Source organism: Rattus norvegicus, chromosome 10 (genome assembly GCF_036323735.1).
Source record: "Rattus norvegicus strain BN/NHsdMcwi chromosome 10, GRCr8, whole genome shotgun sequence".
NCBI classification, from domain to species: domain Eukaryota; kingdom Metazoa; phylum Chordata; class Mammalia; order Rodentia; family Muridae; genus Rattus; species Rattus norvegicus.
The window spans coordinates 33,846,712-33,918,800 of NC_086028.1; the positions used below are offsets into that span (position 1 = coordinate 33,846,712).

Consider the following 72,089-nt stretch of genomic DNA (forward strand, 5'->3'; position numbering starts at 1 on the left):
TGGGTGTATAGTTCCTGAGTTCAATTCCCAGCAGCCACATGGTGGCTCAAAGCCATCTGTAATGGGATCTGATACCCCCTTCTGGTGTATCTGAGGACGGTGATGCCCCTTCTGGTGTATTTGAGGACAGCTAGTGTACTCTTATGCATGAAATAAATGAATAAATATCTAAAAAATACCAAGGAAAGACAAGGGGAGAATTAGGTCAAAGTGGAGGGCCCCAAGAATGAATTGGAGAGAAGACTGCTCTTCCAGAGGTCCCAGTCACCACATAGTGGCTCACAACCATCTGTAATGGGATCCAATGCCCTCTTCTGATGTGTCTGAAAGACAGCAACAGTGTACTCACATACATAAATTAAATATTTCCCCCTTCCTCCAACAACAGTAGGACAGACAATAGGAGGAAAAGGATATGCTGGTTCACAAAGAGAATCTCATTTTCCTTTGGTTGGGTGTCCTGAAGAAAACTTAACTCAGCACGGATACCCGATAGAGGGAGTTCTAGCATTAAAATAACCATTTTCCTCTCCCCCCTGCTTGCTCTTACTAGGTGAGAGGGACAGGAAATAACTGCTCCTTCTGACCTGAGTTCCCTCCTTAGTCTCCACCAACCCAGAGAGAGAAAATAGAAACACGCTGCTTCCATAGTCACAAATATTTGGAATTGATCCTATACCTTGTGACCTACTTCTATCTGGTAGGGAAGTGTGCTTCATAGGTGTGCACAGGGCCAGAGTGTACACCCGTTGTGTCTGCCTTCCCTCAAAGGTTATAGTGCACAGGACCAGGGCCTACATCCTTTGTGCCCTACATCCCTCTCTAGTCCTCTCCTTTGTGTTTCACCCCAAAAGTGTCCCAGACTTTACAATAAACTTTATTGTCAAAGTTTTAATTTTTTTGACATGTGCCACCCATGTAAGCCCATCTTCTCACTGGCCAATCCTGTCTGAGAAGACTAATCTTTTACCCCATGACCTCCACTTCCCAAGAACAGAGATTCCTCCAGGCTTTGAGGAGGGCAGGGCTATGGGACAAATGTGAATGTGACAGATTAAACATCTGCTCTCATGGAATTTCCTGTTTAGTTTTAGTGGAGCACAGCAAATATACAGTATTTGCCTGTATTAAAAGGTCACAACAAAATCCACTTTTTTTTTACAATGAATATATGCTAAGAAAAACAAAATAAGTGACACAATAATTTTATAACTAATATTAATGTCCCTGATTGCCAATGTAAAAAATTATGAGGAAATAATGGAGAGGAAAAAAATCTGAGCACAGGAAAATGGAAGAGTCAGGAACCACAGGCATTGATATACTTGGTCCATTTTGTACACACTTAACATGCTTTTAGGGATGGGGAGATCGCTCAGCAGTGAAGGGCACTGGTTACCCTTCTGGAGCACCTGGGCTCAGTTGCCAGCATCTGCATGGAAGTCTTTTATTCTCCTCTCCCACATTACGTCCTTTCCACCATTTCCCCTTCCTTTCCTTCTCCCAGTACCTGCCCTCACCTCCCCTTTCCTGAAAATCAACTCCTCCTCTGTTTCTCCTCAAAAACAAAATACACAGAAACAACAACACAACAACACAAGTCCCCCCAACCCCAGAGATATCCATCAAATATGACCCCAAAAGATGCAATAAGACTGGACACAAACGTGGTATCATGGCTGGACATGGCAACCCAGCAGGAGGAAAAGGCTCCCAACAGCAGGAGAGAGTCAGAGACTCTTTTACTCACACTGTTGTGTGTCCTAAAGAACAGCAAGCTACAAACCATAAGCTGTATGCAGAGGACCTAGCTCAGACGTGTTCACGGTCCAGGTTTGTCACTTCCATTTCTGTGAGCCCTGCTTAATTGATTGTTCAGTTTGAGTTCTTATAGGGACCATGACCTTTCTGGCATCTACAATTCTTCCTCCTCAACTTCTACAGTGTTACAGGATATTTGATCCCCCTGTGAATTTAATCCCTCTGGCATATAGACATGCCTTTAATCCCAAACAATGAAGGTAAAGTCAGTTTGCAGAAGGAAGCAGCCATGTTTGAAAGTCATGTCTTATTGAGAAGCAGACAAGGTAATGGATCAGAGAAAGATTTGACAGAATAGGATATGCCCAAATCTCATGAGGAAAGAGAGGAGGGAGAAACTACAGAAGAGAGGAGAGAGGGAGGGGAGGCAGTTTTACCAGTAGAGATTTACAGAGTCACGTGGAAGAGAGAACAGGTTAGATACAAGTAAAGACAGAACTGAAGAGCCCAGAGTAATTCCACACATTGGTCTGCTGCCCCATCTTACTGCCCTCAAGTATATTCTTTTCAGCTGCAGTAAAACCACCTGACCTGCCTTAGCCCCACAAACATTGAGATAAGATGGCTGCCGTAGAATAGCCCAGGGCCTGTACAAACATCCTGCTATCCTCTACACCCTAGGCCTAAGAACTGACCCTCGATTTATGGATTCATTCTGTATTATCCCCTGAATATCTACTCATGGGTTTATGCTTCAGACTGCCCCAAGCTTCAAGGTCCTCATTGTCAGGTCCCCAGCCTGATCTTGACCCTGCTTTATTAAGTGTTTCCCTGAGTTGAGTAGGTGGTCCTTTCTTTATTATTTTCATACCCATGTGCAGAATGAGCCAGAGAATGAGGAACAATTAGACTAGAACAGATTGCCAGAGTTAGTGTGAATCAAGCAGAGCAATTGAAGGGGTATGTATGGGGGAGCAGATTGAATTGGTCAACAAGGAGTGACGTTTGAGCCAGATAACTGAATTGAAACCATCCAGCCCGGGGTCAGAAAGAACAAGAAGGGTGAGCTTATTCAGCAGAAAGTCTCAGAAGCCAACAACATTCTAGCCCTAGATAAGATTGTATGGAGGCTAGAAGTTTCCAGGACTAGGCCTAGGTTAGCAGATGGAGACAGTAAGCCTCAGAGATGGCAATTAATGCAGGAGAATAAATGACACTTTTACACTGAAGGGTCCCCAGGCTCCACCTAGTGGGTGGCAGTGGTCTCTGCAACTGCTCCCATAAGCCGCTGCTTGATGCCTCTCTGATGATAGCTGGGCCCAACGTATGTATGAGTATGCAGAATATTGTTAGAAATTATTTCATTGACCTCTCCACCACACACCCCAGTTGTCTTTCGTTCTATCCTCTGGGCTGTCCTGCCTGTGGTTCCTGGCCATCAAGGTAGTGTCAGAAGTAGGCTCCCTCTTGAGGCATGGTCCAGTCATTGGTTGGCCACTCCTACCACCATCATTGCATTAGCATGTCTTGCAGGCAGGAGAGATTGTAGCCAACACCTTTATTATATGCAGACCTACATGCAGGCAAAATACCCAAGCACATAAAAAGGCAATAATATATTTTCGTCCAGAAAATAACCTGGACTTAGAATTTCCCATAGGTCAGTTGCCTAGCACCTATCGTGCAAACTCTGTGTGTGTGTGTGTGTGTGTGTGTGTGTGTGTGTGTGTGTGTGTGTGTGTGTGTGTGTGTCTTGTGTTCTACTAAGGCAAAGCTAGACATTTTATGACAGCAAGGAATGCATCTCTCCACCGTTGCCACTTCCTGTTGGTCTCCATTTTCTTTCCAAGTAGCATCCCTCAACCGTATTTTTTTTTAATCTGCAGTTTTGCAGATAGAAAAATAATGATGTCTACTTTTCTGCATCTGTTCTACTTTATCAGGCTTTCTTCTATAAGATAAATTTTCCAGTTAATTGAAGTATATGCCTAGACAAAAGGAAAGTCTCTTGTGATCCCTAATTCCCCAGATGTCTGGAGGAGTGGTGGTTAGTAGCTGATCAATAGATATCTGTCAACTGAAAACCTGATTTTGAATTAAGTGTATCAGCTCATGGTAACCCTCTGTATAGCTTTTCCAGACCCTGGGTTTAAGACTCATGGTAGATCTTTGTGCAGCATGTCCAGGTGCTGGGTTTGCTGCAAACAGAATAACAGCAAACTGGCTTTTGTCTGGGCAATGCAGTGGATACATAGTCTATGCCCTAAAGGAGCAGACAAAGAAGAAACACCCCAAATCACCCTGACTTAGGCAAAAGTTAGAAAAACATTTTAATGCTGTGTTTTTAAAAGTATTTGTTTATTTTTAGATTGAAACAAGTATCTAAGGCTGTGCTGAATTTCTAACCCTTCTGCTTCCACAACACATGTGCTGGGACTATAGGCATGTACTTATATTACCCAGGGCTTTTGGTATATCAGGCAGGTCCTTCATCAACTAAACTATGCTCTCAGCCCAACTGAACTGTTTTATTTATTTATTTTTGAGCAGGGGTCTTATGCATGCTAGTCTGGCTTTGAACTTGTTGTGTAAGTGAAGGTGATACTAAGTTTTTGAGCACTCCACCTCCACTTCATGACTACCACATTATTAGATTTTGCCACCAAACCCAGTTTATAGCAGAACATTTTTCAAAATTTTATTTACCAATAGAGTCTCAATAATTCCTAAAATCTAGCAACTATCTTCCCAAGAATTATCTAGGAATATAAATTTGCACCCTCACAGACAGGTATCCAAAACTTGTAGAGCAAATTCATGTCTTCTTGGAAGAGGAATGATTTAATTCAACAGGTTCAGTGCTTATGGATGAATAGTTCTGGCTGGTACATATGTATGGTTTGACACATGTAAAATACAAGGGAGATGTAATGTGCATGAATTTAAACAGTAACACTTTCTAGAAGAAGAGAATCTGGTCAGATTAAAATTTGGGCAAGGCAGATGGTTAGGGTAAGAACAAAAGAGGAACCAGAAAGGTATTTAGTACTATAAACACTGAAATCAGTTGGCTGTCTTGGCAATACCAAAGAGGCATCAGCAAGAGACCAGTATGCTCACACAATGGAAATTCTGGCTGCTACAAGGACACACAGCTTCTACTTACAAAAATCCTTGGAGATTTCCTTTGGCAATTAGGGCTGCCAGGGAAGGAAGCCTTCCTGCAAAGTTCTTTGAAATAAAGAATGTTCAGTATAAAATGCTTGTTTTGAGAATTTATCTCAGCAGGCCAATAGCATGTCCCCAAAGCAGCACTGGTTTTTGTCTCTGTTTTTGTCTCTCTCTTCTCTGTCTCTCTCCATCTCTGTTTGTCGGTCTCCATCTGTTTCTCTCCTTGTCTCCCTGGTGATAGGGTTGAATTTATCATCCCACACATGCTAAGCAGACATTCTACCAATGAGTTCCATCTCACCCATCCCAGTTCTTAAAAATCCTACTTACTAATGCCATTCTTCTCCATGACCAGAGTCTGAGACTGACCAAGCACCTTCCTGGGGCTTAGCAAAACTTCCAGCACTTGGTTAGAACCCCCTCCCCCACTTTGTTCTCTGCTTTCAAAGAGAGAACTGGAGTTTTCAGGGAAAGATGATTTTATTACAAATGAGGGCAAACAACTGATGCCCAACACAAAGAGTGTTAGTCCTATTTATACTCAGAGTGTAAATGGCATTGAATAAAAGTTCAAATTTTGCTGATGTCTTCAACTTGAAGGGAAAGCATGCTAGTCTACACAGTCAAAGTGTGAGCAGGAGACCTGCCGCTGCCCGGATGACTAGAGTCAGGTTAAGCATCAGGTTGAGATTCAGCCTCAAGCAAAGAAAAAAATGACAAGAACAATTGAAACAGAAGTGATGAACAGTCGCATACTGTGTGTATCCATTATTCCATGTGCATCTTCTAGGTCCCACAACAGAAGAAGGAAAGGAGCCAGTCTTTATCCTGTTTCTCCTGAGTAGCCAATATTCCATTTTTACTCCCTGAAGCAACCTTAAAAATGTTTCACAGTATAAAGATGAGAAGTGTCTAACAAGAATTCTAGAGCCTTGCTTTCTGCCACATGGAAGATTTTTCATTCATGCCACCAATGGGAGGCTGTATTGTATACGTAACAGAACAGCAGAAGCTTTATAAACAAATAAAGTGCATTGCCAGTATGTAAATTAGAGAAAAATGATCATGTGTGTCTCAGCGCCTGGACCTTAAGAGACTCTGTGAACATCAGTGAGAAGGGTTACGTCTTCTGGTAAAGGAAACACTAAGTGATGAACGACACAATCTCAATGCTCCGATCCTGCAGTGCTTGGGTCGTCAGAGGTTTTCCTCCCTCCATAATGTACTCAGAAAAAAAGTCTGCAAAAGACTGAGGGGAAAACTCATGGATCACAAGAGATACAGTTAGTACTGGCTTAGGGTTCATAAAGTCCTGCCCCAGAATGCAGGTGTGACGCACCTCACGGTTAATGATTAAACTGTGTGATTACACACAGACAAGGAGTTATTTACTGGTCATAACACAGCTACAATGAGACAGAGTCCAACTCCAGAGCTCAGTGCTGGTTGCCAATCCTGCAGCAGTCCAGCCCTTTCTGCAGTGCTCCTATCACATCACGATTCCTCAAACTATAAATGAGGGGGTTGAGCATAGGAGTAAGGACTGTGTAAAAGATAGACACCATCTTGTCCTGACTTGGAGTCCGGTATTGTCTTGGCCTCAAGTAGATGAACATGGCTGCTCCATAGAAGAAGGAGACAGCTGTGAGGTGGGAGGAACAGGTGGCCAGAGCCTTTTTCTGGGATTTAGCAGAGTGCATACGGAGAACGGTTCCTAGGATGCGAGTATAGGAGGCTACAATGATGGAGAAGGGAAACAGCAGCATCAAGACACAGCAGACAAACCCTACCTTCTCAAATAGGGATGTGTCCACACAGGCCAGTTTCAGCAAGGAGAGCATCTCACAGAAGAAGTGGTCCACCTCCCTCAAGCTACAATAGGGGAAGGTCATTACCACCACCATCTGCACCAGGCCATCTACTGTCCCAAAGGCCCAAGAGCTCCCAATGATCTGAAGACAGACCTTCTGATTCATGAGGACAGGGTAGTGGAGTGGATGGCTAATAGCCACATAGCGATCATAAGCCATGAGTCCCAGCAAGAGCCCCTCAGACCCTACAAGAGAGACAAAGAGGCCAATTTGTATGCCACAACCCACAAAGGAGATGGACTTCTTGCCAGACAGGAAGTTGAATGCCATCTTTGGCACATTGGTACAGACCAGCATGAGGTCCATGAGGGAGAGCTGACTGAGGAAGAAGTACATGGGGGTGTGAAGACGGGGATCAGTGTAGATGAGGAGGATGAGGAGGACATTCCCACAGAGTGCCACTGTGAAGACTAGCATGACCACAGAGAAAAGAAGAAGATCTGTTGGGCTGTAGGAAAAAATGCCCAAGAGGATAAAGTCATCTGTGAATGATTGGTTCAACCACATGATCACCTGCTGTACTGGTCCATCTGAAACATAGTCAAAGACATATTAATTGACTCCCCTCTCCCTTGAGTCTCATTCTACATTTCAACTCGCATTTGAAATGAAAAATAAATACAACTACATTTCTTTCTGGTGTTATGACTGTAACTCACTAAGCTGTAGCTTTATCCCATATCCTGTTAAGTGCTATCTCATACATCCTCTCCTTTCATTAAAGAAAAAAAAAAGGAAAAAAAAAGGGGGGCGAGGAAGAGAGAGGAAGAGACTGAGTAGAGGGGAGGGAGGGGAAGCTGTGATTTGGTTGTTAGGTAAATAAATAAATAAATGAATGAATGAATGAATGAATAAACAAATAAATAAATAAAAAACAAAGAAAAACTCAGCAAGAAGCCCTTGATAGAGAAAGAGGGTATGCTAATAAATGAATAGAAAAGGAGTAATGAAAAATGTACTGGTAACAGAGATTTTATAAAAAGAGACAATGTCCGTGTGTATGTGGGTGCATGTGTTGGGGCAGGAAAGTGTCCAGCACTCACCTTTTGTCAAGTTTCCTGCAGGAAAATGACACAGAAATTTAACACAGATGCCCAGTGGAGCAACTTCTACCAAAATAACTTAATTGTCCTTTTCCTGTGCACTCGCATACTAGGTGAAAGAGGACATATCTGATCTCCTTCCCCAGCTGCACCAATCTTTTAGATGGGCTGTGGGTGTTTATACCACCCTGGGGACTCTCTTTCAGTGAGTCTCAGATAAACAGCATCTTCTCATGAGGAGAAAGTTGACCAAATAATAAATACTTGACGTAATAGAGGTGACAGTTCCACAATCTGATCATTACATATTGTGTATGTTAAATAATATACTCCATCCCAATATGTATAATTATTATACATCAAAGCAAAGGAATAGAGAAGAAAGTGGACTGAGTTAGTGAGATGGTGATGACGGATCAGAACCAGCATCTAAGAACTGAAGATGACTCACTGATGGCTGCCTGCCCCCTTCTTCTGTCTTTTACTTGATTTGCAGAACTGCCTCCTATTGTCCATGTAGGAGCTTAATACCAAGAATGAGTAAGAAAGTCTCATGAGAGTCCACAAATGCCCACTATGGAACAGAATCCCCAAGCTTACAATTAAAGCCACTCAAAGTGTGAACTTGGAGACAACAGCAGGGCCAGTGCCAGTGGGGACAGATAGAAAGCTACCCAGAGTTTCTACCCTCTGGGCTAGACAGAGGTCAGGAATATACAAATTTAAATTTGTTTCCTCATGTTTCATCACCTTTTCCTTGTGATCCTCAGGAACTATGCATGATAGGACCTCTACTGTGCCTCTTCCCTCAGCCTGCCTCTGGCAACTGTGTTCCAAACTTGCACTTTCTTTTCCCTCACAAAGGCAGCCAATGTCCACTAGTTGCCCACGATATGTAGAAAATTTGGTGAGATCTCATGCTTGTATATAATGTGAGCACTGGCTAGGTGTGATGGTCCACACTATAATCCCAGAACTCAGAAAGCTGAGGGAAGAGGGTAGAAAGTTCAAAGCTAACAAGAGCTACTATCTTAGTCACTATCTGTTTCTGTGAAGAGACCCCATGAACAAGGCAATTCATAAAAGAAAACATTTAGTTGAGGACTGGCTTAAAGTGTCAGAAGCTAAGTTCATTATCATTATGACAGAGAGCATGGCGTCAGGCAGGCATGGGACTGGAGAAGGAGCTAAGAGCTACATGGTTATCTAAAAGCAGAGGGACTGGGGGGATACCTGGTACTGGGTATTTTATTTTTAGCTTGAGGAAATAGGTTTAATCCAAGAATTGTGTATTTTCTTCCCACATATCCTGCTTTGAATTAGGAAATGATATTGCATTCCATTTCACTACAAGGAAAATATTACAAAATATTTGCAGGAAAATATTAAAATGAACTCAAACACAAAAGTCAGGGTGAAATAAACCTTTTTATTCCAAAATTCTCTACTCTAGTGCTATGGCACGTGAGTCAAAACAAGTAACTAAGACCTCCCTGACAGAACTCCCAAAATGGAGAGGGGAAGAGAGGAAGGAGATGGTGGTGTCCAAGGGAACAGGGGTTAGAGGCAGTGCTTCACATCCTGGTTTATTATAAAGAAGCACCTTGTGTGGTGGGATTCCAGGAGGCAAACATAGGAGGCTCCTGGAACTGGACTTGGAAATTACCTGACAGTGGACATTGTTCTTCACTCTAAGTTTAACAAAAGCCTATTTGTCCACAAACCAGTATTCTGACCGGAAGCCGGCCTGGCAGATCTGGAGGTTGCTTTGGAGGCCCAGATCTGGGGGCTGCTTTAGCAATAGGCACAGCAGAGTCATCCTCTGACCTTGTTTGGGGAAAAGTAATAGCCTCCTTGTTCTCGAGGTGAACCCTCAGTGCAGCGGCCACAAACTGTGTGACCTCTGCTTTGGGATTGGTGATCTGGGCCTTGTCACTGGTGGTCTCTGTAGCTTTCTTCTCTATGGATGGTGGCTGCACTTGAATCATCTGCCTTTGGCCATTGAATGAGGCTGAGTGGGGCACTCATCACTCCTAGACTGGGCAAGGGAGCTTGTGGGAAAGAGCCATGTGGGCCAAGTCTAAGGGGAGGCATCAAGGCTGTGTCCATCATTGTAGGATGACAAGGAGGGATACCTGGAGGTGCAGGAGGAGGTAGCTTTGTTGAGGTCCTCGAGGAGGGGACCCACAGGGCAGACCTGGAGGTGGGCCTAGGTGAGGACCAAGAGATCAGCCTGGTGGTGGTCCTGGAAGTAAAAGTTGTGGTAAAGGCCTTCGGATCCTAGGCATTCCAGGTGGTCTCAGGAATGGAGGAGACCCTGGAGGTGGCCCAGGAAGAAGACCTGTAGGTGGTCCAGGAGACTGTAAGGGTGGGGCAGGTGGTGGTCCAAGAGGAATGGACTGTGGAGGAGCCTGCTGCTGTGAAGAGGCAGCAGATGAGCCATCAGAGTGGGCATCTTCTTCCTGCTGCTTTTGTGATTGCTTCTCTGCTTCAGAATCATCAGAGTCGTCGTCATTGTCATCCTCCTCCTCCTCTGAAAATTCCTCCACTTCCTGTTCTTCCTCAGGGATTTCCTTACCTGCTGATCACAGCATCATGGCTTGAAGAGGAGTCAGCTCCTTCATGGTCTTCCTTGATTTCCCAGGCATATTAGCAAATCGGACCCTCAAATCTGACTTCTCCTCAGTGTTTTCCTGCTCACAATCATTGACAGTGCATGAACTCATCCCAGTCTTAGTGTCGAGTCTGTCAGTGTCACTGTCCTTAGTACCTTCATTGTGCTTATCCTGACCCATGTCCTCAATATAGCTGTAGTCGTAACTGGTGCTGGACATGTCATCATTATGACCCTGCTGAGCAAGGTCTAGACTGTGTAGCTTGTCTTCATCTTGCCTCTAAGGGGGACGATGTAGAGAAAAGCCCACCTTATGGCTGTACATCAGCAGAACTTGAGGAGGAGGTGGGCCAAATGGAGGGCCCGGTAGCTTTCTGCCAGGAGACAAATATGGAACACCATGTCCCATGAGAGGAAGGATAGAAACTGCTCGTGTTGGAGGCTCATATGCTGAGTTTTCTTCAGGACAGAGGGTAGCTGGGCACCAGAAAGAGAAATGTCCTTGATCAAGATGTTGGAAGGCATATGAGGCAAAGGGATGTTCTCTACTTCCACATCTGAGTGTTCTTGATGGCATTAAAGTATCGGCTCAGTTCAGTTTTCTTCTGTTCATATTTTTCTAGTTTTCTCAATTCTTTGTACATATCTGGATTTTCTGGTCTTTTTTTAAAAAAATAAAGTTGTACAATTTGTTCAATGGTTTCTCACAGGGTTTTACGCTTGTCTTTCAGTACTTTCTCATTCAACTGTGGCCGTTGTACTGAGTTAAACTTCATTTCATCCAATTTCTCCATGTCCTGGATAATCTATTTGGGATCTTTCATCTTCAAAACCGCAGCTTGGACCATCATGCATTGTTTTTTTGTTCCTTTTCAACTCTCTGTTTCAGACTTCTTTTCGGGCTTGGTCTGTTGGAGTTCCTAAACTGCCCACTCTTGGTGGAGAATGTTGATCTTTATCCCACGTTGACAATTATTTGATTTACTTCTTCATTAAAGCAAAAACAAAACAAAACAAAACAAAATGCCTGCTAGGTTCCCAGAAAATCAAGAGTGACCAGCAGGAGATTCCCAAGTACTTTCTTCGAAGGGGCTTTCACCTCTACCTCTCGGTCAACCACCAAGGCACTGCCATCTTGAAGCCCGGGGTGGGTTTTTGAAATCCCAAGACCAACCTCAGTGAGACATTTATTCCAACAACGCCACAACTAGTCCTTCTAATTTCTCTCAAGTAGTAGCACGCACTGGTGATTAAGCAACCAAATATATGAGGCTATGAGGACAGTCTCCTTCAAACCACCACAGGCACACAGAAAGACTCTGGGGAACAAAGGAAATGAAAGAAAGAAAAAGGTGGGTACTGAACACAAGGGTGGCCCTGAGGCATTTGTAAACTACAGGAAAGAGAAGAACTGCTGATATACTCACAAAACTGTATGTAGTACCTGTCCTTTATGTTAGAAAGGCCACTTCCAGAATAGATATCAGTATCTTCACCACTTTCCATTTTAGAGATGTTTTCTACTGTTTCCTAGAGACAAGAAGGGTGGCTTTGTAATAGGTGGAAAATCAAACACATTGGTGTCAAGAGCAGTGAGCGAGGACGAGTAAGTTAAACACCTTGAGAGAAGATGACAATGGGATCTTGATCAGAGTAAGGAACACAACACTGCATAGACAATAATGGAGAAGAGGAGGAGGAAAGCAACAAGACACCAGTCAGAGCAGTACAAGAAGAGTGATGACCATCTCCTGTATGACAATCCACTTTCTGGTAACCCAACAGAACCTGGGACTGTTCATCATTGTGTGGAACAGGGAACAGAATACCAAACAGACCTGAATCTTTGTCTCTCTGGGAGTGGTTTTAGAGGCTTTATACCCACAGGGAACTGATGGGCACTGTGACTTACATCTCATCAAAGGAGGGATTAAACCCACGAGAAAGTATGGTGCAGATGAAAATGAGGACAAGTGGATTATTTTGCTGCAGAAGGGCTCACCCTTCCCTGAGCCTTTCTCCTAACCCTGAACATGTCGAGGAAACATGATGCTCTTGTCTGTCTACTTTCAAAAGACATTGCCTTTGTTGCTGTAAAATTAAATAAATACCTTTCTTATATCCTGGACTAGATCCAGCACCGTAGTTCTCCATGACATCCATTTGATATTTTCACTCCATCAGCAACGCTTCTCACTTAGCTCCATTTCATATCACACTGCTGTTGGCTTTTCTCTGAGCCTGGCAACAATCTCTCCACCCATCTAGTTACCAAGGCTGGTTGCCACCATCCAGACATACACGTCCCAATTCTGTGGCAGACCCAGTGTCCTGCCACCACATACTCTCTTGAATTCAATTAAATCACCACATGAAAGAACACACAACACAATAACCTCTGATCCAATTGATAAGATATAATTTACTCATCTAGATATACAAAGCCCTGTACACCTCCATCCCTTAAGAATATTCATAACAACCTGTAAATGTGCAGAGAGGAATCTTAACATACACCTCCTTGTTCTCTTAGCTGCTCTTTACTCCTCTCTCCCATCTCCTCCTCCTCTCCAAAACTTTTCTCTGCCCATCCTTCCTTCTCATCCTGCCTTCACCTACATAATGTTATCATCCTACATTTCACCCTTTCTGTCTAATTAAAAAAACATTTTCTCTCAAATAAACTGAGTACAACGTATTATCATTTTGTAATTAAAAGCATAAAATGTACCTAACATCCAGTCCAACACTTTATCAGTTAAACAGAACATTTAGCTATCCATTCCAGCTCAAGAAAGGCTTAAAATCTGTTATATTCTGCCTTGCTTGTATGCTATCTGATAACTATTTAATAAAATATGTATTTTTAAAGTTAAACAGCCTGATAGGTTATGAGCCTATAATCAGTCTTCAACCCCATCAGAAATCTGAGAATGACCAAATATCTATAATCATAAGAAGCCTAAACGCCAGAACTGAGACAGGTTGTAGAGACAAATCTCCACTAGCACAGTCCTCTGTTAGCATCATTTGAGGGCAAGTTTCAGCCTTCTGGTTCAAAATCAACTGACAGACTCTTGAAATGCCGAAACTTCGAAGGGCTGATAATTCTGGCTCAGCAGAGATTGTCAGTCAACAACTATTCTGTATAAAGTGTCCCCTTTATGGAAAGTATTAGTCTGTAGATGAAATAGGCAGTTCCTTCCTGGTGGCTCCTAGCAACAAGGTATTGTCTCAGAAGGAGAAAGAGATATTCAATTTGTTCTTTAAATCCACCAAAGGGGAACTGTTAGGAGTAGATGTCTCAAGAAAAGATAAATAACTTTAAATCTCATATTTTGTGAAGTTTTTGAAAACCATATATGTATATGATAATCTGGACTGTTGTCCATTAACTATCTTAATATATTATCTCACAAACTCAGTGCCATGAATTTGCTATTTGGCCCTTAACTCACATGTGTACTCAACTCAGATGTTTGTAATGCCATCAATAGAAGGACTGGCTCTAAACCTCATACTTTCATTTTTTTTAACAAATAAATTCTATACCAAAGTAAAGATATAATTTTCACTTAGTTACCAAATGAGATTATGGCTGTACAACTCAATTTAGTTAATTCCTCCCTGTTAAATTAATACCATTTCCAAATTCCTCATAAAACAACCTTAGAATAACTCCTTTCAGCCCCTCAAAAGTCCTGGGAATCAGGGCAATGTCTCTTCCATAACGTCTTCAAGCTGTATGTGAGTGTTGAGATATCCTTGGTAGTAGGGGGTAGGGAAAATGGAGCAAATTGTAACCTGATGTGCTTGTCTTGACTGGACCCAGCTGAAAGTCCTTGAGATCAGGAATCCAGGCAGGCACCTTCTGGAAAACGTAATTCCCAAGACACAAGTTTAGAATTGAGATCTCTTTTTGTTTGATTCTCTTGAATTTAGTTCTTCAGGTGATCTCCCTCTATCCAATCTGATCCATATGACTCTACAAGGTGTCCAGAGCCTAATCACCCATTTTAAAGACACAAAGACAAAACCTTTCTCCCAAAATACTGTGTCCCTTAGTCTGTAACCAGAAAAGCTTGTATCTTGCACTCTCTCCCACAGGGATAATATAACTAAGAAATTCAAAGTCACACCCATTATGAAGATTAAACAATCTTTTAAAAATTAAGCTAAACAAAGGTGTATGAGTCTGTTAGACTTTTCTAATCTGTCATATCAGGAAATTAACCCAAAATTCCCATGGGGCCCACATAAAGAGAACCTGAGCTTCCTGTTGTGGTAAATATCAAAAATAACCATAAACCTTTGCTAATCAGTTTCATTGAGCCATATGGCCTTTAGCAGGGTAATTCATAAAACAATTAAACACCGTCTATCAATTCTAATACCAATAAGTAAGCAACTTATAAATCCAGGACTTTAGCCCAAAATATATCGATCTGTCAAGTTCTCTACCTGGAGCCTCAGATTTTTATTTATTAACAACCATAATATATGTCTGTATTTACTCTGCCAGGTGTACAGACTTCGATCACAGCTCTCTACTTGGAGTCAGTGACTAATTTTCCCTAAGTTCTGAACAGTGGGCGAAAATCTTCAGGTGATTCAGGTAATCTCTGTACTCTCTGTACTTTCTTCAAAAATGAAACTTAATCACCTTTTAATAATACCTGTCATTAAGAAGCAGGTAGCAAAATATAAGTAAAGAAATATATCTAATAAAGACTTAAAAAAGAAGAAGCAGGTGGCTTTTGTAACTACTATTTTTAAACCATAATTCCCATGGAGTTCATGTTAGAAGGAATATGAGTATCCTGAAAGATTTTCTAAACAAATTTTGTTTAAAAAGTAGCTTTTAATCTCTAACTCTCTGAGCTGCAACTACATATCACAGCAGGGGACCTAAAGCCTGTAAGCCTGTTTTTGCTTCTTCTTTTAAGGTTCCCATGCTTGGGACATCATGTGATTAACATGGGCTGGCCCCCTCTACCTTAGAAAACAAAACTTTTTCTCAATTCTTAGGCTTACTAGTGGATCCTCACCCCACTTTTGGTGTCACCTGTGCTGTAAAATTAAAAAAATGGATTTCTTTTATCTTACACTAGATCTGGCACTGCAGTGCCCCATGACATCTGTTTGATATTTGAGTCAGCAAAGTGTCTCACCCTCTTTGCTCCATCCCATATCACACAACGGTAGCTACTCTCTGAGCCTGGCAACAATCTAGTTCCCAAGGCAGGTTGCCACCATCCAGACATACACATCCCAATACTGTGGCAGGCCCAGTGTCCTGCCACCACACACTCTATTGAACTCAATTAAATCGCCACATGAAAGAACACACAACCCAGAAACCTCTGATTCAATTGATAATATATAATTTGCTCATCTAGACATACAAAGTCTTGTACACATCCATTCCTTAAGAATATTCATAGCAACCTGTAAAGGTGCAGAGAGGAATCTTAATATCCACCTTCATACGGGTACAATCATTCTGGAAATTAGTCTGGAGGTTCCTCAGAAAATTTGACATTGAACTACCTGAGGACCCAGGTATACCTCTCTTAGGCATATACCCAAAAGATGCCCCAACATATAACAAAGACACATGATCCACTATGTTCATAGCAGCCTTATTTATAATAGCCAAAAGCTCGAAAGAACCCAGATGCCCTTCAACAGAGGAATGGATACAGAAAATGTGGTTCATCTACACAATGGAATACTACTCAGCTATGACTTTATGAAATTCATAGGCAAATGGATGGAACTGGAAAATATCATCCTCAGTGAGGTAACACAATCACAGAAAAACACACACGGTATGTACTCATTGGTAAGTGGATATTAGGCCAAACGCTCAAATTACCTTAAATGCACAGAAAACATGAAACTCAAGAAGGATAACCAAAGCACGGATGCTTCACTCCTTCTTTAAAAGGGGAACAAGAATATCCTTTGGAGGAGATAGGGAGGCAAAGTTTAGAACAGAGACTGAAGGAACGCCAATTCAGAGCCTGCCCCACATGTGACCCATACATGTGCAGCCACCAAACAAGATAAGATGGATGAAGCAACGAAATGCAGGCTGACAGGAACCGGATGTAGATCTCTCCTGAGAGACACAGCCAGAATATGGCAAATACATAGGCGAATGCCAGCAGCAAACCACTGAACTGAGAACGGGACCCCCATTGAAGGAATCAGAGAAAGGACTGAAAGAGTTTGAAGGGGCTCAAGACCCCATATGAACAACAATGCCAACCAACCAGAGCTTCCAGGGACTAAGCCACTACCCAAAGACTATACATGGACTGACCCTGGGCTCCAACCTCATACATAGCAATGAATATCCTAGTAAGGGCACCAGTGGAAGGGGAAGCCCTTGGTCCTGCCAAGACTGAACCCCCAGTGAACAGGATTGTTGGGGGTAGGGTGGTAATAGGGGGAGGATGAGAAGGGGAACACCCATAAAGAAGGGGAGGGGGAGTGATTAGCGGCATGTTGGCCTGGAAACTGGGAAAGGGAATAACAATTGTAATGTAAATAAGAAATACCCAATTTAATAAAGATGGAGAAAAAAGATGCAATAAACAGAAATGAAGGAAAAAAATGAGATCATGAAAATATGTAAAATTAAGTGAAGAGTCTTAGAAATGTGTACAATGGACATCAGTTAATTTAAAATGGAATAGGAGAGATAGAGACAGAATTCTCTTCTTCATTTACATATATATATCTCCTATATGTCTATGTATATATGCATTTATGTATGTATGTATGTATGTATGTATGTATGTATGTATGTATCTATGTATCTATGTAGATATCTACAATTCTTGAAATTCTCGAAGGCAGTTATGGAAATAAAGAAATATTCCTTTTTTAAAAAAAAATCCACCTTCATGTTCTCTTGCCTGCTCTCCTCTCCTTTCTCCCATCTCCCCCTCCTCTCTAAAACTTTTCTCCTGCCCTTCCTTACTTCTCGTCCAATGACAGGTCTCGTTCTATCTTGTACCTGCCTTCACCTGCATAATGACATACCTCATACCTCAACATGGAGTCACACTGACAGAGATTGGGCAACCAACCCTGAATCTGTGATGAGCTTCAAGGAGCACTTATCCTACTTCTCAGCATTATCACTTAATACGAGGTCCCCATATCAGCAAAGAGGTGGTCCTGCAATAAAGGCTGTTGAGAAGAATCCGACCGTGTTGTGTCTTCCTTGCTGGCCGAGGCGGGCGAGACAACTCGTGGCCCATAAGGTGAACTGAGAACATTCTCGTGGATTCAGAACTCTTCAGATCCAGGACGGTGACGTCAGAAAGTTCCCGGGTAAGGGACGATAAAGTTCTCTGGAGGTAAGCAGAGACGATGAAAGCCTTGGTTTAGAGGCTAAAAAGTCTGTGGTCTACAGCAATGTTGTTCCCAATTGATCCTTTGTGGGTAGGACTTATAATTTTGTTTCTTTTCTTCTTTGTGCAGTGGATTTGTTTTCTTTTGAATTGCCACCGTCCCGGACAGGAGTGCATTTGCTGGGAATAGCCAACAAGTGCCAGGCTACGAAGTCGTGTGTAAACAAACACGATAGCCCACCCTGCTCGTAAAACCGCTCGTAAATAAAAGTTCCCCAGGTAACGAGGGACAATACAAATCTGCGGTAGTAAGCAGCAATAAGGCCTCTGGGTACGGAGCAAGTGTAGTGAGTAGGAAATTTAATTTTATGGACCCTGCTCTAGTGGTGGTGTGTTGGTTGATAGCCAACGTTATTTTTTGAAACAGTGTTTTATCTGTGCTTGTGCTCCCAGCCCACACAGTAGGGGGGAGTGAAACTAGCCTCGAGCCCCTGTAGCGAACATGGGGACTTCTCAGTCTCACCCAATTTTTCTGGCTCTTCAAGAGCTGTTTGAAAGAAAAAGGCTTAGGATGAAAAGAAACACTATAGAGAGATTTCTTAGTGAGTGCGATGCCATTGCACCTTGGTTCGCTGTCTCTGGGAATCTCATGGTGGGCAGCTGGGATAAGTTGGGGAAGGATTTAGATTTTGCTTGGGAGCAAGGAACCTTAAAGGCGGGGGTTCGGCCGGTATGGCACTTAGTGCGTAGCTGCCTAGAAGATCAGAAATGCTGTCAACAGGCTATAGAAAAGGGACAGGCTGCGCGTTAGAAATGCTACAGGAGGAACAACCTGAAAAGGCTGAGAGTGAGGCGGGGGAGGACTCTAAGGAAAAAAAGAACAAGAAAGGAATTTATCCATCCCTCAAAGAACAGGGTGAGAAAAAAAATTCCAGTTGCTGCCTTTAGTGGCCTGACCTTCAACACTTGCTCACAGGAGGAGAGCGTTCATGAAGAGAAGTTCTTTAAGGGAGCCTGCCTTATCTGCTGGCCTTATTCTAAGAGAGGAGTTGATCTTCAACATTAAGTTACATTTCCCGTTGGTCATCATTGACATGGAGAGTGCCTTTGATCCCATCCCCTCAGCAACCAGTTCCTGCCCCTATGGTCAAAATGCCCCAGGTTTGGGGACAGGGGAGCCCCTAAAGTAGTTTCAGAAAAAGTCTGCAGCAGACTGTGAGTAACTTTGTTTTGCCAGACAGAACAGGCTTTACTCTAGGATGATAAGAGGAGAAAGTCTTGGCACCGGCTCTTCAGCTACTCCAACTGGAGGCTGTGGCCAAGGTCAGGATCAATGTTTTCTTTCCCATGGGCCTTTAGCCCACTGAGACAGTTTGATAAAGGGCTGCTACTGAGGTCCTGAAAGTCCCAGGTGAACTGGTTACAATTCTTTTGTCAGCCCCTTGACATCTAACACCCAGGTCTACCGCCAGCTCCAAGGGTGGGTCTCCGAGGGGCTGGAAAATGCCCCACCAATCTGGCTAAGGTGATATTTTGCTTTCTGCTAAAGATTGTGGCACCCTAGAAGCAGCCTATGCGAAAGTGGTTAAGGTGCTTGAAAACAATCAATTGTTCATGCACCTGAAAAGGTTCAAATGGGCCAAATGGGGGAATATCTAGGAACTAAAATCACTCCTCATAGTATTTCCCCTCAGAAAATTGAATTACAAAAAGATCATTTAAAAACATTAAATGACTTTCAGAAATTACTAGGAAGCATCAATTGGATTCGACCCTATATTAAAATGCCCAATGTAGACTTACAACCACTCTATGAGATCCTGAAAGGGGATTCTCAGCTTACTTCACCCCGTGCTTTAACCAAGGAAGCATGATTATTCTTGAAGAAAGTAGAAAAAAGACTGGAAAAGGCAATGCTAAGAAGGTACAAGGAAAAGGAGGATCTCCTTTTGTGTATACTAAGAACTTTTCATCAGCCTACAGGAGTGTTATGGCAACAAGGACCGCTTCTTTGGATTTATCCCCATATTTCTCCTAATAAGACCCTTGAATATTACCCTTCTGCCGTTGCACAGCTTGCTGTGTTAGGCATTAAATCTTGCATTCAGCATTTTGGTATTCTACCCAAGAAAATTATTATACCATATACAACAGCTCAGATAGAAACATTGTGTGCCTTGATAGATGATTGGGCCATATTATGCTGTAGTTTTGGCGGAGAGTTTGACAATCACTATCCTAAGGATCCTTTGCTACAATTTTTTACTGAACATCCAGTGATTTTTCCTAAGGCCACTGCCTCTGAGCCTTTGTCTGGAGCGTTAGATATTTATACAGATGGCTCCAAAACAGGTGTAGGTGCCTATATGGTTGATTCTCAAGAACCAGCTTAATTCAATACAGTCCAGGCACCCCCCAAATTACAGAATGTAAAATTGTTTTGGAAGTTTTTAAAAGATTTCATGATTCTTTTAATTTAATTTCTGACTCTGCTTATGTAGTTAATGCTGTGCGCTCACTTGAAATTGCAGGGCCAATTCGGTCGACTAGTACCGCATGTCAAATTCTTTTAGAATTACAAAATTTGATTTGGGCCAGAAAAAATAAATTTTTCATACAACATATTCGAGCCCATACTAATTTGCCTGGTCCCATGACCAGTAATAACGCCCTGGTGGATGCTAGTACTCGTAGAGAGTTTATTTTTCATGTTGCTCCGGTTGATCTTGCTAGAGAATTTCATCAAAAGTTTCATGTTCCTGCCTTTACTCTTCAACAAATATTTAAAATCTCTAGAGCTACAGCCCATGATGTGGTGTTATGTTTCCAGAATTGTGTTCAGTTTCACCACCCTCCTCAGGTGGGGATTAACCCTCGTGGTCTGATCCCGCTAAAACTCTGGCAGATGGATGTCACACACATATCTCAATTTGGAAATTTAAAATATGCTCATGTTTCTGTTGATACCTGTTCCAGTATTATACATGCCACTCTGATGACTGGTGAAAAGGCTCGTAATGCCATTAGTCATTGCTTAGAGGCATGGGCGGCCTGGGGAAAGCCTGACAGTCTCAAGACAGACAACGGGCCTGCCTACACATTTTGCCTTTCAGGCATTTTGCCAGACAATGCAGGTCGGTCATACTACAGGATTACCATACAATCCCCAGGGTCAAGGAATTGGGGAAAGAGCACATCGTACCTTAAAAGAGCTTATACAAAAACAAAAAGAGGGAATTGCCAGTGGCCGAACACCAAAAGAACAACTTTCTTTAGCTCTTTTTACTCTAAATTTCTTAATTTTGGATGTGCATGGCCGCTCTGCCGTGGATCGCCATGCTGCTACTACACCTATAACTAATGCAGAAGTAAAATGGAAGGATGTCTTAACTGATGAATGGCGTGGCCCAGATCCCGTGATTTCGAGATCTAGGGGAGCTGTTTGTGTTTTTCTGCAGGATCAGAAAATCCAATTTGGGTACCTGAGCGCTTGACTTGAAAAGTGCCTTCTGCTCTTCGTGAAGATGAGACTACAAACCCTACTATTACTACTGGGAATGGTAATACAGGTTGATTCGCTCACCCTGTGGGCTATTGCCAGATCCTGGCCAGTACCCATGCCAGTTCATAGCAATTCTACTGTTTTGCCAACCTTTTTCTCCACCTCCTGTTTGCGTGATGTTCCCTGTATAGTGCCGAATGGAGAAATGCCCCAATGGTATGCTGCCACTAACTTTTCTCTGTCACATACCTTATGTTTTACTGTTAGGAACTCTTCCCTGCCCTGTGTTTGGTTCCATAGAGCCACGTTAGCTAATTGGTTGGATCCTATGAGTGGCAGTGCAATGGACATCGGGATCATCCTGGCTGCTTTGAGTAAAATTACCAAGGGGGTCTCTTCAGCCAGCGGAAACACATCAGTCAATAGTTCTGCTGATTTGAACATTACAACACTGATTATGATGCATAATTGTAGTGTTCCATCACACCCAGGGCAAGGTAACTATACACAGGATAACTCTACCCGTCATAGAGTCTTACCTGCTTGCCCCCTGTATCAAGAGTTCCCACCTGAATTTACCCCATGTCAGAGTCCATTTCTTAGAGCAAAACAAATCTTGCCAGGATTTGAGTTTTCCCCACCTCTTAGCAAAACACAATTTAATTGGAAACAGAATAAGTCTGGCATGGAAAATCTCTGGCCTTGGTTTCAATGGGTGCTGTCCAATGAGCAAGGGGCATATACATCCCTGACCCCCTTTGCTAGGTTGATGGGTGAGAACTTCACACTGTATAATGTTTCAGCTACCAGAAAAAATGATACCAGGTTGATCAATATTCAATATAATAACCTCTTGGCAAATGATACTGCCACTAGTACTTCAGTATGTGTTAGATCACCTTTTTTCTTTCTGATAAGCACTAATGTAAGCAAGGATGTTTTAAATTGTAATAGCTCTGATGTAGTCTGCTATTTAGCTGAATGTTGGGATGGCACCAATGACACCGCAGTGATGGTTAAGATTCCCTCCTTTGTGCCAATCCCAGTGGAGGCAAATCCAGATAGCTTTCCTATTCTTAATTTGCTAAGAGCCAGAAGAGATTTTGGAGTTACGGCAGCTATAATTTCAGCTATTGTGCTGTCTGCTGCCACAGCTACTACAGCCGCAATAACCATGACTAAACAAGTACAGACGGCTGAGACTGTCAATCAGATTGTAGAAAGAACTGCAGTGACACTAGAGATACAAGAAGAATTTAATACCTATTTGGCATCTGGCCTTCTATTAGCTAATCAAAGGATAGATTTAGTTCAAGAACAAATTGAAGCACTGTATCATATGACACAGCTGTCCTGCGTTTCCTCCCTTAGAGGTTTATGCATTACTCCTTTACAAGTTAACTTTTCTCAGCATTCTCAACAGAGCAAAGAAATCTCGAATTATCTGAAAGGAAACTGGTCCGTGAAAGCAGAGCAACTATCAAGGCAATTGCTGATGCAGATTGCTGTCCTTAACAGCACCAGGTTGGACCCCATCACAGTTGAAGATTTTACCTCATGGATCACAAACGCTTTCTCCTTTTTTAAGGAGTGGTCTGGCATGTTTGCCTGGGGAGCTATTGTCCTCCTGGGATTCAGAGTATATCTCTGGCTTATTTGGCCGTTTAATAAAAAGAGAACATGCCAGACATAAAGCGATTGTTTACCAGGCTATGATCGCCATTGAAAATGATGCTTCTCCCAACATATGGCTGGCCTCTTTGAAAGATTAAGAGTTTGCCCTAGATCATTTTTGTCACTGTCATGTGGAGTCATTGTATCCAGGGAAGGGCAACTTTCCTCGAGCTCGGACCAACCTAAGACATGGGGCCCGGTGGCAATAGGGTAACCCAATGACGGATAATTCTGAGTCATCATAAGGAATGACCTAAGACAGGAGCAATGACAAGATTGACGTGACACCCAGATCTAGATCAGTCATCTTATTAAACAAAAAAGGGGGAGATGTAGAGAGTGGCATGGTAAAACAAAGATGGTGCCGACATCCAGCCCCGTCTGGATGTAAACAACTTATCGAGCATGCGCAGGCTTGTCCCCTTGCCAGGCCGGCCGTAGGATAATGAGGCGATCTGGCGCCCTCCTGTAGTGAACAACAGTACTGTGCATGCGTGGGTTTGCACCTGGCAGTCTGGCCGAGGCGGTACCATGCTAATGGGGTGATTCATGCTCCGCCAATCCCTGGAGGACAAGTAGCAGGAGTGATAGTGGGGTGATTCGTGCTCCACCAATCCCTGAAGGACAATTAGCATAGCCATAGCCTGTTGTGTATATAAGGCGAGCGCTTTTACCGCTCGAGGTCCCTGTATCAGCAAAGAGGTGGTCCTGCAATAAAGGCTGTTGAGAAGAATCCGACCATGTTGCGTCTTCCTCGCTGGCCGAGGCAGGTGCGACAGTCAGGAGATATCAATTTCAAACTATTAATGATTTTCAAAAATTGCAAGGAGATATGAACTGGCTGTGGCCCACAATTGTGTTAATTGCTCAAGAGCTTAGTAATTTACTTCAATTTTTACAAGGTGATTAGCACTCAAATAGTCCAAAAAAATTTTTCAGCTGAGGCTGAGAAAGAATTGGCTCTGGTAGAAAAGAAATTATGTACATGTGGCATGTTTGGGTGCAAAGATGGATTATATTTTGATTATTTTGCCCTCTATTCATTCTCTCACAGGAATTCTTATGCAGACAAAAGGACAGTATCTTAGAATGAATCTTTTTAGCACACAGAGTAAAAAAGTAAAGACCTCTATAGAAAAGTTTTCTGAATTGATTCTAAAAGCAAAAAGGAGACTTCATAAATTAACACAAATAGACTCAGCAGAAATTGTGGTACCTTTTACTAATGCTGAAATTGCTTCATTATGGCAGAAAAATGAAGAGTGGCAAAGAGCTTGCAGTAATTTTTTGAGAGAGATCAACAACAAATATCCCTCAAACAGGAGACTTCAGTTCATAAAAACAATTAATTGGATTCTCCATCATATAGTAAAAAGGGAAAACAATTTGTTGAGCATGTACATTCCATACTGATGCAAATGAATCAGCAAAGGAAGGTTATAAGTCAGGATAAATAATTCAAGCATCTCAGAGCCATTATGATTCAGGTAAAAAAATCAGAGCTATAGACAGGTAATAAGGTATTATAAGATTTTCTTCAATCTCTCAATAGTTACTAATTCTCGGTATGCAGAAAGTTGTTTTACATATTGAAATCACTGATCTTATTCCAAAGGATTCATAATTAAATTTGTTATTTATTCAACTACAGAAAGTAATCAGAAATAGAAATCACCCATTGTATATCACACATATCAGTCCCATTTGTGTCAACAAGACCCTCTAGCACAATGTAATAATGAAATTATTCAGTCATTAATAGGAAATGTGCTAGAAGCCTCAGAATTTCATAGAAAGCACATTTAACATCAAGGATTTGAAGAAAGATCTTTCTAACATTTGGCAAATATCCAAGGAAATTATAAGGCTATGTCCTACTTGTTCTTTGTATAATAAAACTTCATAACCTGTGGGAAGTAACCAAAAGGCACAAAGAAATGAAAGTTGGAAAATGAATGCGTTTCATCTTGCAGAGTTTGGAAAGTTAAAGTATATGCACCACACCTTGTAGGGCTCTGGCAGCTGTTTATTGCATCACTCACCTGTGTGAGTGGTGTGTGGGTTTGGGCGAGGAGAGAGAGAACAGCTTTTGCCCCTTCCCTCCTGCTGCCAGTCCCATCTCCTTTTCACCATTGCTGCTTGGGTTGCTCGGGCTGGGCTGAGCCATCAGGGGACTGACTAGCTGGTGAGGGGTGCAGGGGAGCTTCTGGCAGCTATTTTGAGAGAGCAGATCTCTTCCCCAAGCAGCAGTCTTACAGCTCTTATGACAGAAGCTCTCAGACAATGGAATAATTCCTATACAACTTTAATTCTGAAAACGACCCTTAATATAATTCTTTTGGATGGGTCAGGCTTCATCTACATATTCAGGGGCGTGGTCCTGCCTCTACAACTGATTTTTCTTGAGCTTATGTGACCTTTAGTTATGTCCTCACCTGTGGAGGAGGGGCTTAGGGCATTGCTCTATGTGATTGGTCTGTTCTAGGTGTCCCTAGAATTATAGGTTCTACAAAAGCTATTACAGCTTACCTAGGGACACAACACCTAGGGACAAAACTCAGATAAAGCTCCCAATTGGTATGTTTGCACACTAGAGAAATCACATACCACATTTGCAGATTACTACAAAAACTGTCTACAAGGTTTTCGAAAGGTATTTAATTTCCACTGGGGACCAAAAGAGCAGCTTTTGCAACTGCGGATAAGCTCATTTCCATGACTGCACGCCTAGACAATATTGAGCCAAATGATGCCCTAATTATGGGTATCATATTCATTGGTGTTTTGGCAATGGGGGAGCAAAAGGATTCCATCAACATTTGCTTTGGCATCTATTTCAAATGCCTTCTACATGTAGAGAATAAATATTTCTGTCTTTGAGAAACAAATCTGGACATTTTAGGAAACATGGAGAGCCTTATACTCAGTCATTGCCAACCTCCCTATAGTCATAAGCAAGCTCATTACAGTGATGGATTATATCCATTTGAAGGTATAGACCTTTGCATGCTTGGCCACAGAAGGAAACGTATTGTGGAATCCTATGCCCCCAGCATAGCTGTAGCCATTTTGTTCCATGCTTGCCTGAAATGGAAATTTCTGGTTTCTTTAAAAACTTAGTTGTGTCATGAGACGTTTTTATGGAAGCTTTCTTCTGAGAGGGCATGTGATGTTTTGAGGAAAACAGATACTTGAGAGGGTGCATGAAGTTTAGGAAGAATATTAATAGAACAACATAGACAGCAAGAGGATACTCTTTCATTTCAATGCTTTTCTGGTTTTCACTGGTCTTCACTCCATAGAGAGAAGTGTGGTAAAGAATTTCTTGAGGTATTCTGGCTGATTCTGGCCACTTCTGCTGACTCATGATGATTCACAGGAGCCCTCCTGTTTCTGTTGATTGTGCTGCTGCTACTGATGCTACTGATTCTTGTTTGGTGTTTGCTACTGGACTGGACTGCTGCTGTCCTGACAAAGAAGAGTGGAATCATCTCAAGGAACTACTTCTAAAATGTCCACAACCCCCTTTCCCTATTAACCTTCCTACCCTTTGTTGGTAGGTAATAACCCTAAATAAAATAGGTTTTGACAAATCAAAGCTCATACCTGCCAGTCACTTCATATTTTTACTGACACAGAAAAATAGCTTGACTCAGAGTGGAGTCAGCCTGAGGTTTTTAATCTCAAGAAGTTTCACCACCATAATCTCCACTTAGGACCAATCAGAAGAAAGGTCCGTAAGAACCATTCTGTCTAGGTGGGCAAAATAGCTTGAGTCAGAGCCAACCATTGGATAGTGCTTCCTGCACCTATACATGAGCTCATTTTGGCTTTTGCCATATAAAGTGGCCCTGAGAAACATTTAGGGTCACACTCAGCTTCCTAGTCTGGGTTATGGCCTTGATCGATCAGTCTTAGGGTGCACTTGCATTCAATAAACCAATCCTGTTTAAGTGAGTTTAATGTCTGAGTCATTGGTGTGGTGATTCCCAGACCTCAACAGTATTACAATGGAGTGGGTACCTATCTGAATCTCTTGTTGACAGGGGTTGGTAGCAAAGAGCTCTGTGCTGTTTCACACAGGGGAAATGGCTCAGTTGCCTATAATCCCCATCACTAAACCGCTCATCCCTCCCCCAAAAGAGGCACTTATTGAATTGTGGGGACCATCGGAATGGTCACAATATTTCACTAATGCACTGTTTACTGATGGCTCATCAATCACTGATAGAACCAAAACTAATGGAATTCGATAGTCTATAGACCAGGGGGTGGAATGGCCAATACTGAGGAAGGAACCACAAAATCAACACAACACTATTGGATGTAAGACAGGCAACTAGGAAAGCAAAAGGAAGAGGACTCTTCTTGGTCCTCTGCTGCCCCCATGTGTCTCTTTGCTTTCCTAGTAGGTGAGTCTACTCTGAGCCACTAGATTACAATACAGTCCTTCACTATGGCCCTTGAATGATCTTGTCCTAGGTAAAGTGCTGTGAACATTCTTCCTCGTTCATGGGGCAACATCACTCTATTTCCTTCATCAGTTAGTGACAGGTCTAACTAGTTGAAGGTTAACACACTGGAGTTAGTCTCAAGGGCTATCCTCACTAACTCACTCAATCCACCATCAACGGCTCTTGCCGACCCTTCTAAAGCATTCCAGTTCCTGTCTCCTTCACAGCTGCCACTTCCCACCTGACACCAGCATTTGTCACTGTTACTGTTTATGGGTAGCAATGCTCCCTAACTGGGCTAACCTAATTTAGTTATGTTATGCATGTTAGCACCTCTGGGATTCCTTGTTTGACTCTTCCGTCATTGCATAGGCTGTCCGCTACCCCAGGCTACTAATGGTGACTTTATATTTTGGAGAATGAAAATTTTATTATGAAAGACTTACATCACAAACCCTACCCCTGTCAACACCGAGTGTTGTAAAATATAATGCGGTGGTGGGCAGGGGTACCTGGCAGATCCATGCCAAGGTGCTCTCCCCGAGAAATCATGCCCTGTGACAAAACAGGTATAAGGGAGATTTATTTGGGGAAGGGCGGAGTGTGAGTACCTTGAGAAGGAGTAGAGGCAGACAGACAGGAACAAAGCCATAAGGTCAGTGAAGGGGGAACACAGGAGGGGAGAAAGAAAGACTGAAAGAAAGAGGGAGGCCAGCTGGGAAAACATGGGATGAAAGGGAAAAGAAGGGGAGGGGGAGAGGGAGGGGGGAAGGAAATAGACATGGAGACTGACAACTGGGGTCGAAAGCAGTACGTTTTATATGCTACCTCTACTCGGTGTGCAACCTACACTTGGCAGCAGATAATGAAGTGAGCTGTTGGTAGGTTCCCTGGGAGGAGCCTAGTGGCACTGCTTATAAGCTAACACCCAGTCCTGCTTTCCTTCTGGTCCCCCATAACTCCCTCATGTCCAGTCTCATTGGCCACCATGTGTTCCCTCAACATTGTAAGCAGACACCAGCGTCAAGGCCTTGACCGGTCAATGTTACACTGCACAGAGGGCTTTCCCAGACATATCCCTCCTTTCTCACTCATCTTCTCCAGTCCTTACTGAACACTCCCCTCACACCATAGTTACAGTCGACTTTTTTCTTCCACTCTGAATCTCTTTTCTGCCTCGTGTGGCCCAGCAAGCAACACCAGTGTCTGGTGTGCTCTGTCTGTATAATTTTGCTGATCTCAGGTCCTCATTAGGACTTAGGTTTCCTGATGATGCTTTTGCATACCGTGTGGATCCCAGGCTGCTTAACAAAGTGACTGTTATGTTCTCAGCAAATACCCCTTGGCTGAGCAGCACTCATATTGTCCAAAACTACCCTGTGAAAATTTTTGTTTTGGCTCCCATGTTTCAATTCTGTCTGCTCGGTGTTTAGGCAGCAGTTTTGTTTTGTTTCCTTTGGATGAGAGAGCAGCAAAAAGCTACTTTGTCTCCACACTGTTCTTTGGAGGAAACATAGTCTGGGTCCCATATCAGCACTTTTCTTGATCCCCATTTTTCTCTGTCTTTGTGCAGTGCCTTCCTACTGCACACAATTCCTCAATTCAGGGACCCAGAGATGGTCTCACAGACAGAAAGAAGGAAGGTAAAGGAAACATCAATAAGACATTAAGAGGGGCTGGAAAGTTGGCTCAGTGGTTTAGAGCAATGGGTGTAGAGTTCCTGAGTTCAATTCCCAGTGACCACATGGTGGCTCACAGCCATCTGTAATGGGATCTGATGCCCCCTTCTGGTGTATTTGAGGACGGTGATGCCCCTTCTGGTGTATTTGAGGACAGCTAGTGTACTCTTATGCATGAAATAAATGAATAAATATCTAAAAAAATACCAAGGAAAGAGAAAGACAAGGGGAGAATTAGGTCAAAGTGGAGGGCCCCCAAAAAAGAATGGGGGGCTGGAGAGAAGACTGCTCTTCCAGGTTCCCAGCAACCACATGGTGGCTCACAACCATCTGTAATGGGATCCAATGCCCTCTTCTGATGTGTCTGAAAGACAGCAACAGTGTACTCACATACATAAATTAAGTATTTCCCCTTCCTCCAACAACAGTAGGACAGACAATAGGAGGAAAAGGATATGCTGGTTCACAAAGAGAATCTCACTTTCCTTTGGTTGGGTGTCCTGAAGAAAACCTAACTCAGCACGGATACCCTATAGAGGGAGTTCTAGCATTAAAATAACCATTTTCGGACTTTCCATCCCACAATCCCTCGCGCCCTTTCTTTCCAACTTGGGCCCGGCAGAATGGCTCCCGCAAAGAAGGGTGGCGAGAAGAAGCAGGGCCGTTCTGCCATCAACGAGGTGGTGACCCGAGAATACACCATCAACATTCACAAGCGCATCCATGGAGTGGGCTTCAAGAAGCGTGCTCCTCGGGCACTCAAAGAAATTCGGAAAATTGCCATGAAGGAGATGGGGACTCCAGATGTGCACATAGACACCAGGCTCAATAAAGCCGTCTGGGCCAAAGGAATAAGGAATGTTCCGTACTGCATCCGAGTACGTTTGTCCAGAAAGCGTAATGAGAATGAGGATTCACCAAACAAGCTCTACACACTGGTAACTTACGTGCCTGTTATCACATTCAAAAATCTACAGACGGTCAATGTGGATGAGAACTAACTGCTGAATGTCAAATAAAGTTACAGAACTGCCTCCAAAAAAAAAAAAACATTTTCCTCTTCCCCCTGCTTGCTCTTACTAGGTGAGAGGGACAGGAAATAACTGCTCCTTCTGACCCGAGCTCCTTCCTTAGTCTCCACTAACCCAGAGAGAGGGAATAGGAACACGCGGCCTCCATATTCACAAATGTTTGGAATTGATCTCATTCCCTGTGACCTATTTCTATCTGGTCGGGAGGTATGCTTCATAGGTGTGCACAGGGCCAGAGTCTACACCCATTGTGTCCACCATCCCTCATATATTATAGTGCACAAGACCAGCGTCTACACCCATTGTGCCCTACATCCTTCATAGGTTATAGTGCACAGGACCAGAGTCTACATCCTTTGTGCCCTACATCCCTCTCTAGTCCTCTTCTTTGTGTTTCACCCTAAAAGTGTACCAGACTTTACAATAAACTTTATTGTTAAAGTTTTAATTTTTTTTGACATGTGCCACACATGTAAGTCCATCGTCTCACTGGCCAATCCTGTCTGAGAAGACTCATCTTCTATCCTGTGACCTCTACTTCCCAAGAACAGAGATTCCTCCAGGCTTAGGGGAGGGCAGGGCTATGGGACAAATGTGAATGTGACAGATTAAACATCTGCTCTCATGGAACTTCCTGCTTAGTTTTAGTAGAGCACGACAAATATACAGTTTTTGCCTGTATGAAAAGGTCACAACAAAACCCACCCTTTTACAATGAATATATGCTAAGAAAAACAAAATAAGTGACACAATAATTTTGTAACTAATATTAATGTCCCTGATTGTAAATGTAAAAAATTGTGAAGAAATAATGGAGAGGAAAATAAATCTGAGCACAGGAAAAAATGATGTTCATCTTTCTGAGTGTTTTATTTCAATAGCTTTTATTTTATTAGACACGTTATCCAGTTAATTGAACTATGTGCCTGGACAAAAGGAAAGTCTCTTGTGACCGCAAATCCCCAATGTCTTGGGTGGACGTAGCAGCTGATCAATAGACATCTGTCATTAAAAACCTGATTTTGAATTAAGTGTATCAGCTCATGGTAAACCTCTGTATAGCTTTTGCAGACCCTGGGTTTAAGACTCATGGTAGATCTTTGTGCAGCATGTCCAGGTGCTGGGTTTGCTGCAAACAGAATAACAGCAAACTGGCTTTTGTCTGGGCAATGCAGTGGATACATGTCCATGCCCTAAAGGAGCAGACAAAGAAGAAACACCCCAAATCACCCTGACTTAGGCGAAAGTTAGAAAAACATTTTAATGCTGTGTTTTTAAAAGTATTTATTTATTTTTAGATTGAAACAAGTATCCAAGGCTGTGCTGAATTTCTTATCCTCCTGCCTCCACCACACATGTGCTGGGACTATAGGCAAGTACCTATATTACCCAGGGCTTTTGGTATATCAGGCAGGTCCTTCATCAACTGAGCTATGTCCTCAGCCCACCTGAACTGTTTATTTATTTCATTTATTTATTTATTTATTTATTTATTTATTTATTTATTTATTTATTTATTTTTGAGCAGGGGTCTTATGCATGCTAGTCTGGCTTTGAACTTGTAGTGTAATTGAAGGTGATACTAAGTTTTTGAGCACTCTGTCTCCACTTCATGAGTCCCACATTATTAGATGTTTGCCACCAAACCCAGTTTATAGCAGAACGTTTTTCAAAATTTTATATACTGATAGAGTCTCAATAATTCCTAGAATCAAGCAACTCTCTTTCCCCAGAAGTATCTGGGAGTATAAGTCTGCACCCTCACAGACAGATATTTGTCAACGTCTAGTGCATTGGGGGCCCTGGGTATGGTAGCAAACAACCAGGACAGAGGGGCTGCAGAGCAAAGGCAGAAGCAACTGCACGCAGTCACAAGCTTTATTAATCCTTATGTAGATATGAATATGCATTACCTCAATTTCCATTTTGGCAAGATACCATAAGATGATTATTCCCACGATACCAGGAACAACTGAGGTAAGACTAAACAAAGAAATACGACTAAACAAAGGTTTCTTCTCAAAATATTCACATAACAAATCACCCCTCTTCTTATTATCAAAGTATACTCGCCATTACCAAGAGAGCGTGAGAGCCGCTTCCACAGAAACAGGACACAGCAGAACATAGTTTAAGGCCAAATGAGAAAAAACATTTTCTTTTCAAGGCTGGCATTCTAGCCCCTACTTGCACCTGTCACCAGTCCGTACTTGATCCCGCTTGGGAGCTGCATCTCTGGGTCTTAACAGGTATCCAAAACATGTAGAGCAAATTCATGTCTTTTCGGAAGAGGGATGAATTAATTCTACAGGTTCAGTGCTTATGGATGAATAGATCTGGTTGGTACATAATATGTATGGCTTGATACATGCAAAGTAAAAGGGAGATGTAATGTGCATGAATTTAAACAGGAACACTTTCTGGAAGAAGAGAATCTGGTCAGACTAAAATCTGGACAAGGCAAATGGGTTACGATAAGAACAAAAGAGGATCCAGAAAGGTATTTAGTACTATAAACACTAAAAATCAGTTGACTAGCTTGGGCACCACAAGAGGCATAAGCAAAGAGACCAGTATGCTCACACAATGGAAATTCTGGCTGCTACAAGGACACACAGCTCCTACTTTCAAAAATCCTTGGAGATTTGCTTTGGCAATTAGGGCTCCCAGGGAAGGAAGCCCTCCTGCAAAGTTCTTTGAAATAAAACATGTTCACTACAAAATGCTTGTTTTGAGAATTTATCTCAGATGGCCAATAGCATGTCCCCAAAGTAGTATTGTTTTTGTCTCTGTCTCTCTGTCTCTGTCTCTCTCTGTCTCTCTTCTATGTCTCTCTCTATCTCTCTGTTTGTCTGTCTCCATATGTTTCTCTCCTTGTCTCCCTGGTGATAGGCTTGAATCTAGCATCCCACACATGCTAAGCAGACATTGTACCAATGAGTTCCATCTCACCCATCCCACTTCTTAAATATCGTATTTTCTCATGCCATTCTTCTCCATGACCAGAGTCTGAGACTGACCAAGCACCTTCCTGGGGCTTAGCAAAACTTCCAGCACCTGGTTTGAACCCCCCTCCCCCACTTTGCTCTCTGCTGTCAAAGAGAGAACTGGATTGTTCAGGAAATGATTTTATTACAAATGTGGGTGAACAACTGATGCTTGGCTCAACACAAAGGATGTGAGTCCGATTTATAGTCAGAATGTAAATGGCATTGAATAAAAGGTCTAATTTTGCTGATGTCTTCAACTTGAAGGGAAAGCATGCTAGTCTACACAGTCAAAGTGTGAGCAGGAGGCCTGCCGCTGCCCGGATGACTAGAGTCAGGTTAAGCATCAGGTTGAGGTTCAGCCTCAAGCAAAGAAAAAAATGACAAGAACAATTGAAACAGAAGTGATGAACAGTCACATTTTTTGCTACAGTACTGTGTGCATCCATTATTCCATGTGTATCTTCTAGGTCCCACATTCAGAATAAGGAATCAAACCCGTTTTTAGCCTGTTTCTCCTGAATAGCACAATATTCCATTTTTACTCCTTGAAGCAACCCTAATAAGGCTTCACAGTATAAAATGAGAAGTCTGTAAAATAAAAAAGAGCCCTGCTTTCTGCCATCTGGAAAATTTTTCATTCATGCCACTAATAGGAGGCTGTATTGTATAAATAACAGATTAGTGGTAGCTTTATCAACAAATAAAGTACATGGCCAGTATGTAAATTAGAGAAAAATGATCATGTGTGTCTCGGCACCTGGACCTTAAGAGACTCTGTGAACATCAGTGAGAAGGGTTAAGTCTTCTGGTAAAGAAAACACTCTAAGTGATAAACATACAATCCCAATGCTCCGATCCTGCAGTGCTTGAGTTGAGAGAGGTTTTCCTTCCTCCATAATGTACTTAGCAAAAGGTCTGCAAAAGAATAATGGGGAAAACTCATGGATCACAAGAGATAAAGTTAGTACTGGCTTAGGGTTCATAAAGTCCTGCCCCAGAACACAGGTGTCACACACCTCACTGTTAATGATTAAACTGTGTGATTACACACAGACAAGGAGTTATTTACTGGTCAAAAACGCAGCTACAATGAGAGAGTCCAACTCCAGAGCTCAGTGATGGCTGCCAATCCTGCAGCGGTCCAGCCGTTTCTGCAGTGCTCCTATCACATCACGATTCCTCAAACTATAAATGAGGGGGTTGAGCATAGGAGTAAGGACTGTGTAGAAGATAGACACCATCTTGTCCTGGCTTGGAGTCCGGTATTGTCTTGGCCTCAGGTAGATGAACATGGCTGCTCCATAGAAGAAGGAGACAGCTGTGAGGTGGGAGGAACAGGTGGCCAGAGCCTTTTTCTGGGATTTAGCAGAGTGCATACGGAGAACGGTTCCTAGGATGCGAGTATAGGAGGCTACAATGATGGAGAAGGGAAACAGCAGCATGAAGACACAGCAGACAAACACTACCTTCTCAAATAGGGATGTGTCCATACAGGCCAGTTTCAGCAAGGAGAGCATCTCACAGAAGAAATGGTCCACCTCCCTCAAGCTACAATAGGGGAAGGTCATTACCACCACCATCTGCACCAGGCCATCTACTATCCCAAAGGCCCAAGAGCTCCCAACAATCTGCAGACAGACCTTCTTATTCATGAGGACAGGGTAGTGGAGTGGATGGCTAATAGCCACATAGCGATCATAAGCCATGAGTCCTAACAAGAGACCCTCAGAACCCACAAGACAGACAAAGAGGCCAATTTGAATACCACAACCCATAAAGGAGATGGACTTCTTGCCAGACAGGAAGTTGAGTGCCATCTTTGGCACATTGGTACAGACCAGCATGAGGTCCATGAGGGAGAGCTGACTGAGGAAGAAGTACATGGGGGTGTGAAGACGGGGATCAGTGTAGATGAGGAGGATGAGGAGGACATTCCCACAGAGTGCCACTGTGAAGACTAGCATGACCACAGAGAAAAGAAGAAGATCTGTTGGGCTGTAGGAAAAAATGCCCAAGAGGATAAAGTCATCTGTGAATGATTGGTTCAACCACATGGCCATGATCACCTGCTGTACTGGACCATCTGAAAACATAGACAGAGACATATATATTAATTGACTCCCCTCTCCCTTGAGTCTCATTCTACATATTAACTTGCATTTGATATGATAAATAAATACAACTGCATTTCTTTCTGGTGTTATGACTGTAACTCACTAAGCTGTAGCTTTATCCCATGTCCTGAAAAGTGCTATCTCTTCCTCTCTTCTCCTTTCATTAAAGAAAGAAAATAGTGGGAACCGGAGATGAGAGTAAGGGACTGGGCAGAGAGGACAGAAGAGAAGCTGAGATTTTGTTGTAGGGTAAATAAATAAATACATTAATTACTCAAAAAAAAAAAAACAAGAAAAACCTCAGCAACAAGCCCTTGATAGAGGCAGAGGATATGCTAATATATAAATAGAAAAGGGGAAATGAAACAAGAGCTGGTAATAAGGATTTTATAAAAAGAAAGAATGTCTGTTTATGTGGGTGCATGCGTTGGGGCAGGAAAGAGTCTGGGACTCACCTTTTGTCAGGTTTCCTGCAGGAAAACAACACAAAAATGTAACACAGATACCCAATGGAGGTACTTCTACCAAAATAATTCAATTGTCCTTTTCCTGTGCTCTCACTTACTGGGTGAAAGAGGACAGGAAGTAGCTGCTCTTCACAGATCTGATCTCCTTCCCCAGTTGCACCAACCTTTTAGTTGGGCTGTGGGTGTTTATACCACCCTGGGGACTCTATTTCAGTGAGTCTCAGATAAACAGCATCTCCTCATGAGGAGAAAAAGGACAAAATAATAAATACTTGACAAGATAGATAGGCCATTTCCACAATCTGATCACTATATATTGTGTATGTTAAATAATATACTCCATCCCATAAATATGTATAATTATTATGCATCAAAGCAAAGGAATAGAGAAGAAAGTGGACTGAGTTAATGAGATGGTGATGACAGAACCATCATCTAAGAACTGGACGACTCACTGATGGCTGCCTGCCCCCTTCTTCCGTCTTTTACTTGCCTTGCAGAACTGCCTCCGATTGTCCATGTAGAAGCTTAATACTAAGAATGAGTAAAAAAGTCTCATGAGAGTCCACAAATGCCCGCTCTGGAACAGAATCCCCAAGCTTACAATTAAAGCCACTCAAAGTGTGAACTTGGAGACAACAGCAGGGCCAGTGCCAGTGGGGACAGATAGAAAGCTACCCAGAGTTTCTACCCTCTGGGCTAGACAGAGGTCAGGAATATACAAATTTAAATTTGTTTCCTCATGTTTCATCACCTTTTCCTTGTGATCCTCAGGAACTATGCATGATAGGACCTCTATTGTGCCTGTCCCCTCACACTGTCTCTGGCAACTGTGTTCCAAACTTGCACTTTCTTTTCCCTCACAAAGGCAGCCTATGTCCACTAGTTGCCCACGATATGTAGAAAATTTGGTGAGATCTCATGCTTGTATATAATGTGAGCACTGGCTAAGTGTGATGGTCCACACTATAATCCCAGAACTTAGAAAGCTGAGGGAAGAGAGTAGAAAGTTCAAAGCTAACAAGAGCTACTATCTTAGTCACTATCTGTTTCTGTGGAGAGTCCCCATGAACAAGGCAATTCATAAAAGAAAACATTTAGGTGAGGACTGGCTTAAAGTGTCAGAGGCTCTGTCCATTATCATTATGACAGAGAGCATGGCATCAGGCAGGCATGGGGCTGGAGAAGGAGCTGAGAGCTACATGGTTATCCAAAAGTGTGGGGAATGTGGGGATACCTGGTACTGGGTATTTTATTTTTAGCTTGGGGAAATAGCTTTAATCCAAGAATTGTGTGTTTTCTTCCCACATATCCTGCTTTGAATTAGGAAATGATATTGTAGTCCATTTCACTACAAGGAAAATATTACAATATATTTACAGGAAAATATTAAAATGAACTCAAAGAACAAAAGTCAAGGTGAAATAAACCTTTTTTCTCCAGAATTTCTACTCTAGTGCTATGGCATGTGAGTCAAAACAAGTAACTAAGACCTCCCTGACAGAACTCCCAAAATGGAGAGGGAAATGGTAGTGTCCAAGGGAACAGGGGTTAGAGGCAGTGCTTCACATCCTGGTTTATTATAAAGAAGCACCTTGTGTGGTGGGATCCCAGCAGGCAAACAATAGGAGGTTCCTGGAACTGGATTTGGAAAACACCTGACAGTGGACATTGTTCTTCACGCTACGTTTAACAAAAGCTTCTTGTTCCCCAAACCAGTACTCTAACCGGAAGCCGGCCTGGCAGATCTGGGGGCTGCTTTGGAGGCCCAGATCTGGGGGCTGCTTTGGCAACAGACACAGCAGAGTCATCCTCTGACCTTGTTTGGGGGGAACAGCAGTAGCCTCCATATTGTCACAGCGAACCCTCAGTGCAGTGGGCACAAACTGTGTGACCTCTGCTTTGGGATTGGTGATCTGGGCTTGGCCCCCATGGTCTCTGTAGCTTTCTTCTCTATGGATGGTGGCTGAACTTGAATCATCTGCCTTTGGCCATTGAATGAGGCTGAGTGGGGTACTCATCACTCCTGGGTTGGGCAAGGGAACTTGTGGGAAAAAGCCATGTGGGGCGAGTCTAAGAGGAGGCACCAAGGGTGTGTGCATCATTGCAGGATGATGATGAGGGATACCTGGAGGTACAGGAGGAGGTAGCCTTGTTGAGGTCCTAGAGGAGGGAGCCCAAGGGGCAGACCTGGAGGTGGGCCTAGGTGAGGACCAGGAGATCAGCTTGGTGATGGTCCTGGAGGTAAAAGTCGTGGTAAAGGCCCTTGGATTACAGGCATTCCAGGTTGTGTCAGGAATGGAGGAGACCCTGCAGGTGGCCCAGGAAGAAGACCTGTAAGTGGTCCAGAAGGCCTTACCCATGAGGCAGGTGGTGGTCCAAGAGGTGGTGGTCCTAGCTTGGGAGGTGTGTGTAGCTGAGAAAGAGGAATGGACTGTGGAGGAGCCTGCTGCTGTGAAGAGGCAGCAGAGGAGCCATCAGAGTGGGGATCTTCTTCATGCTGCTTTTGTGATTGCTTCTCTGCTTCAGAATCATCAGAGTTGTCATCATTGTCATCCTCCTCCTCCTCTGAAAATACCCCCACTTCCTGTTCTTCCTCAGGGATTTCCTTATCTGCCATTTGCAGCATTATGGCTTGAACAGTAGTCAGCCCCTTCAAGGTCTTCCTTGATTTTCCAGGCATATCAGCAAATCGGACCCTCAAATCTGACTTCTCCTCAGCGTTGTCATGCTCACAGTCAATGAGTGTGCTTTAACTCTTCCCAGTCACTCTCTGTGTCAAATCTGTCAGTGTCACTGTCCTCAGTACTGTCATCATGATTATCCTGACACATGTCCTCAGGATAGCCATCCTATTCACTGGTGCTGGACATGTTGTCATCATAACCCCACTGAGCAAGTTTTGGACTGTGTAGCTTGTCTTCATCTTGCTTTGAAGAAGAAGATCTAGAGCAAAGACCACTTCATGGACGTACATCAGCAGAAGTTGAGGAGGAGGTAGGCCAAGTGGAAGGCCTGGCAACTTTCTGCCAGGAGCCAAACGTGGAATATCATGTCCCAGGGGAGGAAGGACAGAAACTGCTCATGTTGGAGGCTCATATCCTGAGTTTTCTTTAGGATGTAGGGTGGCTGGGCACCATGAAGAGGAATGTCATGGATCGAGATGTTCAAAGGATCACGTGGCATTTCTGGCAAAGGGATGCTCTCTACTTCCATGAGCTGAGCATTCTTGACGGCATCAAAGTACCGGCTCAGTTGAGCTCTCTTCTGTTCATATTCCACTTCTAGCTTCCTCAATTCCTTTTACATATCTGGATTTTCTTTTTTTTTTATAATGTTGTAGAATTCAAGGAAAGGTTTCCCGCAGCTTTTTACACTTGTCTTTCATTACTTTCTCATTCAACTGTGGCTGTTCCACTGGGTTAAACTCCATTTCCTCCAATTTCTCCTTATCTCGAAAATCTGTTTGGGAACTTTCATCTTCAAAACCACAGCTCAGACCATCATATATTGTTTTTTATTCTTTTTCAAGTCTCCTTTTGGACTTCTTTTCAGGCTTGGTCTGTTTGTAGTTCATAAACTTCCCACTCTCAGTGGAGTATGTTGATCTTTGTCCCATGTTGACAATTTATGTGATTTACTTCTTCTTTAAATACAAAACAAAACATAACTACTGCCAGGCTCCTAGAATGGTGAGAGCAACTAGCAGGCAGTCCCCAAGTTCTTTCTGTGAAGGGGCCTTCACCTCTGCCTCTCGGTCAGCCACCAAGGCACCCACCATCTTGAAACCTGGTGTGGGTTTTTAAAACCTCAAAGCCCAACCTCAGTGACATATTTCTTCCAGCAACACCACCCCAGTCTTTCAAATCCCTCTCAAGTAGAGTACTCATTGGTGATTAAGCAACCAAATATATGAGGCTATGAGGACAGTCTCCTTCAAACTACCACAGGCACACAAAAGACTCTGGGGAACAAAGGAAAAGAAAGAAAGAAAAAGGTGGGTACTGAACACAAGCATGGCCCTGAGGCATTTATAAAGTACAGGAAGAGAAGGACTGCTGATATACTCACAAAACTGTATGTAGTACCTGTCCTTTATGTTAGAAGGTCATTTCCAGAACAGATATCACTATCTTCTTCAGCTTTCATTTCAGAGATAATTTCTACTGTTTCCTAGAGATATGATGGGTGTCTTTGTAATAGGTGGAAAAGCAAACACATTGGTGTCAAGAGCACTGAGCAGAAGATGAGTAAGTTAAACACTTTGAGAGGAGATGACAGTGGGATCTTGATCAGAATAGAGAACACAACACTGCATACACAATGACGGCGAGGAGGAGGAAAGGAACAAGTCACCATTCAGAGCAGCACAACAGGAGGGATGAACATCTCATGTATGGCAATCCACTTTCTGGTAACCCAAGAAAGCCTGGGACTGTTCATCATCGTGCGGAACAGGGAACAGAACAGATCTGAATCTTTGTCTCTGTTGGGGCGCTTTTTGAGGCTTTACACCCACAGGGAACTGATGGGCACTCTGACTTCCATCTCATCAAAGGAGGAATTAAACCCACCTGAAAGTATTATGCAGATAAAAATGAGGACAAGTGGATTGTTTTGCTGTCGAAGGGCTTAGCCTTCCTTCTAACTGTGGCCATGTTGAGAAAGCATGAGGCTCTGGTCTGTCTACTTTCAAAAACACATTACTTCAACATGGAGTCACACTGACAGGGATTGAGCAACCAGATCCTGAATCTGTGATATGCTTCAAGGAACACTTACCCTTCTCAGCACCATCACTAAATCTACAAAATGCCAGCAGCATGAACATACCAAGCAGGCTGGGCCCAAGGATTCTTCTGTAGAAGCTGATGTGATGATGTATTGCAGGATATTTGATCCCATTGTGAACCCCAACATTGTGTTGCTTCCTGGAAAAAACCCTGTTTCTAGTTGTGGTGTGGCTCAGCCTTAGCACACACCTTTAATCTAAAAACTTTCTGCTTATTGTACACAGGATTAAATAAAGAAAACCATAGGTCAAAAAGCAGAACAAGCAACCAGTTGACATGGAGTGATCATGGGAAAAAACATAGAGAGTAAGAGGGAGTTAGTAGAACAGATAGAGAGACATACATGAAGTAGATGAGAGGGACATTCGGTTTAAAGGTTTTTGAAGAAAAGGAAGGAGACATTGGCTATTGAGGAAGGTCAGCTGGGTACTTTCTCTACTTCTGAGCTATCAGGCTTTCACCCCAGCATCTGGCTCCCAAGTCTTTATTGGTACAATTGAATATTGAGATCTTTTTAAAAGTAACATTTGGCACTCTGGTATGTGGCATGATCACAAAGACAGAGAAATCATGTCAGCTTAAAACAAACTGAGAAGCCATAAGATTTGGTAAGTCACTTAGAAAGTCCTCAAGGAGAGTAAGGATGGGAAATACCATAATACAAGGCATTAGGACACTTAAATGGTTTGAAAATAAAAGCAGATGATGAAAGGCTAAATGATTTAACTGTAATCCTGATTATGATTATTACCATTTTGATATTTCATATTTTATCCTTAATAGCCATAGTGGATTTCTGTACCTTCTCAAAGAAAAAAGCTTCAGAGATACAGGGGAAAAAAGAAGAAAATATGAAAAATTAATTGATAAAGTAAAAGCCTTACAGGAAAATTAAGGAGACTTGTAAATAAAAATGAGAAAAATACTCATATACAGAAGGAGCATAGACAAGAATCTACCATACCACCCATGATGAAACTGAAGGAGGGTGGCCTACAGTTGTTAGAAAATCAACCTTAGTTTATCCAGTTATTATAAAAGCCCTACCAGGAGATAATAGGCTCAAGGTTATGAAGAAGTTCAATGGAATCCTACAGGCATGTTAGATTTGAGGAGATTCAAGGAAGCAATCATTTCATATGGTGAGCATTCACACTATGCGAAGCAGATACTAAATTCAAAGGTAACTCAGAAGACTTGAAAGCTTCTATTGGAAGCTGGTCCTCTGCTATAATGATGAACATGGTGGAAAGGGGAATGTAGTTACACAGAACAGTGAAATAGTGCTAGAGGTATTAATATTTCCAAAGGTCAATATGCTGCGTTACAAAGGCAGCTTGACTTTGATGGTCACACCTAGGCACTATGTGGTTTTTGCAGTTTTAAATACTTGGAACAAGGTTGAAGATTCAGGAAAGAGGTTTACTAAAATTATACAAGGGCTCAGAATAGCATTCACTCATTTTTTTTGCAAAGACTGATTTCAGCTTCTTAAGGAAATAAAACCTTTGCATTTTGTCACAGTCTGATTCTAAATTCTCACAAAATGTTTTAAGTTGTCTTCATGCCATAATCTGTCTTAGTTTTACACTATGGTCCTTCTCTATATACCATTTCCATAAAGACCAGAGACTAACAATTACCATTTTTCCATCAACTCACACCATTTCTTTCTTTTATGTAACCCCTTATCTAAGGCAAAAATGAATCTATCCAATTTATATCTCCTTTAAGAACATAGAACATTTTACTTACTAACTTATCCTAAGAACAAACTTGTCCTGAGAATGAACTCTTTATCATTGACCTGTAAGCCCTATCTCTTTAGACCCTATCTTCTCTTGGTAGGTTTTGAACTTCCCCTCACTACAATGTATTTGTATACTTAGGTCCTCAGAAGAAGTAGCCAGTATTTATGGGCTCTTTTCTTCTTCATCATATATTCCTATCACTGTTTGAGATCATTTAATAAGGGATTTTTTAAAATGTCTTGATCAGTCATATCTTTAACCTTTTAAGTAAGCAGAAATCATAAGCACATCTCCCAAGGATTAAAGTAATCAGTCTGCATATCATTCCCACTGGTCCTTGCCAAGTGAAAGAGAAACTCCAAGGACCTTGTCTCTAGGAGATCATTCTCAGAACATGCACCTTTCCCAGGAGATACAATTAGGCTTCCATATATCAAGAACAGAACATTGATAAAACAAAATTTCAGGAAAGTTGATAAAACAAAAATTCAGGAAAGACCCCCCAAACAAAACAACAACAAAACCCCAGTATTTTGGCAAACTTCTATAAATGATCTGAGACCAAAGCTAAAGACACAAATGAATGGCATTGAAATTGAAGATTTGGTAGTCACAGGAGCAGATGGAACGTAATCTCACCAAAATATTGGCATCCATATCGACCTCTTTAGGAGGTAAATATAAGCTTCTAGGGGTTGGAACTTTATCTCAGGTAAAACAAAGTACAAAATGGGTCTAGTGTATTGGACTAGAAGGCCAAAGAGGAAAATTAAAGCAATATGCTTTAATTTATATAGCCATGAACATATGGTGATGTGATTTGTTGTAGTAATGGAAAACAAAGATTAACACTCCTCCAATCTCAGAAACAAACCGTTAAATAAAGAATGCTTCACAGAAAAATATTAAAAGGTCTTATCAAGACTAGTCACTGTCCAGGTGGTCTATAAACAGAACATGACAGGTCTTGGTCTTTTAAAGTTACCAATCACCCTACCTTTCAAATGGTTAATTGACAAACCCACATAGGTGGAACAATGGTCTATGACAAAAGAAAAAATGACAGATACTAGACCAGCTGGTACAGGAACAACTAAATGCTCAACACATTGTCGAGTTTACCAGCCCATGGTACTCCCCTGTGTTTGTTATAAAAAAGAAATCAGGAAAACAGAGGGTGCTAACAGACTTAAGATCTATAAATAAGATGATTCAGCCAATGGGCTCTTTACATCCTGACAACCCATTGCCTTCTTTATTATCTATGTCATGGTCTATGATAGTAATTGATTTTAAATATTGCTTTTTACAGTCCCTTTGCATAAGCACGATAGGGAAATGCTCACTTTCTTAGTACTTACTTATAATAATGGTTGTCCAATGAAGAGATATATTTGGAAAGTCTTACCACAAGAAATGTTAAACAAACCCTGTGGTAATATTTTGTACAACAGGCATTTGAAATAATTCACAACTATTTCCTCAATCTAAAATTTATCATTATATGGTTGATTCAGATGCAAATTACTTAGGAAAAATGTTTGATGAAGTAAAGAGAATTTTGCCTTGCTGGGGATCACAAATTGCTCCCGAAAACAGACAAACAACAAACAAACAAAAAACCAAAGAACTATTATCTAGCATATAAGATATCTCTTGTTTATAGGTTTTGTTTGTGAAACTCAGCCACAGAAATTATAAATCAGGAAAGATCAATTACAAACTATTAATGATTTTCAAAAATTGCAGGGAAATATTAACTGACTGTGGCCCACAATTGTGGTAATTGCTCAAGAGCTAAGTTATTTACTTCAAACCTTTCAAGGTTATTGGGCTTAAATAGTCCAAAAAAAACTATCAGCCTAAGGCGGAGAAATAATTGGCTCTGGCACAAAAGAAATTACACACATGTGGAATGTTTGGATGCAAAGATGGATTATATTTTGATTATTTTGCCCTCTATTCATTCTCCCACAGGGAGTATTATGCAGAGAAACAGATAAAATCTTAGATTGGATTTTTTTAGCACAGAGACAGAGTAAAAAGCTGAAGAACTATATAGAAAAGTTTTCTGGATTGATTCTCAAAGGAAAAATGAGACTTTTTCAATTACCACAAATAGACCCAGAAGAAACTGTGGTACCTTTTACTAATGCTGAAATTGCCTCATTATGGGCAGAAAAATGAACATTGAGAAAGAGCTTGCAGTAATTTTTGGGGAGAGATCAATAACAAATATCTCCCAAGCAAGAGACTTCAGTTCATAAAAACAATTAATTGGATTCTCCATCATATAGAAAAAAGGGAAAACAATTTGTTGAGCATCTACATTCTATACCAATGTAAATGAATCAGGAAAGGCAGGTTATAAGTCAGGAAAAAGAAGTAAAGTATCTCAGAGTTGTTATGATTCAGTTAAAAAAATCAGAGCTATATGCAGTTAATATGGTATTATATGATTTCCCTCAATTTCTCAAAAATATTTACTGATTCTCAGTATGTGAGTAGTTGTTTTACATATTGAAATCACTGCTCTTATTCCAAATGATCCATAAGTAAATTTGTTATTTATTCAACTACAGAAAGTAATCAGAAATAGAAATCACCCATTGTATATTACACATATCAGTGCCATATGGGTCAACAAAACCCTCTAGCACAGTGTAATAATGAAATCGATCAGTCATTAATAGGAAATATGCTAGAAGCCTCAGAATTTCATAGAAAACACAGTTAACATCAAAGGTTTGAAGGAAGATTTTTCTAACACTTGCCAAAGAGACAAGGAAATTGTAAGGTTATGTCCTACTTATTCTTTGTATAACAAAACTCCATAACCTGCAGGAAGTAACCAAAAGGCAACCAAGGAAATGAAAGTTGGCAAAGGAATGTGTTTCATCTTGCAGAGTTTGGAAAATTAAAGTATATGCACCATATCACAGATACATATTCAATATTAAAATGGGCATCTGCCTGTGTCCTGAAAAATCTGATTCTGTAATTACACCTTTATTAGAAGTTAAGGCTTCTATTGGGATGCCTGTACAAATAAAACCTGACCATGCTCTAGCATGTGCCTCTAGTAAAATAAAACTTTTCTGCATATTACAAAATAAACATAGACATACCACTCAATCCTAGGACAAGCAATTACAGAAAGATCTAATCACACCTTAAAAGAAATGCTTAATAAACAGAAAGAGGTAACAGAGAGGGGTAAGAGAAAGATCTTAGAGATAGACTACACAGTGCTTTATTAACTCTACAATTTTAAAAGGCTAATGAGAAAGGAACGACAGCTTCAGAGAGACTTTGGATAGTAGGAAAAGCCTGCTGAATTAAATCAGCCTGTATATTTTAAAGATGTATTGACCTCAGAATGGAAACCAGGATATATGCTATGTTGGGGAAGAGATTTTGTCTTTGTGTCCACAGGAGAAGAAAAGCTGTGGGTACCCACAGATGAATGAAGATTAGATTCACATAAGAGAGACCTCCTGAGTAAGGAGAGATGACCGTCAGACAGCTTTGTCAGTCAGTCTAAACTACAACTATAAAGAACAACAAAAGTCGTGAATCATAATTCACCACAGGCGCTTACCTTACTGGCACAAAATGAAAAAAAAAATGGGTTTTCCTAAATCACGTCTCAATTTCATGTTGGAATGTTAGAGTTTTCTTCTTAATAAAAAGTATATTCTTGTTGTTTCGGTGTTAAAGACACAGTTAACAGACTTAAAATATTTTAAATAAATTCAATGTGTTCATATAGTTCAGACTTGTTTTCTAAATTTTTAGGAGGTGGAGTGATTTGGAGGTAAGATGAGATATTTGAGTTGGGTGGTGGTTTCCCATGCTTTAGTCTCAGCACAGATACTCAGATCTCTATAACTTAGTTATTTTTAATTCTAGAATTATAGTGACTAATGTGCTGGTGCATGCCTTTAATCCTACCACCTAGGAACAAAATTTAGATACAGCTCCCAACTGGTATGTTTGTATACCAGAGAAATCACATACCACATTCAAAGATTATTACAAAAACGGAAAACAGGTCTACAGCACTCCTGACACACAGGCTTATAGGACAGTCTAGCCACTGTCAGAAATAGCAGAACAAAGTAACACTAGAGATAATCTGATGGCGAGAGGCAAGCGCAGGAACCCAAGCAACAGAAACCAAGACTACATGGCACCATCGGAGCCCAATTCTCCCATCAAAACAAACATGGAATATCCAAACACACCAGAAAAGCAAGATCTAGTTTCAAAATCATTTTTGATCATGATGCTGGAGGACTTCAAGAAAGATGTGAAGAACTCCCTTAGAGAACAAGTAGAAGCCTACAGAGAGGAATCGCAAAAATGCCTGAAAGAATCGCAAAAATCCCTGAAAGAATTCCAGGAAAACATAAATAAACAAGTAGAAGCCCATAGAGAGGAGACACAAAAATCCCTGAAAGAATTCCAGGAAAACACAATCAAACAGTTGAAGGAATTAAAAATGGAAATAGAAGCAATCAAGAAAGAACACATGGAAACAACCCTGGATATAGAAAACCAAAAGAAGAGACAAAGAGCTGTAGATACAAGCTTCACCAACAGAATACAAGAGATGGAAGAGAGAATCTCAGGAGCAGAAGATTCCATAGAAATCATTGACTCAACTGTCAAAGATAATGTAAAGCAGAAAAAGCTACTGGTCCAAAACATACAGGAAATCCAGGACTCAATGAGAAGATCAAACCTAAGGATAATAGGTATAGAAGAGAGTGAAGACTCCCAGCTCAAAGGACCAGTAAATATCTTCAACAAAATCATAGAAGAAAACTTCCCTAACCTAAAAAAAAGAGATACCCATAGACATACAAGAAGCCTACAGAACTCCAAATAGATTGGACCAGAAAAGAAAGACCTCCCGTCACATAATTGTCAAAGCACCAAACGCACAAAATAAAGAAAGAATATTAAAAGCAGTAAGGGAAAAAGGTCAAGTAACATATAAAGGGAGACCTATCAGAATCACACCAGACTTCTCGCCAGAAACTATGAAGGCCAGAAGATCCTGGACTGATGTCATACAGACACTAAGAGAACACAAATGCCAGCCCAGGTTACTGTATCCAGCAAAACTCTCAATTAACATTGATGGAGAAACCAAGATATTCCATGACAAAACCAAATTTACACAATATCTTTCTATAAATCCAGCACTACAAAGGATAATAAATGGTAAAGCCCAACATAAGGAGGCAAGCTATACCCTAGAAGAAGCAAGAAACTAAACGTCTTGGCAACAAAACAAAGAGAATGAAAGCACACAAACATAACCTCACATCCAAATATGAATATAACGGGAAGCAATAATCACTATTCCTTAATATTTCTCAATATCAATGGCCTCAACTCCCCAATAAAAAGACATAGATTAACAAACTGCATACGCAACGAGGACCCTGCATTCTGCTGCCTACAGGAAACACACCTCAGACACAAAGACAGACACTACCTCAGAGTGAAAGGCTGGAAAACAACTTTCCAAGCAAATGGTCAGAAGAAGCAAGCTGGAGTTGCCATTCTAATATCAAATAAAATCAATTTCCAACTAAAAGTCATCAAAAAAGATAAGGAAGGACACTTCATATTCATCAAAGGAAAAATCCACCAAGATGAACTCTCAATCCTAAATATCTATGCCCCAAATACAAGGGCACCTACATACGTAAAAGAAACCTTACTAAAGCTCAAAACACACATTGCACCTCACACAATAATAGTGGGAGATTTCAACACCCCACTCTCATCAATGGACAGATCATGGAAACAGAAATTAAACAGTGATGTCGACAGACTAAGAGAAGTCATGAGCCAAATGGACTTAACGGATATTTATAGAACATTCTGTCCTAAAGCAAAAGGATATACCTTCTTCTCAGCTCCTCATGGTACTTTCTCCAAAATTGACCATATAATTGGTCAAAAAACGGGCCTCAACAGGTACAGAAAGATAGAAATAATCCCATGCGTGCTATCGGACCACCACGGCCTAAAACTGGTCTTCAATAACAATAAGGGAAGAATGCCCACATATACGTGGAAATTTAACAATGCTCTACTCAATGATAACCTGGTCAAGGAAGAAATAGAGAAAGAAATTAAAAACTTTTTAGAATTTAATGAAAATGAAGATACAACATACCCAAACTTATGGGACACAATGAAAGCTGTGCTAAGAGGAAAACTCATAGCGCTGAGTGCCTGCAGAAAGAAACAGGAAAGAGCATATGTCAGCAGCTGGACAGCACACCTAAAAGCTCTAGAACAAAAAGAAGCAAATACACCCAGGAGGAGTAGAAGGCAGGAAATAATCAAATTCAGAGCTGAAATCAACCAAGTAGAAACAAAAAGGACCATAGAAAGAATCAACAGAACCAAAAGTTGGTTCTTTGAGAAAATCAACAAGATAGATAAACCCTTAGCCAGACTAAACAGAGGACACAGAGAGTGCGTCCAAATTAACAAAATCAGAAATGAAAAGGGAGACATAACTACAGATTCAGAGGAAATTCAAAAAATCATCAGATCTTACTATAACAACCTATATTCAACAAAACTTGAAAATCTTCAGGAAATGGACAATTTCCTAGACAGATACCAGGTATCGAAGTTAAATCAGGAACAGATAAACCAGTTAAACAACCCCATAACTCCTAAGGAAATAGAAGCGGTCATTAAAGGTCTCCCACCCAAAAAGAGCCCAGGTCCAGACGGGTTTAGTGCAGAATTCTATCAAACCTTCATAGAAGACCTCATACCAATATTATCCAAACTATTCCACAAAATTGAAACAGATGGAGCACTACCGAATTCCTTCTACGAAGCCACAATTACTCTTATACCTAAACCACACAAAGACCCAACAAAGAAAGAGAACTTCAGACCAATTTCCCTTATGAATATCGACGCAAAAATACTCAATAAAATTCTGGCAAACCGAATTCAAGAGCACATCAAAACAATCATCCACCATGATCAAGTAGGCTTCATCCCAGGCATGCAGGGATGGTTTAATATACGGAAAACCATCAACGTGATCCACTATATAAACAAACTGAAAGAACAGAACCACATGATTATTTCATTAGATGCTGAGAAAGCATTTGATAAAATTCAACACCCCTTCATGATAAAAGTCCTGGAAAGAATAGGAATTCAAGGCCCATACCTAAACATAGTAAAAGCCATATACAGCAAACCAGTTGCTAATCTTAAACTAAATGGAGAGAAACTTGAAGCAATCCCACTAAAATCAGGGACTAGACAAGGCTGCCCACTCTCTCCATACTTATTCAATATAGTTCTTGAAGTTCTAGCCAGAGCAATCAGACAACAAAATGAGATCAAGGGGATACAGATCGGAAAAGAAGAGGTCAAAATATCACTATTTGCAGATGACATGATAGTATATTTAAGTGATCCCAAAAGTTCCACCAGTGAACTACTAAAGCTGATAAACAACTTCAGCAAAGTGGCTGGGTATAAAATTAACTCAAATAAATCAGTTGCGTTCCTCTATACAAAAGAGAAACAAGCCGAGAGAGAAATTAGGGAAATGACACCCTTCATAATAGACCCAAATAATATAAAGTACCTCGGTGTGACTTTAACCAAGCAAGTAAAAGATCTGTACAATAAGAACTTCAAGACACTGAGGAAAGAAATTGAAGAAGACCTCAGAAGATGGAAAGATCTCCCATGCTCATGGATTGGCAGGATTAATATAGTAAAAATGGCCATTTTACCAAAAGCAATCTACAGATTCAATGCAATCCCCATCAAAATACCAATCCAATTCTTCAAAGAGTTAGACAGAACAATTTGCAAATTCATCTGGAATAACAAAAAACCCAGGATAGCTAAAGCTATCCTCAACAATAAAAGGACTTCAGGGGGAATCACTATCCCTGAACTCAAGCAGTATTTCAGAGCAATAGTGATAAAAACTGCATGGTATTGGTACAGAGACAGACAGATAGACCAATGGAATAGAATTGAAGACCCAGAAATGAACCCACACACCTATGGTCACTTGATTTTTGACAAAGGAGCCAAAACCATCCAATGGAAAAAGAGCATTTTTAGCAAATGGTGCTGGTTCAACTGGAGGGCAACATGTAGAAGAATGCAGATCGATCCATCCTTATCACCCTGTACAAAGCTTAAGTCCAAGTGGATCAAGGACCTCCACATCAAACCAGACACACTCAAACTAATAGAAGAAAAACTAGGGAAGCATCTGGAACACATGGGCACTGGAAAAAATTTCCTGAACAAAACACCAATGGCTTATGCTCTAAGATCAAGAATCGACAAATGGGATCTCATAAAACTGCAAAGCTTCTGTAAGGCAAAGGACACTGTGGTTAGGACAAAACGGCAACCAACAGATTGGGAAAAGATCTTTACCAATCCTACAACAGATAGAGGCCTTATATCCAAAATATACAAAGAACTCAAGAAGTTAGACCGCAGGGAAACAAATAACCCTATTAAAAAATGGGGTTCAGAGCTAAACAAAGAATTCACAGCTGAGGAATGCCGAATGGCTGAGAAACACCTAAAGAAATGTTCAACATCTTTAGTCATAAGGGAAATGCAAATCAAAACAACCCTGAGATTTCACCTCACACCAGTGAGAATGGCTAAGATCAAAAACTCAGGTGACAGCAGATGCTGGCGAGGATGTGGAGAAAGAGGAACACTCCTCCATTGTTGGTGGGATTGCAGACTGGTAAAACCATTCTGGAAATCAGTCTGGAGGTTCCCCAGAAAATTGGACATTGAACTGCCTGAGGATCCAGCTATACCTCTCTTGGGCATATACCCAAAAGATGCCTCAACATATAAAAGAGACACGTGCTCCACTATGTTCATCGCAGCCTTATTTATAATAGCCAGAAAATGGAAAGAACCCAGATGCCCTTCAACAGAGGAATGGATACAGAAAATGTGGTACATCTACACATTGGAATATTACTCAGCTATCAAAAACAACGAGTTTATGAAATTCGTAGGCAAATGGTTGGAACTGGAAAATATCATCCTGAGTGAGCTAACCCAATCACAGAAAGACATACATGGTATGCACTCATTGATAAGTGGCTATTAGCCCAAATGCTTGAATTACCCTAGATCCCTAGAACAAACGAAACTCAAGACCGATGATCAAAATGTGAATGCTTCACTCCTTCTTTAAATGAGGAAAAAGAATACCCTTGGCAGGGAAGGGAGAGGCAAAGATTAAAACAGAGACTGAAGGAACACCCATTCAGAGCCTGCCCCACATGTGGCCCATACATATACAGCCACCCAATTAGACAAGATGGATGAAGCAAAGAAGTGCAGACCGACAGGAGCTGGATGTAGATCGCTCCTGAGAGACACAGCCAGAATACAGCAAATACAGAGGCGAATGCCAGCAGCAAACCACTGAACTGAGAATAGGTCCCCCGTTGAAGGAATCAGAGAAAGAACTGTAAGAGCTTGAAGGGGCTCGAGACCCCAAAAGTACAACAATGCCAAGCAACCAGAGCTTCCAGGGACTAAGCCACTACCTAAATACTATACATGGACTGACCCTGGACTCTGACCCCATAGGTAGCAATGAATATCCTAGTAAGATCACCAGTGGAAGGGGAAGCCCTGGGTCCTGCTAAGACTGAACCCCCAGTGAACTAGACTATGGGGGGAGGGCGGCAATGGGGGGAGGGTTGGGAGGGGAACACCCATAAGGAAGGGGAGGGGGGAGGGGGATGTTTGCCCGGAAACCGGGAAAGGGAATAACACTTGAAATGTATATAAGAAATACTCAAGTTAATAAAAAAAAAAAAAGCAACTGAGTGTTGTTAAGCAATTTTCCTGCCCAGGTATGAAATCCATAGATAATTATGACATGCACCTTTGGCATCCACCTGTATAAACACTTCCTTTAGCTCCCTTTGGCACAGCATCCTGTTTAGCTCTAAGGCTGCCATCCTTCTGTCGGCAGTGAGGATAAACTCACTCTATATTGAGTCTAAGTTTTTTATCTTTCCCAGCGGATTCTCCTCTCTCTCTCTCTCTCTCTCTCTCTCTCTCTCTCTCTCTCTCTCTTTCTCTCTCCACACACACACACACACACACACACACACACACACACACACACACACACACACACACGGGAGAGAGAGAGAGAGAGAGAGAGAGAGAGAGAGAGAGAGAGAACAATCCTCCCCAAATAACATTGAGTTCATCTTGTGTTGGCCATGGGGCCTGCCCTTAGCGTGGTTTGTGTACCCAGTGAAGACTCAGAAAACTGATTTTTCATTAGTAGGTGGTTGTTGATTGGAGATAGCTTCTGGATTAGGGATGGTCTCTGTAAGTTCATATGTACATCAGCCCTATTGTGCCTAGAAGCTCTTATTTCCTTGGGGTCTTTCATCCTCATCCTGGCTCTGACAATCTTTCCACCTTTTCTGCAAAGTCTCTGAAGGGCATGAAACCTATGGAAACATCCAGGAGTGTTTGGGTGACACTCACCTCCGTGCCACTGTCTTGTGTATGTGAGTGCTGTTCCTTCTCTGCTCTCTAAGGTTAGAAATTCCTTGAGAGCAGGACTCACTTGTGCTTGACTTAGAATTCAAGTCATCTCTTCTCTGCATTTCATTCAGGGTTGGTAGAAGCAGGCTAACTACACGAGGGCCATTAAAGGACAGGTGTGGTTTGTGGTTACTGGGTGCAATTGAGTGGAGACACATAGGTAGAAAGACGGGTTGGGGGCATTGGGGGGTTATGGGGTAGAGGAGTGGAGTTCAAGAAAAGTGTTGAAATGGGGAAGTCACTAGAACACCAGGGTAGTTCCTTCACATTCCTGTTAAGGCCCTATGGTCTTTCCTGACAGGTTTCCTCATTCAGTCCCCTCTGGCCCTGTTTGAGTCACTTTGGGTTTCTTTAATTGCAAGCCTGGGAGTTCCAATTGCAGGGCTGGAGTTGGTGGGCTCTCCTGGGAGATACTGGCTTCACATTCCTTGCTTAGTGTCTGTGTTAAGTACCTGTGTGGGCAGTGGGGGATAATTCTGGGACTCAAGTGGAAGACGGGTTGTGCATGCGTGAGTGGTTGAGCTCCAATGTCCACAGGCTGAGTCTGGTACTCCTGTCCACTATTTCCTTGACTAAGTCTCCCTTCCATTATTTTTTTTTCTGTTTTTGTTTGGAAGGGGCAGTTGTCTATCTGAGCCATACCGTCTGAATTAGAGTGGTCCAGAAGCTAATGAGTCCACACAGTCTGACTGAGGGTTGATGCAGAGAGAACTGAGGAAGGAGATCAGAGCTAGGGCATAGATATCCTCTGTCCCCTCTCCACCAGTAAATGCAACAGAAGAATGATGAAATAAATCTGAAACAAGAAGGTTCTCCAAAGGGCATTTCTGCCAATGTTTTCAGTCCTACAGGAGACTCATCAAAAGGTGAGTGAGGGTCATTCTCTTAAGAGAATTCTTCTCATCCTGGTAGCTCTTATTACTGGCCTGTTGCTTTATTTCATTGCAATATATTTATCAGTATATCTTCTGCCTTAGGTTGTCTGGTACTATTCGAATGGTTGTTTTTATTTTCTTCTCTTTATAGGAAGAGTTTTTTAGTGTAATATCTCTCCTCTTGTTCCCCAAATAACAATGAAAAGAAAAGTGGCTTCTTTTATCTTACTACTTCTGGGAAGAAAAAAAGGAAACCATTACATAAGAAACTAACTTTTTTTTAAAGGTTTGTCTTAGGAGGAAGAAAATCCATGTGAAATCTAGGGGGAAAATCCTGAGTTGTTTTGTATATCAAATAGTCCCTCAACATGTGTTTACTGACATCATATCACATATGCTAACACTGTCATAGGAGTCTGGGAAGTCTCCTAATGTCTCCAGTTATAGCTGGAAACATAGGTTGTACTTAGGGAAGCAGACGCCATCCTACAAATAGAATGCAGCATGTGCTGTGATTTTTGTCTGCTGTAAAAACTCAGAGCAGGAAAGTGATGAGGGATGGTAGAAGAATTTCATGTCTCTGTATTCAGGGAAGTCATCACTGAGAAGGTGAGCAGAGTGAACAAGAAAAGCTTATCCATGAGGAGGGAAGAATGAGTGCCTTTAAAGACTCCATGACAGGTGAGCTCATGGTGGGGGAGAACCCTCAGGGATGGTGAGTCAAAAGGATTCCAGGGAGCACTGAAGGAAAGGTCTGGATGGCGATGGAGGGACCAACGATGAAATTCTCACTTTTCTTTCAGGAGCATGCTGGGTTTTGTTCTTTCAGGGGAAGGTTCACTTCAGAGTTATGTGTCCATTTACTGGGGTGGGAATCAAGTGCACACTGGGTGGCGAGTCAAATGTGAGGCCACTGCTATCATCTGAGGGCAGTGTTCACTGTGTGACTGGGTAGGGGCTCGAGTGCAAGAAGTATTTTGGAGAAGGTCTGAGCAAATAAGAAGCCAGTAGCTTCTGCTGCTTGGGATATGGGCTTGGAGAAGGAAAGGAATCAAAGATGGCTGAAATGACATGACTCAGGCAGTTAGACTGACCAACTAACAACTGAGGTGAGAAGGGGGAGACAGGCGCTCTTCTGGAGACTAACAGTGGTTCCATTTATCCACCTTAGGGAAAACTGGCCCATTGAATTAAAGGAAACCGTCAAAGATGGAGAAAGAAATATTGCTTATTAGTTCATAGTATAAGAGAGTTAGGATGAGGAAGAGGGGTAGGGAGTCTATGTGGCTGAATGTCTCTATCAGTAGGACAAAAGGTTCCCAGCACACAAGAGGAACTTCTGTGAGTGCTAAGGGAGACCCAAGTTATTTTTCTTGGTTGAGATTAAGACCAACATAGCTAGGAAGATGCTTTAAGGCTTTGGAGACAGTAACTCACTCTTATGGGAAACCTCATTCCTGGGTATTGTTTTTGGAAGAATATGTGGGCAAATATTCTGACACATCAGACATGTTGTGTTCTGTGGAGAAATGGATGATGTGGCAGCTTTTTGGTCATCGGTCTGATGTAGCCCAACCTAATTTAGGGAGTTACCGAGGGTCTTTCTGTACAATGAGCTAGGTAAATGCTTCTTTCCCCCTTTGCAGTGGGTGAGTTAGCTTGAGACCAACACACCAGCACAGGGACTTCCCAGAGGTGCAACTGCCATCCACTTGTGAAGGAGGCCTTATGCTTTATAAAGAGCACAGGCTATTTCTTACAGCATTGCTCATTTTCTCACCAAGAAAGGAACCATGTAACAAATCACTGTGTTCAGCTCAAAAACAAGCTCCCTGAAACCAAAAGAGGGGGATTTCTGCCTTTGGAACTTGGAATTTCGAATCATGTATTTCATGTGCATTATTCAGCCAGCCATATTCATTGAGGTCATGCTTTGAACTAAATGGCTCCCCTAGGGGCTGTCCGGATGTGGCTGCAAACAATAGATGATATTTATATCCCAATGAAATGATACAGACATTAAAATAGGAAGCATTTATGCAGTCAAATGAGGTAAGTAATAAAAGTTAGATCAAGGAAGGACCTTGGAGTTGTTAAATTTTTAATATATATATTTTTATTTCTAGAGAATCTGGTGCTTGAACAGGGATAAGGGTGGTTTAGGGATAGGAGTCTACATAGGCAAAGAGCCTGCCTCAGAGACAGGCTTTGACGAATGAGAGACCAAAGATGCAGATATGTTCAGTTTGACAAAGTTCAAGGAAGCACAATGAACAGTGGTGAATGGTGTGAGCTTCAAGACACTAGTGGGTGCAGATGTGTGAGTGTGTGCTCATGTGTGTCTGCTTATTTGCCTGCAAAAACCTGATTTGTATTAGATTACTTTGGGAAGTCATTGATATACTTTCAGTAGGAGTTTTTTTAATCACTTCACACTTTAGTAGACTCACAGGAATTATTGTGAAAGGGGTTTAGTAACAGAAGTGGGGAAATGATGAAAAACTATACATATAAAATCTCATTATATATATATGCATATATTTACATATATATGTAAACCTTGACTTGAAAAATCAAGAGGTTTTCAGATGGCTTGAATTTTGGTTGAATGATTGAAAGAAACATTGGAATAATAAAGCTTCTCAGACCTTTGGCTTGAGTAAAATAAAGGTTCAGGAATGAAGCCAGCCGTGGAGACACACACCTGGAATGCAACACTAGGAATGCTAGGTAGGAAGATTGCCTTGAGGTCAAGGCTAATCTTGGCTACATAGTGAGTTTTCAGTCTAGCATGGGGTTTAGGGAAATACCCTATCTGAAAAACAAACTAACAAACTAACAAAAGACTGAGAAACATCCCAAGCTTTTATTTCATATATATATATATATATATATGTATATATATGCATGTGTGTATGTATATATGTATGTGTATATGTATATATATGTGTATATGAACACACACATATACATACATATGTATACATATATATATAGTCATATACATAAATGTGTGTCTATCTGCATGTATGCCACATGTGTGTGGGTGCATTTAGAGGCCAGAGCAGGGCACTGGTTCTCTTGGAGTCAGAGTTACAGGCAGATGTAAATTGAATAAGATCAATTCTTGGAACAGAACTCATGTCCTCACAAATGGTCTTTGACACAGGGCAATTTCTCTAGGCTCCCATCCCTACATCTTTATTACCTTTCCTCACAATATATAAGTTCTCCTTTGCATAGAAAATAGACCCAGTAATGTTAAATTGTGATCCAAGGTATTTTAAGTCAGTGCTGTGTGGTAAAGCCAAGATATTCTGGATGAAGGAGGATTGTCCAGTAGTTCTGTGACTCACCAAAAATAGATTCTATTGTTCTTGGTATCAATGTCTACAAATAGAAACACAAAACATAGTTCTGTGAATTAGCAAAGATTGTATCATGTGGGTGAGGCATTTGAAAGTCCACTGTTCTGTATGTTACAAAGCAAATGTGAACTACAAAGCTGTATCTGACTGAAATAGAAGGATTAAGAAGCAAAAGCATGGTGCTTCATCTCAGAACTTCTCTGCATCTATTTTCAGGTGACTGTGAATCACTGAGCCATGGGAATATGGCTGAACGAATCATCTGTAGATGGGTTCATCCTCCTAGGCATCTTCTCCCAGAGCCAGACTGACTTTCTCCTCTTCTCTGCGGTCATGCTAGTCTTCACAGTGGCACTCTGTGGGAATGTCCTCCTCATCCTCCTCATCTACACTGATCCCCGTCTTCACACCCCCATGTACTTCTTCCTCAGTCAGCTCTCCCTCATGGACCTCATGCTGGTCTGTAACATTGTGCCAAAGATGGCAGTCAACTTCCTGTCTGGCAGGAAGTCCATCTCCTTTGCTGGTTGTGGCATACAAATTGGATTTTTTGTCTCTCTTGTGGGATCGGAGGGTCTCTTGTTAGGACTCATGGCTTATGATCGCTATGTGGCCATTAGCCACCCACTTCACTATCCCATTCTCATGAGCCAAAGGGTCTGTCTCCAGATTGCTGGAAGTTCCTGGGCCTTTGGGATCCTTGATGGAATAATTCAGATGGTGGCAGCCATGAGCCTGCCCTACTGTGGCTCGCGGTATGTAGATCACTTCTTCTGTGAGGTGCCAGCTTTACTGAAGCTGGCCTGTGCAGACACATCCCTTTTTGACACCCTGCTCTTTGCTTGCTGCGTCTTTATGCTGCTTCTTCCTTTCTCCATCATCGTGACTTCCTATGCTCGCATTTTGGGGGCTGTGCTCCGTATGCACTCTGCTCATTCCCGAAAAAAGGCTCTGGCCACCTGTTCCTCCCACCTAACAGCTGTCTCTCTCTTCTATGGGGCAGCCATGTTCATCTATCTGAGGCCAAGACGATATCGAGCTCCTAGCCATGACAAAGTTGTCTCAATCTTCTACACAGTTCTTACTCCCATGCTCAACCCCCTCATTTATAGCTTGAGAAACAGGGAGGTGATGGGGGCTCTGAGAAAAGGGCTGGGCCGTTGCAAGGTTGGCAGCCAGCATTGAAAAGCCATGACTGAGATGAGAGATGGCTCAGCGGTCAAGAGCACTAACTGCTTTTCCAGACGTCCTGAGTTCAGTTCCCCAGCAACCACATGGTGGCTCACAACCATCTATAACAGGATCCCGTGCACTCTTCTGGTGTGTGTCTGAAGACAGTTGCAGTGTGCTCATATAAATAAAAATAAATAAACCTTTAAAAAAAGAAAAGCCATGGCCCAGTGCCTGGTTGTATTGCCTGCTATTTGCATTTCATTGGTAAGTCATCTTTGTTTTGTGAATCTCTGTTTCTGCATAGATAGAATCATGCTATGGCCCTCTACCACAAGGATTTTGTAGAGACTACTTCCAATGACTCTGAAACCTCACGGGGAAGCATTGCTACACTATTATTGTCATTATTGATCGTAACATCCTTGAATAAAATTTACTTTATTTCTCAGTTATTCTTGGTGATACTTGGCTTTTATTGAGTGCTTACTAAGGACTAGAATGATCTTATTCAGTTCTGTACTATTTAATAGGTAATTTAGGTTAAGATATGTGGGTATCTTTTTTTCTTTTAAATTCGCTAGGGTTAGCTTTTATTAGTTTGTAATATATAGAGGGACTGCGTATTTGCCTAAGACACCATGTCAAAACCTACTGGCTCTATGGTTGAGTCTACTGTAGACAACCAAGCCTATGCCTCTTCTAAACTCTTCTTGAAATAGATGCTTAATGCTAATTTCTTCCAAAGATGTAATGAAGTGTGGGTATCTTAAATGGGAATTTTCTAGATGGCAAGAAATGAGTTTTTTAAACACTTGAATAGTTTTAGCGCTCTCTCTCTCTCTCTCTCTCTCTCTCTCTCTCTCTCTCTCTCTGTTCTAATAGAGGCTATAGAAACTTGTCCTTTAAAATCTTGTTTAGGGGCCAGTGAGATGGGTCAGCTTCAAAGTCTGACAATCTGAGTTTGAGCCCAGAACCCACACAATCAAAGAAGAGAACCCACTCCCACAAGGTATCCTCTGACCTTCACATGTATTCCAGGACACACATATACTTACATACATACACAGGAAAAAAATAAATGTAATCTTACACAAACATGAGTGAGTGTGTCTTTTAAATTTCGGGTAGATAAACTTATTGGAGACCTTTCTCTATTTTAAATTCAGTGTTCCTCATTTTCATGCACTGTAGTTGTTCGCATCTTATGAGATGTGTGAGGTGCAGATATTGTTTTCCCTTCCTTAGGCTGCCTTTTTACTTTTGGGTAGTAGTTCTGATGCACAAAAGCTTTTTTTAAGATTTTATAAAGTCCAGTTTTTCTTTCTGCTTGTGACTTTGGCATTGTAACTGAGAATCCATTGTGAAATTCAAGGTCATGAATATTGACTTCCACATTTTAAGGATTTATTGTTTTCAGTCTTATATTTAATTCATCGATCCATGACCAGTTCATTGTGACATATATCATGCTGCATAGGTGTTGAACTTCATCCTTTGTGCATGTGGATGGAGATCTAATTTTCCTAATGTTTGTCGAAAATACAGACTTCTTCCTCCACTAAATGACATTAGCATCCTTGCCAAAAGCCGGTGAATCATGAATATGTCAGCTTATTTCTGACCTCAAAGTTCACTTCCAGTTTCTTTCTATTTTTATGCCAGTACTGCACAGTTTTGATTATTCCCATATTGTTGTATTGTTTTGTATTTTGAAATTAGCGACTGTGAATCCTCCAACTTTGATCTTTTTCAATATTATTTTGCTATTGGGATTTCTAAACATTTTCATAAATTTAAAAATTGACTTCTCCATTTAACAAAAGCCATTGTAATTTTGATAGCAGTTTCACTGGTTCTATATATCACCATCTTAACAACGTCAAGCATCTCAATCTGTAGACACTGCACAATCTCATTGTTTAGTTAAATGGTGCATTTTTTTTGGTTTGCTTATTTGTTTTTAACCCTGGGGTGAATAATTGAATTTAAAGCCTGCTCAATAGGAGGGTATTCATGTCTTCATTGTAAACCTAGCCAGATCACTGTGGGAAAGGTCATAGACTCAAGAGAAGGACTTATTACTGGTATATACATTGTTTGTTTGTTTTTTGAAAAAAGCTCTTGTTATGCTGCCCTGGCTGGCCTTGTACTCACTATATAGAAAAGGCTGGCCTCAAAACTACAGAGCTCTGTCAGCTTTTGCCTCATGAGTGTTGGGATTAAAGACATGTGCCACCATGCCCAGCCCTCAGTATAATTTCTAACTGCATTCTAATACTATATATAATCCTTATGCTCATCAATAGGTATAGCTGTCATTCTTCATAAAAAATGTATTTTCCAGCAGATGGACACTATTATGGAGAACCACAACTGGTCAAAATGTAGACGATAAGTGACTATAGGTGCCCAGCCCCAAGTTATCTGCAAAGCAACCCCTACACCTAATGCTCAGGAAAAGTCATGGGAGAGGGAGACAAAAGATTATGAGACCTGGAGAACAGGATCTCTTCTGTGAGTTAGTCGTGTCTTCTAGACACCATGGAAAATATGGTTGCTTAAAAAGGCATGCACAGTGACAAGACGAGTTGACATGACAATGCAGATGAGGAAATTTCCTCATCCTTAGATGAAGAGCTCTATAGTCAATGAATGGCTGCTGAGAGTGGGAGAATTTTTCTCCAGGGATAAGCACCCTCATAGTTTACCCAAACCACTATAGGCACAATGCTAAATGGACTCAATAGTGTGTGTGTGTGTGTGTGTGTGTGTGTGTGTGTGTGTACATGTGTGTACACATGATTTGTACATACATGTGACAATAAGAATTAAAGATGAAAAGATCATGAATTTTAGAGAGGGAGTTGTGAACATGAGAGCAATTTGAGGGGTGATAGAGTGGAGTAGAAATTAGGTAGAAATCAAGCATATATATATATATATATATATATATACACACACACACATATATATATAATTTAAAAACAAAAAATTTAAATGAAAAAAATCATACAGAATGACCAAGCTGATCTCATCTCACAGATTCAATGTTGGCTCAACATGAGTGAATCAGTAAATATAATACAACATGCAAATAGAACTAAGGAAAGAGATCAATGGTCATCTCAACAGACACAGAAAAGGGCCTTGGAGAAGGTTCAACATCCTTTTGTAATCAAATCACTGAAGTCACCAGGATGAGCAGAAACACACTTTAATTTAATAATAGCTACATCACACACACACACACACACACACACACACACACACACAAACACAAAAGCATGCTCACATACACACACGCATACACAGCATAACACAGACACATCTAGAGACAACCCCTGCCCTCACACATGTACAGACACACACACACACACACACACACACACACACACACACACACACACACCAGTAAAAGGATAACAAGCTTTTTTTCTAAAGCCAGGAAGGAAGCAAGGAGATCACCAGTATTAGTATTCTAGTACAGTAAGTATTAGATCAGTAACAGGAGAAGGAAGGAAAGGGATGCAAACAGGAAAGGGAGAAAGCAGTGTCTGTTTGCAGATGATATAGTTAAAAGACTCCACTGACTCCATCAGAAAACCCTTGGATCCGAAATACACTTTCAACAGAGTGATGGGATACAAAATCAACATACCAAAATCTGTAGTTTTTCTACAGACCAATAGCAAATTTACCAAGAGAGAAATTGGGGTGGAAGAAGGGGTGGGAGAACCCAGTCACAAGGGCTTTAAAAATATTTAGAAATAGGGGCTGGGAAGACAGCTCTGTCAGTAAACTGCTTTTTGCACAAGAATAAGGACCTGAATTTAGACCCCCATCTCACACATAAAAATCCAGATACCCCCACATTCATCTGTAATCCCAGGGCTGGGAGGTAGAACCTGGTAGGTCCCTAGAACTCATGGGTCAGGCAGCCTTGCCAAATCAGTGAGTGTTAGTGGTTTTTTTTTTTTCACTTTTGGTTAAAACTGGATTTAATACTACTTTCTGTTTTTTTTAAACTAAAAATGCTTTTATTGGATATTTCTTTATTTACATTTCAAATGTTATTCCCTTTCCTGGTTTCCCATCCATAAGTCCCCATCCCATCCTCTCTCTCCCTTCTTCTATGAGGGTGTTCCCCCTCCCCAACCAACCCCTTTCCTGCCTCTCCGCCCTGACATTCCCCTACAATGGGGGGTCTAGCCTTGGCAGGACCAAGGGTTTCTCCTCCCATTGGTGTCCAACAAGGCCATCCTCTGCTACATATGCAACTGGAGCCATAGGTCTGTCCATGTGTACTCTCTGGATGGTGGTTTAGCCCCTGGGAGCTCTGGTTGGTTGGTATTGCTGTCCTTATGGGGTGGCAAACCCCTTCAACTCCTTCAATCCTTTCTCTAATTCCTCCAACAGGGACCCCATTCTCAGTTCAATGGTTTGCTGCTAGCATTTGCTTCTGCATTTGTCATGCTTTGGCAGAACCTCTCAGGAGACAGCTATATCAGGCTCCTGTCAACATTCACTTCTTGACATCATCAATATTGTCTAGATTTGGTGGCTGTATATATATGGGCTGGATCCCCAGGTGTGGCAGGCTCTGGATGGCCATTCCTTCAATCTCTACTCCAAACTTTGTCTCCATATATCCTCCTATGAATATTTTTATTCTCCCTTTTAAGAAGGATTGAAGCATCTGTACTTTGGTTGTCCTTCTTCTTGAGCTTTATGTGGTCTATGGATTATATATATTGGGTAATACGAGCTTTTGGGCTAATATCCAAGTATCAGTGAATGCATACCATGTGTGTTTTTTTGTGATTGGGTTGCCTCACTCAGGATGACATTTTCTAGTTTCATCCATTGGCCTATGAATTTCATGAAATCTTTGTTTTTGATAGCTGAGTAGTACTCCATTGTGTAGATGTACCACATTTTCTGTATCCATTCCTCTGTTGAAGGGCATCTGGTTTCTTTTCAGCTTCTGGCTATTATAAATAAGGCTGCTATGAACATAGTGGATCATGTGTCTTTGTTGTATGTTAGAACATCTTTTGGAAATATGCCCAGGAGTGGTATAGCTGGGACCTCAGGTAATATTGTGTCCAATTTTCTGAGGAACTTCCAGACTGATTTCCAGAGTGGTTGTACCAGCCCACAATCCCACCAACAATGGAGAAGTGTTCCTCTTTCTCCACATCTTCGCTAGCATCTCTTGTCACCTGAGTTTTTGATCTTAGCCACTCTGACTGGTGTGAGGTGGAATCTCAGGGTTATTTTGATTTGCATTTCCCTGAAGACTAAGGATGTTGAACATTTCTTTAGGTGCTTCTCAGTCACTGGATATCCCTCTGCTGAGAATTCTTTGGTTAGCTCATTTTTTAATAGGGTTATTTGACTCTCTGGAGTCTAACTTCTTGAGTTCTTTGTATATATTAACTATTAGCCTTCTATCAGATGTAGGACTGGTAAAGATCTTTTCTCAATCTGTTGGTTGACATTTTGTCCTAGTGACAGTGTCCCTTCACTTAAAGAAGTTTTGCAATTTTATGAGGTCCCATTTGTCAATTCTTGATCTTAGAGCATTAGTGAGCTTTAAATTGAGTAAGAGATCTTGTCTTAGAAGATAGGGTGGTAAGTGGAAGGGGAAGCCCTGGGTCCTGCTAAGACTGAACCCCCAGTGAACTAGACTGTTGGGGGGAGGGCGGCAATGGGGGGAGGATGGGGAGGGGAACACCCATCAAGAAGGGGAGGGATTAGGGGGATGTTTGCCCGGAAACCGGGAAAGGGAATAACACTCGAAATGTATATAAGAAATACTCAAGTTAATAATAATAATTAAAAAAAAGAAGATAGGGTGGTAAATCTCACGCTCCCTGTCTCCAGCTCACTGCTCCCAAACCCCATGGGAGAGAGAGCTCACCGCCCAGACAGGTGGGCACTCCTGAGACTGCAGAGCGGAAGAGACCACCAACACTGCCCCCCCTGCCCACATCCCTGGCCCAAGAGGAAACTGTATATGGCCTCTGGGTTCCCATAGATAAGGGCCCAGGAGCAGCAGGTCCCCTGCACCTGAGATACAGCCGGAACCTGAAGGGACTGACTGGATAAACAGTTCTCTGCACCCAAAACCCGTGGGAGGGAGAGCTAAACATTCAGAGAGGCAGACACACCTGGGAAACCAGAAGAGACTACACTCTGCCCACATCTCTGACTCCAGAGGAAAACACCAAATGCCATTTGGGACTCTGGTGCACGGGGGCTCCCAGAAAGGGCGGCGCAGGTCCTCCTGGTTGCTGCCCCCATGGAGAGCTCATAAGAAACACCCCACAAGCAAACTTGAGCATCGGGACCACAGGTAAGACCTACTTTTCTGCTCCAAGCAACCTGCCTGGTGAACTCAGGGCACAGGCCCACAGGAACAGCCAAAGAACTGTAGATAGGAAAAACTACACGCCCAAAAGCAGAACACTCTGTTCCCATAACTGGCTGAAACAAAACAGGAAAACAGGTCTACAGCACTCCTGACACACAGGCTTATAGGACAGTCTAGCCACTGTCATAAATAGCAGAACAAAGTAACACTAGAGATAATCTGATGGCGAGAGGCAAGCGCAGGAAACCAAGCAACAGAAACCAAGGCTACATGGCATCATCGGAGCCCAATTCTCCCACCAAAGCAAACACTGAATATCCAAATACACCAGAAAAGCAAGACCTAGATTCAAAATCATATTTGATCATGATGCTGGAGGACTTCAAGAAAGACATGAAGAACTCCCTTAGAGAAATGCAGGAAAACATATATAAACAAGTAGAAGCCTATAGAGAGGAATCACAAAAATCCCTGAAAGAATTCCAGGAAAACACAATCAAACAGTTGAAAAAATTAAAAATGGAAATAGAAGCAGTCAAGAAAGAACACATGGAAACAACCCTGGATATAGAAAACCAAAGGAAGAGACAAGGAGCCATAGACACAAGCATCACCAACAGAATACAAGAGATAGAAGAGAGAATCTCAGGAGCAGAAGATTCCATAGAAATCATTGACTCAACTGTCAAAGATAATGTAAAGTGGAAAAAGCTACGGGTCCAAAACATACAGGAAATCCAGGACTCAATGAGAAGACCAAACCTAAGGATAATAGGTATAGAAGAGAGTGAAGACTCCAAGCTCAAAGGACCAGTAAATATCTTCAACAAAATCATAGAAGAAAACCTTCCTAACCTAAAGAAAGAGATACCCATAAGCATACAAGATGCCTACAGAATTCTAAATAGATTGGACCAGAAAAGAAACACCTCCCATCACATAATAGTCAAAACACAAAATGCACAAAATAAAGAAAGAATATTAAAAGCAGTAAGGGAAAAAGGTCAAGTAACATATAAAGGCAAACCTATCAGAATCAAACCAGACTTTTCGCCAGAAACTATGAAAGCCAGAAGATCCTGGATAGAGGTCATACAGACCCTAAGAGAACACACATGCCAGCCCAGGTTACTGTATCCTGCAAAACTCTCAATTAACATAGATGGAGAAACCAAGATATTCCATGACAAAACCAAATTTACACAATATCTTTCTACAAATCCAGCGCTACAAAGGATAATAAATGGTAAAGCCCAACATAAGGAGGCAAGCTACACCCTAGAAAAGGCAAGAAACTAATCGTCTTGGCAACCAAACAAAGAGAATGAAAGCACACAAACATAACCTCACATCCAAATATGAATATAACAGGAAGCAATAATCACTATTCCTTAACATCTTTCAATATCAATGGTCTCAACTCCCCAATAAAAAGACATAGATTAAAAAACTGGATACGCAATGAGGACCCTGCATTCTGCTGCCTAAAGGAAACACACCTCAGAGACAAAGACAGACACTACCTCAGAGTGAAAGGCTGGAAAACAACTTTCCAAGCAAATGGTCTGAAGAACCAAGCTGTGTAGCCATTCTAATATCAAATAAAATCAATTTTCAACTAAACGTCATCAAAAAAGATAAGGAAGGACACTTCATATTCATCAAAGGAAAAATCCACCAAGATGAACTCTCAATCCTAAATATCTATGCCCCAATACAAGGCCACCTACATACGTAAAAGAAACCTTACTAAAGCTCAAAACACACATTGCACCTCACACAATAATAGTAGGAGATTTCAACACCCCACTCTCATCAATGGACAGATCATGGAAACAGAAATTAAACAGTGATGTCGACAGACTAAGAGAAGTCATGAGCCAAATGGACTTAACGGATATTTATAGAATATTCTATCCTAAAGCAAAAGGATATACCTTGCTGCAAGAAAGCTGCCTGGTGAACTCAAGACACAGGCCCACAGGAACAGCTGAAGACCTGTAGAGAGGAAAAACTACACGCACGAAAGCAGAACACTCTGTCCCCATAACTGACTGAAAGAGAGGAAAACAGGTCTACAGCACTCCTGACACACAGGCTTATAGGACAGTCTAGCCACTGTCAGAAATAGCAGAACAAAGTAACACTAGAGATAATCTGATGGTGAGAGTCAAGCGCAGGAACCCAAGCAACAGAAACCAAGACTACATGCCATCATCAGAGCCCAATTCTCCCACCAAAACAAACATGGAATATCCAAACACACCAGAAAAGCAAGATCTAGTTTCAAAATCATATTTGATCATGATGCTGGAGGACTTCAAGAAAGACATGAACACACTTAGGGAAACACAGGAAAACATTAATAAACAAGTAGAAGCCTACAGAGAGGAATCCCAAAAATCCCTGAAAGAATTCCAGGAAAACACAATCAAACAGTTGAAGGAATTAAAAATGGAAATAGAAGCAATCAAGAAAGAACACATGGAAACAACCCTGGATATAGAAAACCAAAAGAAGAGACAAGGAGCTGTAGATACAAGCTTCACCAACAGAATACAAGAGATGGAAGAGAGAATCTCAGGAGCAGAAGATTCCATAGAAATCATTGACTCAACTGTCAAAGATAATGTAAAGCAGAAAAAGCTACTGGTCCAAAACATACAGGAAATCCAGGACTCAATGAGAAGATCAAACCTAAGGATAATAGGTATAGAAGAGAGTGAAGACTCCCAGCTCAAAGGACCAGTAAATATCTTCAACAAAATCATAGAAGAAAACTTCCCTAACCTAAAAAAAGAGATACCCATAGACATACAAGAAGCCTACAAAACTCTAAATAGATTGGACCAGAAAAGAAACACCTCCCGTCACATAATTGTCAAAACACCAAACGCACAAAATAAAGAAAGAATATTAAAAGCAGTAAGGGAAAAAGGTCAAGTAACATATAAAGGGAGACCTATCAGAATCACACCAGACTTCTCGCCAGAAACTACGAAGGCCAGAAGATCCTGGACTGATGTCATACAGACCCTAAGAGAACACAAATGCCAGCCCAGGTTACTGTATCCAGCAAAACTCTCAATTAACATTGATGGAGAAACCAAGATATTCCATGACAAAACCAAATTTACACAATATCTTTCTACAAATCCAGCACTACAAAGGATAATAAATGGTACAGCCCAACATAAGGAGGCAAGCTATACCCTAGAAGAAGCAAGAAACTAATCGTCTTGGCAACAAAACAAAGAGAATGAAAGCACACAAACATAACCTTACATCCAAATATGAATATAAAGGGAAACAATAATCACTATTCCTTAATATCTCTCAATATCAATGGCCTCAACTCCCCAATAAAAAGACATAGATTAACAAACTGGATATGCAACGAGGACCCTGCATTCTGCTGCCTACAGGAAACACACCTCAGACACAAAGACAGACACTACCTCAGAGTGAAAGGCTGGAAAACAACTTTCCAAGCAAATGGTCAGAAGAAGCAAGCTGGAGTAGCCATTCTAATATCAAATAAAATCAATTTCCAACTAAACGTCATCAAAAAAGATAAGGAAGGACACTTCATATTCATCAAAGGAAAAATCCACCAAGATGAACTCTCAATCCTAAATATCTATGCCCCAAATACAAGGGCACCTACATACGTAAAAGAAACCTTACTAAAGCTCAAAACACACATTGCACCTCACACAATAATAGTGGGAGATTTCAACACCCCACTCTCATCAATGGACAGATCATGGAAACAGAAATTAAACAGTGATGTCGACAGACTAAGAGAAGTCATGAGCCAAATGGACTTAACGGATATTTGTAGAACATTCTATCCTAAAACAAAAGGATATACCTTCTTCACAGCTCCTCATGGTACTTTCTCCAAAATTGACCATATAATTGGTCAAAAAACGGGCCTCAACAGGTACAGAAAGATAGACATAATCCCACGCGAGCTATCGGACCACCACAGCCTAAAACTGGTCTTCAATAACAATAAGGGAAGAATGCCCACATATACGTGGAAATTGAACAGTGCTCTACTCAATGATAACCTGGTCAAGGAAGAAATAAAGAAAGAAATTAAAAACTTTTTAGAATTTAATGAAAATGAAGATACAACATACTCAAACTTATGGGACACAATGAAAGCTGTGCTAAGAGGAAAACTCATAGCGCTGAGTGCCTGCAGAAAGAAACAGGAAAGAGCATATGTCAGCAGCTTGACAGCACACCTAAAAGCTCTAGAACAAAAAGAAGCAAATACACCCAGGAGGAGTAGAAGGCAGGAAATAATCAAACTCAGAGCTGAAATCAACCAAGTAGAAAGAAAAAGGACCATAGAAAGAATCAACAGAACCAAAAGTTGGTTCTTTGAGAAAATCAACAAGATAGATAAACCCTTAGCCAGACTAACGAGAGGACACAGAGAGTGTGTCCAAATTAACAAAATCAGAAATGAAAAGGGAGACATAACTACAGATTCGGAGGAAATTCAAAAAATCATCAGATCTTACTATAAAAACCTATATTCAACAAAACTTGAAAATCTTCAGGAAATGGACAATTTCCTAGACAGATACCAGGTACTGAAGTTAAATCAGGAACAGATAAACCAGTTAAACAACCCCATAACTCCTAAGGAAATAGAAGCAGTCATTAAAGGTCTCCCAACCAAAAAGAGCCCAGGTCCAGACGGGTTTAGTGCAGAGTTCTATCAAACATTCATAGAAGACCTCATACCAATATTATCCAAACTACTCCACAAAATTGAAACAGATGGAGCCCTACCGAATTCCTTCTACGAAGCCACAATTACTCTTATACCTAAACCACACAAAGACACAACAAAGAAAGAGAACTTCAGACCAATTTCCCTTATGAATATCGACGCAAAAATACTCAATAAAATTCTGGCAAACCGAATTCAAGAGCACATCAAAACAATCATCCACCATGATCAAGTAGGCTTCATCCCAGGCATGCAGGGATGGTTTAATATACGGAAAACCATCAACGTGATCCATTATATAAACAAACTGAAAGAACAGAACCACATGATCATTTCATTAGATGCTGAGAAAGCATTTGACAAAATTCAACACCCCTTCATGATAAAAGTCCTGGAAAGAATAGGAATTCAAGGCCCATACCTAAACATAGTAAAAGCCATATACAGCAAACCAGTTGCTAACATTAAACTAAATGGAGAAAAACTTGAAGCAATCCCACTAAAATCAGGGACTAGACAAGGCTGCCCACTCTCTCCCTACTTATTCAATATAGTTCTTGAAGTTCTAGCCAGAGCAATCAGACAACAAAAGTAGATCAAAGGAATACAGATCGGAAAAGAAGAGGTCAAAACATCACTATTTGCAGATGACATGATAGTATATTTAAGTGATCCCAAAAGTTCCACCAGAGAACTACTAAAGCTGATAAACAACTTCAGCAAAGTGGCTGGGTATAAAATTAACTCAAATAAATCAGTTGCCTTCCTCTATACAAAAGAGAAACAAGCCAAGAAAGAAATTAGGGAAACGACACCCTTCATAATAGACCCAAATAATATAAAGTACCTCGGTGTGACTTTAACCAAGCAAGTAAAAGATCTGTACAATAAGAACTTCAAGACACTGAGGAAAGAAATTGAAGAAGACCTCAGAAGATGGAAAGATCTCCCATGCTCATGGATTGGCAGGATTAATATAGTAAAAATGGCCATTTTACCAAAAGCAATCTACAGATTCAATGCAATCCCCATCAAAATACCAATCCAATTCTTCAAAGAGTTAGACAGAAAAATTTGCAAATTCATCTGGAATAACAAAAAACCCAGGATAGCTAAAGCTATCCTCAACAATAAAAGGACTTCAGGGGGAATCACTATCCCTGAACTCAAGCAGTATTACAGAGCAATAGTGATAAAAACTGCATGGTATTGGTACAGAGACAGACAGATAGACCAATGGAATAGAAATGTAGACCCAGAAATGAACCCACACACCTATGGTCACTTGATTTTTGACAAAGGAGCCAAAACCATCCAATGGAAAAAAGATAGCATTTTCAGCAAATGGTGCTGGTTCAACTGGAGGTCAACATGTAGAAGAATGCAGATCGATCCATGCTTATCACCCTGTACAAAGCTTAAGTCCAAGTGGATCAAGGACCTCCACATCAAACCAGACACACTCAAACTAATAGAAGAAAAACTAGGGAAGCATCTGGAACACATGGGCACTGGAAAAAATTTCTTGAACAAAACACCAATGGCTTATGCTCTAAGATCAAGAATCGACAAATGGGATCTCATAAAACTGCAAAGCTTCTGTAAGGCAAAGGACACTGTGGTTAGGACAAAACGGCAACCAACAGATTGGGAAAAGATCTTTACCAATCCTACAACAGACAGAGGCCTTATATCCAAAATATACAAAGAACTCAAGAAGTTAGACCGCAGGGAAACAAATAACCCTATTAAAAAATGGGTTTCAGAGCTAAACAAAGAATTCACAGCTGAGGAATGCCGAATGGCTGAGAAACACCTAAAGAAATGTTCAACATCTTTAGTCATAAGGGAAATGCAAATCAAAACAACCCTGAGGTTTCACCTCACACCAGTGTGATTGGCTAAGATCAAAAACTCAGGTGACAGCAGATGCTGGCGAGGATGTGGAGAAAGAGGAACACTCCTCCATTGTTGGTGGGATTGCAGACGGGTAAAACCATTCTGGAAATCAGTCTGGAGGTTCCTCAGAAAATTGGACATTGAACTGCCTGAGGATCCAGCTATACCTCTCTTGGGCATATACCCAAAAGATGCCTCAACATATAAAAGAGACACGTGCTCCACTATGTTCATAGCAGCCTTATTTATAATAGCCAGAAAATGGAAAGAACCCAGATGCCCTTCAACAGAGGAATGGATACAGAAAATGTGGTACATCTACACAATGGAATATTACTCAGCTATCAAAAACAACGAGTTTATGAAATTCGTAGGCAAATGGTTGGAACTGGAAAATATCATCCTGAGTGAGCTAACCCAATCACAGAAAGACATACATGGTATGCACTCATTGATAAGTGGCTATTAGCCCAAATGCTTGAATTACCCTAGATCCCTAGAACAAACGAAACTCAAGACGGATGATCAAAATGTGAATGCTTCACTCCTTCTTTAAATGAGGAAAAAGAATACCCTTGGCAGGGAAGGGAGAGGCAAAGATTAAAACAGAGACTGAAGGAACACCCATTCAGAGCCTGCCCCACATGTGGCCCATACATATACAGCCCCCCAATTAGACAAGATGGATGAAGCAAAGAAGTGCAGACCGACAGGAGCCGGATGTA

At 41.4% G+C, this 72,089-nt stretch overlaps 4 protein-coding genes and 2 pseudogenes across 5 annotated transcripts; 2 read left to right on the forward strand and 4 right to left on the reverse strand.

Annotated features, from left to right (window-relative positions):
• Window positions 1–6,368: 6,368 nt before the first annotated feature.
• Window positions 6,369–7,310, reverse strand: Or2v2 (olfactory receptor family 2 subfamily V member 2). Its single transcript, NM_001002291.1, has one exon. The coding sequence runs from the start codon at window positions 7,308–7,310 to the stop codon at window positions 6,369–6,371; it is 942 nt and encodes a 313-aa protein (NP_001002291.1).
• A 2,098-nt stretch (window positions 7,311–9,408) lies between these two features.
• On the reverse strand, window positions 9,409–12,614 carry Wbp11-ps8 (WW domain binding protein 11, pseudogene 8; annotated as a pseudogene).
• A 17,096-nt stretch (window positions 12,615–29,710) lies between these two features.
• Window positions 29,711–30,186, forward strand: Rpl31l2 (ribosomal protein L31-like 2). The gene has a single exon (NM_001408697.1). The coding sequence runs from the start codon at window positions 29,760–29,762 to the stop codon at window positions 30,135–30,137; it is 378 nt and encodes a 125-aa protein (NP_001395626.1). The 5' UTR covers window positions 29,711–29,759; the 3' UTR covers window positions 30,138–30,186.
• A 4,083-nt stretch (window positions 30,187–34,269) lies between these two features.
• Window positions 34,270–35,217, reverse strand: Or2v2b (olfactory receptor family 2 subfamily V member 2B). The gene has a single exon (NM_214833.1). It carries the CDS (start codon window positions 35,215–35,217, stop codon window positions 34,270–34,272), a length of 948 nt encoding a protein of 315 aa, NP_999998.1.
• Window positions 35,218–37,427: 2,210 nt separating this feature from the next.
• Wbp11-ps7 (WW domain binding protein 11, pseudogene 7) lies at window positions 37,428–39,357 on the reverse strand (annotated as a pseudogene).
• A 14,998-nt stretch (window positions 39,358–54,355) lies between these two features.
• On the forward strand, window positions 54,356–58,705 carry Or2v1 (olfactory receptor family 2 subfamily V member 1). 2 transcript variants are annotated; one of them, XM_006246176.4, is made up of 2 exons: window positions 54,356–54,476; window positions 57,380–58,705. In XM_006246176.4, the coding sequence occupies exon 2, from the start codon at window positions 57,401–57,403 to the stop codon at window positions 58,346–58,348; it is 948 nt and encodes a 315-aa protein (XP_006246238.1). In that variant the 5' UTR covers window positions 54,356–54,476; window positions 57,380–57,400; the 3' UTR covers window positions 58,349–58,705. The 2 variants fall into 2 exon arrangements, with proteins under 2 accessions (XP_006246238.1, NP_999999.1); NM_214834.1 differs by lacking the exon at window positions 54,356–54,476 and having other exon boundaries at window positions 57,401–58,348.
• Window positions 58,706–72,089: the final 13,384 nt, after the last annotated feature.

What these genes read in the sequence shown, in the direction of transcription:
- Or2v2 (NM_001002291.1), bottom strand. Translation starts at nt 7,310, where the DNA reads ATGTGGTTGAACCAATCATTCACAGATGACTTTATCCTCTTGGGCATT.
- Rpl31l2 (NM_001408697.1), top strand. Translation starts at nt 29,760, where the DNA reads ATGGCTCCCGCAAAGAAGGGTGGCGAGAAGAAGCAGGGCCGTTCTGCC.
- Or2v2b (NM_214833.1), bottom strand. Translation starts at nt 35,217, where the DNA reads ATGGCCATGTGGTTGAACCAATCATTCACAGATGACTTTATCCTCTTG.
- Or2v1 (XM_006246176.4), top strand. Translation starts at nt 57,401, where the DNA reads ATGGGAATATGGCTGAACGAATCATCTGTAGATGGGTTCATCCTCCTA.